General features: G+C 38.1%; 1 protein-coding gene across 1 annotated transcript; it reads right to left on the reverse strand.

Moving 5' to 3' along the window:
- Window positions 1-13,376: 13,376 nt before the first annotated feature.
- Window positions 13,377-48,559, reverse strand: DCN (decorin). Its single transcript, XM_009478810.2, has 7 exons — window positions 48,355-48,559; window positions 30,959-31,071; window positions 20,779-20,992; window positions 20,478-20,591; window positions 19,167-19,260; window positions 14,666-14,804; window positions 13,377-13,571 (listed from the first exon to the last, which is right to left on the reverse strand). Exons 1-7 carry the CDS (start codon window positions 48,557-48,559, stop codon window positions 13,377-13,379), a joined length of 1,074 nt encoding a protein of 357 aa, XP_009477085.1.
- Window positions 48,560-72,089: the final 23,530 nt, after the last annotated feature.

Raw genomic sequence — 72,089 nt, forward strand, 5'->3', positions numbered from 1 at the left:
ACCTTGGAAAAATCTACTGCTGCTACAGAAGACCCTCTTATCCACCAAGTTTACAACCTCATGAGCAAGTAAAGGCTTGCTAGATAATATCTATTATATCATCAGTTATCTATTAGTATTTATTCTGACATTAGCTGTCATTTAATTCATTACCAACTGAGTGCTGTATCAGATTTTTACATTATTTTTCCTGTGACTGATGGCAGGTTAATAGCCTTGAGGTATAGTATCTACCTATTTGGAGTCCATGAATAGTAACAATGCACTTGTGTTCTGGTATTCCCAGGCTCATGAAAATGGACTGTAAATGAACCAAAGATCTCTTACACAGCTCCCTAAGACATTTAAGTACAAATTTTTATGACAACCCAATTCAAAAATAGTTATCACTAACAAATATTATTTAGCTTTTTCCCTTTAGAAAGAACATGATAGTTCTCATATGATAAAAGTACATCAGTCTGATGAAAGGACATCAGTCTACTCCTCTCCAAATGCAGGGAAACAATGTTTACTGAGGGTATTTTTTACATATTTAATTTCTACCCATTGTTTTGTCTCTGTTTAGTTGTGGTTCTATAACATTACTAGAATTTATTTTCCTCATCATAAACTTCAGCTTCTTCCAACTATCTTCAGCCATGCTATTTGTGGATCTGTCACTGATATCTTCAGTGCAACACAGTTTTATTTTTGCCTTATTACTAATATGCACAGAGACACTATTATACATACTTTACATTTCCTCTTTCTTCATCTCATACTTTTTTTTTTCCCCTTCTAATTCTATTTAACTTTTCTACTGAAACAAGCAAGCTTATGGCTAAAATTGGCCTTTTTTGGTTGCAAAGTCAGGGGAAAAAAGGTATCTGAGGACAATCTCTTAAATTCTTTTTGAGTATAGGTATTCTTATTTTTCTTCTAATTTTTTCCTCCCAGACAAATTTGCTCATCCTTTTCCTGTTTGGGGACATTGAGCTCCTCTGAAATACTGGCTGGAAGTATGCTTTTGACCATATTAAATGGTCAGCTTTGGCAACCACCAGATTCCAATCCAGTGATTAACTTGTCTTTATTCATCATAAGGAGGTCCAGAGTGGATTTACTTCATGTTGTATGCAATACCTTTTGTGTTAGGAATTATGCGGTGTTGAGAAACTCTACTAATGCTTTATTATGGGCTGCATGGCAGTGCTAGCAACATCTCACAAAATAAAATTTCCCATTAGAACAGCTACTTATTTCATAAGTTACTCCATCTTATACCTCATTAAGATTACCTCCACTTCTCTGTGAGATGCAGACCACCTTTTTTTAAAATGATCTCAGATGCTGTATCTCACAGTTTGGTGCTGAGAGAGAGCAAACATAGATGTCTACATGTGTGCTAAAAATCCAAGCATTCCTCATGGTCAATGGGGATCTAGTAAATAGAGCTATGGAGTCTAGGGAGTGATTCAACTCTCTAACACAGAAACCATAACAGTATTCAGTTTGCTAATTGGAGGCATCTAGTATCGTTGGAGATGCTCTAAGGTATCCAGATCATCTGTATAGGTTATGAGAAAGGACTTAAAGACCTGTCCCCTTTTCAAATGGCAGCTGCTGACAAAGCACAGTACTCCACAGTGCTAATAACAAGGCATCTGCATTTAGGCAATTGCCTGTTGTCAAGGGGCTGCAGTCAGCTGGTGATGCAAAGGCATCTACTGCTGTCTGACATGCCCTGGACTGTACAGCACATCCAAGTGGGGCTGACTGCTATGACTCAGGATCTTGAGGAGACCTGTCCTGTCCTGAAGTAGTGACAGGAGGCCAGGAACATCTAAGCAATCTAAAATGACATTAGACACTTATGTTTTGGTACCTGAATTATGCCCTTAGAGCTCCAGTCCAGGAGATAGCCAGTCTCCTGAGTGAAGTAATATCCTCACTTTGTGTAAACTGTCCGAACGGTATTTTCTCCAATAATTTTCTCTGTAGACTTCTCTTAGTTGAGTATTCAGCACAATGTCTGCAAAGAAATGTCTCAGAAATAGAGCCAAGCAAAATGAGATGTACAAGCCTGGAGACAGTCATGATCTATTCCCCCACAGGTATTTTCCATTTTCTTACCACCTCTAAAAATCATAATAATAAAAAAGCCAAAATAGGGAATTTTTTGAAAGGTCAAATAAAACTTTAGAAGACAGTCCTCTGCTTCCATTAGATCATCATCTGAGTCCTCACTGAACAATTTTCTTTTGTTTTAGTCAAGCAAAACTTTTCAACAGATTTCATATATAATTGTATAAGTTATAGATATTGGAAAGGACAGAAAAAATTTAAGAGATTTTACATCACAAGCTTTCGTAAGCTTATTTTAAATTGACACAAGAGTGCTTAAGGTCTAATTTGCTCTCCATCCAGCTCAAGAACGGACAAACTCTACCAATATTTCCCTCATCCTATGTTGATTAAGGAGAATACACCACTTTCCAAGTATTCTTGTTCACCTCCCATAGATTTCAGACCTCTGTCTACTTATATCTGACTCTTTTTTCTTCATCTTTTTGTATTTTTTTTACTTCAGTAAGCACTTTGCAATTGTATTTGGATAACAATGTACCTGTACATTTATACACATGTATGTCTGTTTGCTAAATGGCAAACCAATCTGGACCAAAAACTGGAATCAACCTCTATCCCTTTAGCTTCCCTGTAGTCTTTTTCATGTTTTCTTAATATTTTAATTTCTTAAAATTTTAAAATGTTGTTTATATAGATACATTATGCTATAAAACAGAATAGCATTTTCAAAGATACTGCACCTTTTTGGAATAATGATAGAAGCTATCCTAGAGGGAATTTCTTTCCTTCTTTCTTCAAATGCTGGGTTGTAATTTCTTTTGGATTGTAAAACATTGCAATCAAATATTGTAACTCCTCCAAACTCTTAGTCAGATCAGAACTCCATATTATCAGCCATTCAAAGATATAAAAAGACAGAGATAAACTTTGCCATGAAGGGCTGAAGAAAGCATTACAACTGATTGAGAAGAAAAAACAGGAAAGCATTCAGATAGCAAGCAGGTAACAGCATTGTCAATATTTGGGTAGATCAATGCAAAATATTAATGTCACCACACTTAAAATTATTGTATATAAGCAAATGGATGACATACCTCCCCTTCAGGCTCTACCTACACTAGCAAATCACATAGTGCCCAACTGGCAAGTCATTTTTTACAGGATTAATTTATTAGAATGGGCTTTTCAATGATTCTAGCCTGAACTGAACAATTCCTAGACATGGTTTGGGACTTACCACTCTCAACAGAGTTTAAATGAAGCCACCTTGTTTTGTGGCATAAGATAGCCTTAGAGTAGAGATGGGGCTAAGTCATGCTAGTTGGTCCAGAGCTGGAAAATGGCATGATTTCACTTAATAATACAGAGTCAGCTTTAGACTCTGGAATATAACCTGGGCCATCAGTAAGAAAATAGACATTCAGGTCCTAAGGTCTCCTGATGTTAGCTGATCCACAATTTTAATTTTATAAAATTATAATTTCATTGTTTTCACAATTTTCTTAAAATTTATGTGTGTTTGCATGTGTGTGTGTGTGTGCATATGTCACCCTCACTTTACACTGAAATTTCGAAGAAGATACATGGATTATTTTTAATTTTCAAAAGAGAAACAAATATGTTCCAGAAATAAGATCTGATTCCAAGCTTGGCAGAGTAATAATTTTTAAGTGGAAAAGCTGGTTTCACATAGAACTGCTGACACAAACTTAGCTACAGCAGTACCGGTGAGCAACACTATAATTTAGGCCATGTTCCTATCCCATAGATAACTTCGATAATATGGCTAGCCAGTTGCGGTATAACAAAATCCATTGCTCCTATTCCAATCTCATGAAAGCAGAATGAGACCTTCTTGTTTCCAGAGCTAAGCATCACACATCTGTAGTAACTTTGTTTATGAACAGAAGGGTTTTACACTGTGTTTTAACATTTAAATGTTTGCATTTATTATGGAACTTTTAGCACAACGATAATTGAATAACCCTGAGAGTACCTGGTGTCAGAAAACAACATAAACAGGACAATCACATTAGAAAGACTCACACCTTCTGTAAAAGAGTTTTGGTGAAGCTTTCCATGCTTTTCTCCTATCCTACTAAGGTTTACTCTTCCCCCTTTCTGGGACTTAGTAAGAGGGTTTTTGAGGCATGCAAAGCTTGATGAATGAGCAAGGCTGGTTCTGAGCACATGTGCAAGCCTGCATCTTCAAGTCCCCTACATCCAGACCCATCAGAGATTTTTGTTGTCTCAGACTGGTGACTTTTCTAGGGAACTCACATAAGGATCATTCTTTCAAGCAAGTGGGGAATAGATGTGCAGGTGATAGCCCACGACATTTTGATTCAAAGCACAGTGAGGGGGAGAAGGTGTTTGCTTTACAAATGAGCATGTTATCCTTCTCCTGAAAGCCGCCACTAATGACTTGTCACATATTCACACACGTAAAAACATTTTCAGAAATGTGCTTTGCAAGGTCTTGGAAAACAGCATTTGGGTTCTTAATTCACTCAGGTGACGTTGAACATTTTACTCCATGCCTATGTGCCTCTCATCCTAGTAAAGATCATCTTGTCTATGTCTGAACTGCCTTCTAAGCTTGGATATGAGAGTGTCCTCAGGGAAGAACTCATTTGTTTCCTGCATTTCAGTCCTGCAAATAAGGCTGTTAGAGAGACTGGGGACTTCTGCAAGATCTATATGTGACAACACACCACATTCTGGGCCCTGAGCACACCAGCAGGCTCTGACTGCCCTGACCAGCATCATCCATGTTCTTCAGCCATACTGCCTCCACCCACTGGGCCAGCAGCTGTATTTAAGCTGGACCTCTAGCTTTAGCTGTGTTGTGGGTATGCTGTGCCTGGTTTTGTACCTGGCATTATCTTATTGACTTGATATCTGAGCTTGGCCTTGGACTTGCCACCTCAGTGGACATCTGTCACTGGAAGGTTGGTCAATCCTGGTTATAGTCACCAAACCAGCTCTGCTCTTCTGCATTAGGTGCTGTGGCACTGTGTACCATGAGATTGTTGCCCTGCCTTATGTAACCACTGGCTCCCTGCTTGCCTTCCCTTGCACAGCTTCCCTCTCTTGCTGAACAACAACAATAAGCTCAGGGAAAGGACAAGGACCTGAGCTTAAATGTAACTCCTGAGATAATGAGTGGTAGATGTCTAGGTAGGCAGAGGTTCTGGAATATTATGGTCATGGCAGCAAGAGCCGCCTGGTGTACTCAGGGTCATGGTACTGCATATGGAATCACAGAATGGGTTGGGTTGGAAGGTACCTTAAAGAGCATCTACTTCAATCCCCCTGCCATGAGCAGGGACATCTTTCACTAGATCAGGTTGCTCAAAGCCCCATCCAACCTGGTCTTGAACACTTCCAATGATGGGGCATCCACAGCTTCTCTGGGCAACCTATTCCAGTGTCTCACCGCCCTTAATGTAAAGAATGTCTTCCTTATATCCAACCTAAATCTACCCTCTTTCAGTGTAAAACTGTTGTCTTTTGTCCTGTCACTACAGGCCCTGGTAAAAAGTCTCTGTCTTTCTTATAAACCTCCTCTATATATTGAAAGTCTGCCATAAGGTGTCCCCAGAGCCTTCATTTTTCCAGGCTGAACAACCCTAATTGTCTCAGCCTTTCTTTGTAGGAGAGGGGTCCCAGCCCTCTGACCATTCTCATAGCTCTCCTCTGGATTCACTTGAACAGGTCCCTGTCTTTCTTGTGCTGGGGACCCCAGAACTGGAAGCATAACTCCAGGTGGGGGTCTCACAAGAGCTGAGTAGAGGTCCTCCTTGATCTGCTGGCCATGCTTCTTTTTATGCAGCCCAGGATATGATTGGCTTTCTGGGCTGCAAGCACACATTGCTGGCTCATATCCAATCTTTCATCCATCAGTATCCCAAAGTCCTTCTCTGCAGGGCTGATCTCAATTCATTCATCACCCAGTCTGTACCGATACTGGGATTGCCTCGACCTTCATGAGGTTCACATATGTTCATGTACTGCCACACATGCTCTTGTACCAGCCCAGAAGCTGTCCATGAGCTAGCCAAGTGGCTAGAAAGCTCTTTTATCTCCTCTCTCACTTGAACTGTGAGGGAGGGTGGAGGGGGCTGGGAAGCATCCTCAGCTTCCTCCTCTGTAGGGCAGAGCTTTGGTAAATGGGACATGTCTTCTCCAGTCCCTAATCCTACTGTCTTTTTCTTTTTCAGCTCTGCAGAATAATCTAAAGTCATTGCGCAGTTGTATTTTTCCATAGTGCGAGCACATTGCCTTTGCCTAAGAGTAGGGAACACAACAGTCCTGTGGGTCAGAGTTCTGACAAGGAAGTTCAAAGGAAATATTACCATATCACAGTAATTTAGTCCTTTGACAGCAGTAAGGAGCCTAACTACTTAATCTTTTCCATAACAATCCAATTATCTGCATCTGTTGAACAGAAATTCACACAATCTTCTCTATCTCCCTGTAACCTATACATGCAGCGGCTCCTACTATGTATCAAAAATGACTGGCATGTCTTTAAAGAACTTGGTGCTGGAAATGAGTAGTAAGGGATAGAAGAAAAAAGAAATACCCAAAAGGTTAATCTTTTTCTTTAATTTTGGTGATGGCATGATGAAATATTAAATCGCCTGAGGTTTAGAATCTCTCAATTGCTCTCCGTTAGCCAACACTTCAAAGCCAGCGAGTTGTTTCCAGACTTCATTGCAACTTATCCACTTTCTCCTTCCACATTAGAATGATGTGTATGGACAAACCTCTGAAGCATTATTCTCAGAAGTGAATAAGCCTTTTGAAACATTTCAGTTGTCTAAAGTTTCTAACATAGCCAAACAATATTTAGAATGATTCTGTCTTTCATGTCAAGATTATTTTATGCATTTTGAAATTCTTTTTTTTTTTTTTCTGCACTCTGGAATTTGGTTTATTCTTTATAATCTTTTGATTCCTGCAAAGATTCAATACCTTGAAATTAAAAGATGAAAGGATTCATCAGCAGAATGATTAGCTTAATTGGTTCTTCCTGTTGAAAGGGCTTTCTAATACGCATTTAGTAGCAGACACATGGTCCCTATTTTCCATGCCTTTATATTGGGATTTGAACACTTTCAAAAAGTTACTGTGTGGAGAAGCACTAGCCTACTAATTCATCTCAATTAAAGTCTTCATCTGGAAGCAATAAGGTAACTTGTCCAAACCTGAAGTTTGCAAAAATAATACCAAATCCTTAAGGCTTTTTCATTCAAATATAATATGTAGTTTAATATATAAGTTGAAAATGAATAAAAGGTGTAAGTATGATTTATCATAGATTATGTACTTCAATGCTGTTGAGTCAATAACATAAAGAGCTGGCAAAAAAAACCCTGGAATTTTGTTTGATTTCATGTTAAATATGAAAATATAAAGTTTTGTAAATTGTAACCATTTATATAGAATAAAGCAGTACATATTCTACTGTCCATTCTTTGTTGCTAGGAGCAACAAAAACTACAGATTAATATTTGTGCATATAAGCAAAATATCATACCATTTATCACCAGAAATCATAATTTGCAAGAATTCATCTTTCCTCCACCTGGATGCAAGCCAAAGACTGTACCTGGGACAATTGTTTGGTTGAAACTTTTCTGGATAGAAGTGGTTTAGACACGGGCTTTTTTGTTTGTTCGTTTAAAATCTGCCTTTTTTATTTAGACAGTGGATGGTATCTTTTGTTTAATTGCCCTTCAAAACTAAGTGCCCATCTGTAGCTTTCAGTTCCTCTGACTGAAAACATTGGAACTATCATGTGGGTAAATGTTTGCAGATGCAAAGTCTACAATGTTTGTTATTTTTCCAAAAACTTCTTCACTGTGTTGCTTGCTGCAGCCGTACATGTGGATTCAGAAACATGACCATCACTGCTTCTCATCACACTGCAGATTCTCGGATTTTGTTATTAGTCCCCTTCATTTCTTTTTTTTTTTTTTTTAATATGTTATAATCTAAAAAGATGTGTGCATATATGTAGATGATTAAAACAATACCATTTTTCATAGTCTTGTCCATTCTTTCTCCCACAGATTTAAGTCCCAGTTTAAGCAGGCAGTAACAGAGCATTAACATTCTTCTGGTCTGCTGACTTAAGACACCCACATAGAGGTAATCTCCAAAGCTTTCAAGTGGCGTAATGTACACACTGAGTAAGAGAACAGCCTGACAAAGCAGTCTTGAAGAAACCACATCTTTGTATCTCAGAAAGGAAAGTGTGGAGTTTAACAGGCAGGGTAAGCAGCCCTGTGTAGTGCCTGAGTGCCTGCACCCAGACTGATCCTCAGGCACTCATGGTACACTAACAGCCCTGAACTTCCAGAGCAGGAAGTAGGGCAGGAGACCAAAGGCTGTTTATGTCACTTTAAATGTATGCATTGATGAGTCTAGCTGTTTGAGTGTTTGTGTTGATTTTAATTCAAACACTAAAACAGTTTTTGTGCCTTTTCAGGACATGCACAGATTTGTTCTATTGCAGCTGGAGCTCCTGGAGCACTGTTAGGGTAATGTTTTATACTAAAATTTATCAACTCTTTTTAGTTCCACTATTTCAGTTGGAAGATGATGCCCTTAGTATTGAACATCTCACAGCCCATATTTCCCCTTCAGTGCTGTGCAATCTTGTCACTAACAAGGTCCTTAATTTATTTTTCTTTTTATTGAATAAACTCCCTCCAAGTAAATTAGCACCAACTAAACCCCTTTGGTGCTTTAAAATTTGGAATGGAAAAAACCCAACCACCTAGCAATAGCTTGGAAAAGAACACGGAAAATAAGGCCACCTCTTCTGAAAAAAAAAAAAAATTGCAGAGATGTAAGCCAGTCCTGGAGCAAAACTGACTTCAGAGCAATGTGTACATTCAGAGAGGATAAGCAAAAACACATCCATGTGCAAAGCAAGAATATTTGACTGTAGACATACAAAAGGGCTATTGATTTCACAGCTATGCACTCTGACTTAAAAAAAAAAAAAAAAAAAAAAGAGAGAAAAGTGTAACAGCAGAGTAAGTATGTGAATTTGTGTAGCCTCTTTTCATAAAGCCTCATGAACATTTTTCCTCCTGGTTTTCACAGTGAACAGTAACTTTGTTCCCGTCCCTCAGTGACACTAGATGGCACTTCAGAGTAGCGGTGGGATCAGAAAGTCTTTCGTAATCTTTTCTAGTTATTTTGCATATGATATCATAGATGCATGAAATTAATGCTTGCATCAAACAAAAGCAATTTCTCAGCTGTCTGCTAATTTGTATGCATGACTGTGAGATAGATAATACTATCTGTTTAAAAGAAGTAACAAACATAAGCAGAAAGAGATTATAGGAGTGGTTCACTAGTAGGTCAAAAAACCAGGCTATGGGCCAAAGAGCTGTTGCCAGACATTGTCTTTAGAGGATTTGAGAAGCAGTTTGTGGAAGGAACTGAAAAAAATCTATAGGCCTGGAAATCAGAGCAACACGTTGATGCCAGGGATTTAAGAGCTGATCCTTTCCTGGAAATGAAATTAGATTTGATGTCATTTATGTATCAGCAATCAAGTATATGATGACTGTCCATAACCTTCTGCACTTTAGGAGAAACCAGCCAGCTCCCTTCTGGCCTTAAAAGACAAGCATATATGAAGGGAATAATTGATTTGTAGTCAAGTTTTGAAAAATAACATTCTTTAGCAATATATGGATTTGTTAGCAAAAAGTGTGTATGTACTTTTGGAAAGCCTAAACCTGAGGGATATTGTTAATTAAAAAAAAAAAAGGAAAAAAAAAAGTGGGAAGGATACTACAAAAGCAAAATAATAAGTTTACAGTATTGCAAACAAACTGCAATAAAAACTTAAAGAAGCATCACTTCTTCAAGATATCATTTTCATTTCCCTCTTATTTAGTCAATTCAGTAGAAAACAGAAGGGACTGTTTTCTGTAGTTAAAAACCTTCTATAGAGATTTTAATTAACACTTTAATAAGATTCATGGCTAGGGGAAAATTGATGTATTGAGAGATCAAAAAGTGGGAGAAAATATTGGCCATAATTCTGAAAAGCTCTTTAAATAAGAAAAAGGGAAGTCCAGACATTTACTCAGGCATGTTTCTGAGTAGTGTGATGAATCATAGGAATTATTAATTTAAGATGACAGAAAACACCTTGTTGTCTCTAATTTTATTATTCTATCTTCTTTATCATAAAAAGATGGAATTTATAAAATATTATTAGAAAATTGGTTTTAAAAGCAAAGGCAAGCAAGTGCTATTATTTTAGTTTTGATTTTTTATAACTTTATATTCGCTGGAAGAAATAAGAAGCCTCTGTATGTGGCCAAATTCTTCCATCATTCTTCCAGCTGAGGATCTGCCTCTATACCTTTTTATTCTCATATCTCTTGTTTCCAGCAGCTTGGATTTTCCAATTATTAGGATATGTTTTGCTTCAGGCTCCCCAGGAGGGTCTCTTCTCACACCTGAGAGATGGACACACCCTTGCCTGCAGTGACCCCCCTGTGGCCCAGGGATGCAGGATGGGTAAGATACCTTAGGTTTCACGAGGAAACAAGGGGTTTATTCCCTTATGTGTCTGAGTCCTACAGTTCTGACTGTTTACCATCTTCATACGGAGGGATCGGAGATGCACTGTTGGGCCTAAAGGCTTTCTGCTTTAGCTCTCTCATTTCTTTCCGCCCAACGGTTTATAGTTTGTTTGGGTTTGTTCTTTTTTTCTTTCTGTCTTTCCTTTCTGGTTTTTTGTTTTGTTTTGTTTTGAAGTGGAAGAGCCATCTGCTTTGTATTTATATGAAAAGCAGTTTTAAAAGTATTGGGCTTCCTGCTGCTTTGAAGTCTTTGCAGATGCTGTGTATGGACAGGGTCCTGTCAGGCAGACGTTGTAAGTATGGCTGCACAGTTTATGGAAAACCAACAGTGTGTTTACCTTTTGAATTCGTCATGATCTTGCTGAGGTCTCATGTTATAGGATTTGCTTATTCTGTTTTATTGCACAGGACTGGGAATCAGGAAAACCATGTTATCTTTGCAGCCCTTGGTTGCTAGTGGGGAATGTATGTTATGAGGAATAGCTTGTGCACAGAGGGCAGCAAGCTTGGTATGGGACACACCATGGGAAGCATGTCCATACCAGAGGAGGTCCAGGCTCCGATATTTTCTTCTGGACTTAAAGGTGCTTCTGGTTTGAAAGAAAAGCCTTAGTGTGGAGAGATCTTAAAGCCACAGAGGGAAAAGTGGGAAGTTTGTGTATATGTCTATACAAAGCTTTATGTAATAAGTAATTGTTTTTATTTATTGCATAAATCTCTTCCTGTAAGTTGTATCTATATCTGCTAATTTGAACTGTGTACATACAAACCCCGTGGAGTTGTTGAAGCTAAGACAATGCCTTTGTTCTCAATTGAAATGCCAGTCCTTAGGTTTCTGCATGAAGTCTCTCTCTGAATAATAGCAGATATCCAGTCAAGAACCAAAAGGAAAAAAATCTAATTGCTGGTTTTCTGGAGGGTTTTCCCTCCAGTGACAGAAGGATATCATGTACTGTTAGTTTTATTTAAAAACAACTATCAGAAAATATGAAACCCGGAAGAAAAAACAGATGCAAATGGGGGAAATCATTGGCTACCATATGAAGAAGATAGCTAATGAGCACAAACATGCTTTTTCTGTGTAATGGCTTTAGTGATTCATAATAATTTCCAATTATTTACTACCTGAATAAATGACAGCTATAAAGAGAATACATTCATTTTCTAGAAAAAATACCTATGAGTCTTAGGCATAAAAAAGTTTCTTGAGGCAAGAGAATTTCACACAACTTGCTCTTACTTTAGCTATCACCATGCCAAAGATGTTAAATTTCCAAGACTTAATCATAATTAAAGTTCTGACACACTGTGTTATGCTTTCTAAACAGAAAATAAAGACAAACACTTTGGAGTTTGCCTGTATTACATTATTCTTTAATATAAATGACATATAAGTTTTACAAATTAGAGAGATTGACCTTGGAGTATTAAGAGGCTGCAGAAGATTCTTTCAAGGTGACATTTTTATTGAGTATATGTTTAGCTTTGTAGATTGACAGCAGAAATGTGCAGCCTACCTTTGATGTGCTTGCTACCCACTGGTATAGGTTGAAGAATCCCAATTTGCAGAGGGCTTCAAATCACTCTAAGAAGATACTTCTACAAATGACATCCCAGCAATGTCCAGCTAGGCCTTGCAGTTATTTCACTTCAAATTTTGCTATACTTATAATTTTTCTTAAAATCGAAATTTCACAAATTCATCGGATGGGGAGCCTGCATATCTCTACTTGACAATTAAAAACATTGTTTAAAAACCAAAACCAGTTAAGGATGCTGACAAACGTACAATGCAGAACAAGTGAACAGTGAACTGCTATTATTTTTGGTTCAGATATATACATGGATTGATACCAATGACTAAACCCTAATACCATACTCTGCAAGGCAGTCTCACTGAAGTCATTAAAACTGCTCTTGTGACTCAGGTGAGAGGGATTTGCCCTAGTCAAATTTAGTCATTGAGCTCCAGCCATAGGTTACAGGTTTTGTACTGCAGACTACTCATTATTTGTTCAATAGGATTATGTTAGGCTAATCCTGAATAGCATTGCTCTAGAAGAATGGCAAACTTTAAAGAACTATGTGTACCATGTGAATTGACTTTATTTTTCCAAAATAACGACATTAGCAACAACTTTATTTGCCTCTGCTAAATAGATACATTCAGAATTAGCTTAGTGTTATAGTGGATATTTTTAAACCTCCAGGGCTTGAAATAAATTTAAAGGAGGTAAACTCTCACCTTCTCAAGTCTCAAGATGATTTGAGAGTCATTTTTGCCTCTACTATGTTTTTTTGTGTGTGGCTATAAAAATACCCTCAATCACTATCTTTTTTTTTTTTTTTATATCATAGCTTGACAAATATTTACTCCGAATCTCATATACAGTGGAATCTGAAAACCTGTAGCATTCAGCAAACTGAAAAATACCACAGAAAGCATGCTGGAAAAGAAGGCTGAAATAAGTCAGTTTAAAGCACAGATGGCAATTCTTTTTGATGGTATACTTGACCTTGTACATCTGTAATGATTCATTTATTTTACATCAATGGATCAGCTCCATTTTAAAGTGAAGTTTCTGGTATTTGGCATTAATTGTTAGCAACAATTTTTTGAACAGGCCTATTACAACAAGTACTTTAGCTGAAACACAACCGAACCCCATCTTTAGACATCTATTTGTAATTTCCAATCTGTACTGCAGAACGTTCATGGATACATCGGAAAGCAGAGGGCTGGATTTCCCAGTACTGCACAGGGTTGCTGAAGAGACTCACACCAGAATAGCTAGCCTTTTTGGTGTTGTAGCCAAGAGGGCAAAAATCGTTGATACCAATTGAAGCAATTTTGTTGTTATGAAGGTAGACCACCTGAAAAGCATAGAAGTACAGAATTGAGACATAGAGCTACCATGGCAAATAAGATAAATGATTTGATGTCAAATACTTGGTATGTATTGTGCAATGTTATACAGAGTTAACAATATATCCTTTTTTTCCAAACAAATGCTTGATTCTGTTTTCCTTTTAAATACCTAAAGTATACCCAATTAGAAATAATTGCTAAAGAAAAAGCAGTAACTGTGCAAGGCAACCTAATAACATTACTATCATTTGATCATACTGTAACCAAAACAGGAGTCAAAGATGTGGAATTATTAATACAGTGTTATGGTTCAGAAGCATGTGCTGTATATAAAGAATGTATTTGGTGCTAATTGGTTTCTCTCCAGCTCTAATGCTCTCACTCTCATGAGTGCAACTGTACAGGACTCAGAGACAAAGTAATCACTAATGATGATTTAAAATATCTGATGGATATTACTTTGCTCCAGAGTCCCCATTTCTGATGAACTTTCCCAAGCTACATGCAAGTAGTGATTTACATTTGGGAGTCTTCATTCTTTAGGAGCTTTCTTTCCTGTAGAATCTTAGTCCAAGTGAGGACAAATTTTAATTGGTTCCAAGAGGCTGTATTTCTAACTATCCAGCCACACAGACCTCAAAAATACTGCTGATGTGAAATGCATATTGCGTCTCTATCCTCCTGAAGGCACAGCTCTGTGAGATACCAAAGGGTAGGTTCTTGGGAAAGGCTGCAAAACGTCACTGAACAGAATTGAAAAAAATCCAACAGAAGAAATGTTCTTTGAAAGCATTTTTTGAGTAAAGAGGAAGTCAAAGTAGAAAAATAATCCCCTATTGCATCCTCTCAGACACACAGAGATAACGAATGCACACATCCAGGTCTACACACCTCCATAGCCATACCCACGCAAAAATCAGAGTAAGAGTCTTCCTCTTGTATGCAACATTTCCATGCCTATTCAACAGTTTATGAAACTTGCACCAAGTTACCTTTTGCACAAATACTGTATATGTTTCTGTTCAAGAGTGAATAACCACACAAATACTATTTGGAATCTTTCAACTATTGCTCTCTGAGACAGTACGATAAACTTTACCTGGATATATTTGTGTTCACCCAGCCCACTAGGTACTCTGACAAGTTCGTTGTTGTTCAAATGGAGCTCTCTCAGATGAGGTACATTGTTAAGAGAGCCGTTTTCAACTGAAGAAATACTGTTGAAGCTGAGACCCAATCTGAAACAAACAACCAAACAAATGTGTTAAACTTGCCCACATAACCATCTTTCTTGGGTTGATTACTTCTCTACACTACTGTTGTAGATCAGACCAGGCTAATTTTCAGAATTACATGTGAGGTACGATCTCCACGGAGAACTAGTTTAGTTATACATATTTAAATAAGTTTGACATCTGATGTGAACTATCATAATTATCATGATATCACTTAACTTGTGCCCATAGTACTGCATACTTTCATGAGCTATATGACTAATCCTACTGTAAATACATACTGTGCACCTCCATAGGCATCAGTCTTTCTTCAAAAGCTGAGTAAGAGTTTCTTGCATGACTTCAGGAGCACTGGCTGTAACTTTCTTTGTCAAACTGCATAACCCAGGGTGGCCAGAACTGTTAAGTTTAAATCTTCACCACATCCTTCTAAGATACTTATGTAGTAAGAGCCATGTTACAGACTGGAAACAGGACCTGAGTCATACATAATGATCTGTTCAGCAGGACACAGAAGTGGGACATACACATTTCTCCTAAGTTCCAGTCCAGAGCTTTCATCACAAAATCATCCTTCCTGCTTTATACATCCACATTCTGGGTTTACTAGCACAATTTATGTCCAATTTGGAAAATCTGGTCCTATCTGTGTGTTTCTGTGTTAGTACTATTTTGATTTGCAATTACCAAACTACAGAATTTTTTCAAGAGACTCTCCTAAGTTACAATGCTCTGTGTTACAGTAAGGAATTCAGTGGTAACTCTGCAGGAGTTGTCATCATCAGGAGTGTTGTGCTTTGAGAAAAATATTTCTATAAAGGCTAAACCTATTTCATCTAGTTTGCTTTATCTTTTTTCTTTAAGCTTTTTTTTTAATTTTGTGGGAAAAATGCTCTGAGATTTATTAATAATTGAATCAATTAAAGAATTTAGTATAGGTAATCAGAATCCTTGTGATAAAATGATTTGCTATGGATGAGTACTTTTAAAGAAAGTCTTATCTACAGTAATCTATTCCCTGTAATTCTTTGTGGCTTGCACCAGCTTCAAAAGTCAGAATCTGGACCTAGTATAAAAATTACAGAACTAAAGATTCTTGTTTGATCTTTATAGCAGAGATATTTCCAGAAATAATGCTGTCAAGAAATGGAAGCACATTTTATATTTTTCCTTTTAAAAATAAACAGTCAAAGAAAGACCTTGTTAACTAGTAAAATATATATTACAAATAGTCACATCATACTCATTTAAACATTGCAATGTTGTCAAACTATTAAATGACAAAGGAGAGCTTAATGAGATCTCCCACTGACATCAACAGGGATTTATTTCACTCAGAAATCAGTTCACAGTATCCCATATTTTTGCTCAATTTGGTCAGGAACAATTTTCATTTAAAAGTTATTAGAACAAAATTACTTTTGAGTAGAGTACACCAAGATTTAGAAAAGCTTGGGGGATTTGATCCTACAGAGAAATTTGGTCTGAAGATGTACAGAATGTCTACAAAGGACTTCAGTGATGGGTGCTCACAGTGAAGGTCTTTAAAAGGATTGGGAATAAAACCATTTTGGCAGACGGCTATAAACTCTTGGTTGACACATATCTAATTAAATGCTCACTACATATGCAGGTCTACAAGCAGATGTGTCACACCTAGGGAGACCAGCATGAAAAAAAAGCAGGTCTGACTTTCATATGGGTCTGTTGAAGCACAAGTAACCCCTTTACACACCGTAGGGATGGACAAGATCCAACTCTGCATTAGCTCATGCAGGGAAAGTCTTTTAGGGAAAGAGTAAAATTAGAGGAGTCTGTAGAAAAGTGGTTCTAACTCCCCCAAGCAGTGAAACTGTATGTAATTGCATCTCATCTAAATGTGTTACAAACAAACTCTTGGTCACTCAGGGCTATGTTTATAAATGAAATAAGTCAATATTAGTGTGTAAAATACAGGGTGAGTAAGAGTGTTAGGAAAGAATATGGTCTTCATCCCTCTTCTTTTTTCCATGGGGAAAAAAAGGGAATAATTTGAAAAATCACTCTTGCTTAATATATTGACATATTACTTCCTTTTATATTAGTGAATAGATAACATTTTTCCAGTGTTTTAGCTGATCTAGTCACAGCATTCTAAATCACTGAAGAGCATCATCTAAGTTCTATCTAAAAATTAAAGAAATTCTTAAATATTGTTTCACCTTCTTTTGTCTCCAACATCCCTGCTGGTTCATTTCCACTTTTTTTTAACAAATTTCATACTGCTCAACTTCATTGTTATTCTGGGTTTGATACAACTTTCACTGGATGGAGCTAGATCTTTTCAGTAAACTTTAATAGAATATAGACACTCGTAACATCAGCTGTGTATGTGTATATCCACCTGTGGAGCTCATTCTTGCATGTAACCAGCAAAGTGTTTGCTTGGTTTGCATTCATGAGATTATTTCTTTTCCACTGCAGCACTATATGAAGACTTTTGAAAGACTTAAGAGTAATTTTACAAGGAAAATAAACAAGGAAAAAGGACAAATATTGGTGGTCTGCTGGAACTCAAGAATTCAAAAGAGAATGAGAAGTAGATCTACACCAAGCTCTTGCATGGAACATTTTACAGTTTGAAACACTTTAACACAGTCAGAAAAATGACCTGTTTCTCAAAGTCTAACTGTGCTTTAGGGCAGCTATTAGACTGTTGAGCATGAATTGACATGATCCAGGAGGAGAATGGTCTGACCCCGTAGTGATGTTCCTGAAGACTTAGATCTGTAAATAAAAGCTGTTTTTCAGCATCTTGTTTCTGTGGCATAAGGGGCATGCTGCCCCTTAGATTTATTCCATATGCTGTCCTGGAGCTCTTCCATAGCTCCCTCCTTTCTTCATCTGTCTGCTCTGTTATGTCTAATGCACTCCTTTTTTGCCAAACTGTATTCTGCCTTACTTTTCAACTTTGCGAAAGAAGATTTCTGACTATGCTTAGGTTGCCTGCTTAAGCACAGGCCAGAGAGCCATTTAAAATGTGGTGCCTGCTCTGAGCAGCTCCGCATTTCCACACCATGATCAACAGAGTATCTTGTTTCTCCGTACAGTACAGCCACAACAGAAGCAGTCCAAGGTTAGATATTTTTAGTCGTCCATCAGCACTTGCTGCAAAAAACTTTATGTCTTAAGAAGTACTTCCAACAATATTGTCCATGTGATGTTGCCTGTAGTGTTTTCCAAGCATGAATGTGAAAAAGCAGAAAAAACGTCATCTGCAGGACAGTTGACACACCCCACACCTCCCTCCTCCAATAAAGTAAATTACTCTCTACCTGGCTAGTTATGATTTAGTTTTGGTTCTGAAGGTTTTCTTTATCATTTCTCTGGAGGATGTTACATTTTATACTAAGCCTCTATTATAAACTATAACTGCTTCGTAGTCCCCTAACCCATAATTATGGTATTTTTATTTTTTCATTAAAACCCAGGAGCAGACTTTTTTTGAGCAGGGATGAATCTGTGATCAAATATGAACATTAAACAGGAGTTGAAATGTCTTACTTTACAAGCTCTAGAAAGCTGTTCTAAGTTTTATCACTTGGAATTGCCAGATTCAAAATATGTGTTAAGTTACTATATACTTCATTGCACTAAATTGCTGTCCAAGCTACTATAAACAGTAGTAAACTTAACTCCTGTTGCTCAGTAATCTTTCTTTGATTTCCGTTTTCTGCCTTCATTATGACAAGTACAATTATTAAGATGAAGATCCAGGAATTAGATCCAGTAATCTGATTAACAGTCTTTTAGAGGAATTACACTTTTATTTTCATACAAAAGTTTTAAAGTATCATAGTACTAAAATATCTTGTAGTAAAGGCCCACTTTACTATTTTAGCATGCTATCTAATGTGAACTAATTCACAAATAATTCTGTATGTCTATAACTGCTCTTTGGGAATTCTCCTTGCATTTTCCTACAGTTAGAGAAAGTCATTCAACAACATATTCACAGATTAGCAAGGTACAATCACTCTGAAAAAACAACACTTTTTCATTTATATTGTATGATCATTTCCTGGACTCATTGCAGGCTTGCCTCTCTTGAGAAACAAAGGAAACATCAAGAAAAATCAAAGAAACTGTTGTCCTGGGCATACATCACTCATAATTGAAAACAGCTGGAAAGTGTTGTTAGAAAAAAAAGAAGTGTTTTGTTCTCTTAAGTCAGTACACAATTCATTAGAAGCTTTTCCTGCTAAGTTACGTACTGCTTCGATGATGATAACACTCATGAAGCCCAGAATGATGTTCTCTAATTGTGCATGTGGTGGTTACAATTTCAAGTAATATTTTATGTGAAAAGAAGAAATTAATTCTTACTTTGCCAAGTTGATGAGTCCAGACAGACCGTCAGCATCAATTTTGCTGATTTTATTGCCATCAAGGTGAAGTTCAGTAAGGGATTGGGGAAGGCCTGAAAGAGAGAACACCATCAAATTACTATTGCTAAAACTGGACTACTATCTTTTTTTAAAGTACTTGTGTTATACTGAGGCTCTTTTACAGTAACAAAAAGATTTTTACTAGACATGGCCAAGAACAATTCACTGAATGAACCAAGGAACTTTCACAGTCAGGGAAACTGAAAACAGCTAGTAAAAATTTATTTGGCATGAAATAAGACCAAGCTTCTAAGGTCATCACAGAGCAGTTAATTCTTAAAAAAAAAAGCTAAATTAAATTCTTCTCAGATATGAATTCTAGCCTTCATGATTATGTAAATGGGATATACATAATAGTGTGAGAGAAAGAGCTTTCATTTTAGCCAGGGTATCCACATACATAAATCTACAAACATTTGGCACCTAGATGTTTAACAAGTAACAGCAGCAGAAAATGAGATTATAAAGATGAGGTAAAATAATTTTAATGTTATTTTAGGTACGGCACATACTAGTTTGCAAATTCTGTTTATCAGGAAAAAAAATTGGAACGAAATATTTTAACTATCTGAGGTCCCTCAAAGGAACATCCAAAACAGGAAATGTGGGAAGAAAGAAATAGCAACTAGTATTAACTTTCAAAAAGTTTTCAGCTATTTCAAAACAATCTGCTGGCTGAAGTATGAATAAATTTAATATAATTTCCTCTGGATTGGAACCATTCTGGTTTGGTTTGGTTTGTTTTTCTTTAATAGGTTATGTTGAAGTTATTCTTATTTTGTAGCAAATTTGCAATGAAGTTCTTTTAAAAACAGCAAATGTTTCTGTTTTGTATAGGAATAGTATTTTTGGCTTCAAACCCACAGACTTGTGGAGGGCTGATTTTATGCTTGTAGAACTTCAGTTAATTCTACATGAGTTTACGTCTGTGTAGTCTTGATCAGGCTCACCAACCAGGGTTTGGAGGGTGAAAATGTTCTTCCACTTTATATTTCAGCCATGAGACAAGAAGAGCGAAATAACATAAAATGGCTTACTTTTGACAGTGCATTTCTTGTAGTGCTTCTCATAATAGAAAAACCAAATATTCCAAAACAATAAAAATCAACTGACCAAAAAATGAAGGAGTCAAGTAATGGATACTCTAAGGACTGACTCAAAAGGCCTCCATAATATTTTTTTTCCAGCTGACTAGAAGTCACTATATCATACCTGTGCAAATCTCTGAAATATTAACTGAATTTCTTACCTTTTGGGATGCTAGTAATGTTGGTGTCTGCGATACGGATGTAGGAGAGCCTCTTCATCCCCTGAAAAGCTCCATTTTCAATGCCTGAACTCTTGATTGGATTGGTGCCTAGTTCTGCCAACAAAACATGGTTGTGAGCTGTGCTGCAGTGTAGGTACCTATATCCTTCAGGTCAAAGCTAATTTGGAGGTACAATTTATTGGAGCATTTCTTGGCTTTCTACATAAAATCACTGATTGAACTAAAAACTACATCTGAAAAAACATTGAGTTGATTTTATTATAATTTCCCATGCTCGTACCTAAGACAATCACTTGATTCAGTCCATTAAAGACAGCTTTCCTCAACTTGGAGATCTCATTCTCATGAGCCCGTATCTCCTGAAGAGACTTCGGCATGTTTTCTGGGAGTTCCTTCAGGTTGTTCTTGGACAGGTAAAGTCTTTCCAGCTTCTTCAGAGGAGCAAAAGCTAACGGGCTTATTTTGCTGATTTTGTTGTTAACAAGGATCAATGCCTGTGGAGTAATAATGAAGGAGATCTCAGATGATCACTAGGGAAATTATTTTAGGAATAAACATTTAAAAATTATTACTCTTTTCTAGTGTCTTGTGATGTCTTTTGATGACCAGTCTAGTGAGCTGAAGAAAATGCAGTGCAGTACTATAACAAATAGATTAAGGACTTCTGAAACAGTGAAAGATAAACAAGGCCTACATAAAAAATACAAGTGTTATTTCATTGTTGAGGTATATGGAGCTTCTGACAACATCCCTGATTTATACCCAAGAATAAGTACAACCGTCGCATTTGAAAGCTGTGAAGGACAAGGCATTCACATAAAACTAACATTATCAGTTTTATTTGCTTGGTTTTTTTTTTATTTTGTTTATTCTGAGGATACACTTATACCTTACCTATCATCACACACCATGCAGTTTTTCCTGAACAGAAAATTCTATGACTCAATACAGTGAAGTTGCAGCCCAACTTAATAAAAATACGCACATCATCACCTCTTTCCTCTTAGTCTTATAGACTGGACCTACTAGATTTGTCTCTGATAATAACCTCATTTTTGCAGACATATAAGCTATTTTTTTGGTAAGAGTAACTTGGTATGGAAGGGGAGCAATTTCAAGCGTCATACTCGTAAGTCCTGCAGTTAGGGATCGCGGACCATATTCATTCTGCCTACTATGTGGGTGCCTAATCTAGTTCTCACAACAGCTGTGATATCTAGACTCAGCGTAACTCTAAGCAAATTAGCTCTCTATACAGTCGGGGAGAAAGGCCCCCATGAAAGCTCTGTTACCTGTAATAGGTAGTCTCTGTATGCATCTGAAATTTTACATTACTACTAACTCTTATTGATTAACCAACCATGACATAAAAAGGGAGAAGAATGTCCCATTACTGTCAGAACAGTAATGCAGCTAATGGAAAGGATTTCTGATGTGATACATATCAGAATGAATCTTAACATTCCATGTTTGCTATCTACTTATCAGACTTAGTTTTGTATATTTGTACAGTGAATTAGGTAGAATGGGCTGTATAAATATAGATATAATATCTACTTATATTTGTTACTAGACAATAGCTATAGAGCATCTTTGTTGATTAACTACATTATGCTATTTTCAGAAACAAAAGACAACCATTGAGGTTAAACCACAAATTTTTCAATTGCATATACATAGTCAGCATTCAGTGCATTTTAATACACTTTTAATATTTTCAGAATTACATGTTAATCTGTTTCTTGGAGGAAAATTGAGCATTCAACTCTTTTGACAATCAGTTAAGTATTAAAACAGTGCCAAGAAGTGTATCGGCATCTGTGACAGCACCTCTCCACCATGAAAACTGAAAGAGAGGTGAGAGGGTAGTTTAAAATGGTATTTGATGTGTGTTTTTTCCCTAATGGACTCCTCTTTCAGATCATCCTAAGCAAAGCAAGCAGTGTGTTCTGTACATGGTTTCACTGAGTACACGTAAAGCCGAGCATATCTGTTTTTAATTTTGTATGCTAGCTAGCAATAACACATTTGCAAGAGGAGGTAGAAAAGGTCACTCACAGTTCAGCAGAGTATTTCCCTAACAATAAGCCTCTCCCAGAGTAAATATATTGGTCAGTGAGAGGCATGGCCCCAACTCTCTTTTATTTGAGCCTGAGCTATAAGAACTGCCATGAGAACACATGGGGTACACACGGTGTGTGGTTTCCTGAGTCATCATTGCCAGACTTGTGGTACAGATGTAGATTCTGCCTGTAGTGTAATACAGCTACCTGCATAATATTAGGACATGGGAAACAATCCAGTTATTATGAGGGGTACAGCTTGAATTATGCAGATGAGTCTCTCTCATTGTTTTTATCATAATAACTGAATAACTGAATGTGCTACTGCTAATTACGTTTCTTTTCCACAGATCTCCAAGTCAACATTCAATGAATTTGGACTCATCAGCATTTGAAATTTTTTATCCTGTATCCTGCTTTGTACTGCTTGGTCATTTATTTCAGCTAAAAGTCTGCCTTATCTTTTTCTCATTTTGTTTGATTTATTTTAACTTTATTGCTATTTAAAAATGTTTGGTCTATGATTATCACAGCTGATGATCTGATGTGAAATATTTCTTGCTGGAAATAGGTAGATATACATTCAGCTAGTCACTGCAATGTAAATATTCTCTGAGTAGTTAATGTTAAGAGGATTGTTACAGCTCTTCAGAGCAGACCTGATAGTCCTGACCTAAACCAGAAATTATCTCGGTATACAGGATTAATCTGCTCTGCTTTGCCAATGCTTTCTCCTGAATATGTTCATGTTATCTTGGGGAAACACACAGAACTGTTGAATTATTCAAACATTCAGAAAGTATCTCACTTAGAAGTGACGGTATCTATCAAAGGTAGGTTTAAAAATACTGATTTCACAGTGGGAACCTATGTGTGGTGGTATGAGGTGGGAAGGTATCACAAGCCTGTAGTTTTCAACTAGTTTGTACCAGAATATTGTTTCCCACTTACACCCCATTCTGCAAGTCCCTGCTCCCAGTATCTTAAACCTGCATGATTTTTCCACACTGTTGTGCAGCTGAAAAGAAGAAAAAATAAATCCACACATCAGAATTTGCAAGAGACCTTTTACTGTCTCCCAGAGCAACAGCAAATGATGAGGATAACACACCAGCATAGCACCTGGCAAGCCATACCCCTGGGTTCCTTTCCCACTTCACAATAACTCTATTATATTCAAGACTTAAAGAACTAAGTTATTAGGCCTGGAGCAATGCTGTTTACTTTCCTCAGAATGTGCCCCGTATGGTTTGCATGTAACAAAAGTTAAAACAAAACAAAATAAAATAAAATGAAAAGCTCAGGGGAATTTAGAGGTCAGTGAAAACAGGAACTAGGGAAGAAAAACCTAGGGAAAACATCTGCAGGCAGTGCTATTGAGGAAGGGATGTTAGGTAAAAACATGCCACATGGACTAGCTATCCTGAATAAAGCCCAGATGGCATGATGGACCATTATATTCATCTTGTTAAAGGACATATAAAAATGTTGTACAGGGCAAGAAGTACTCAGAGAGAAAAATAAGGGTCAACCTGAAAGTGCTGAAAGTGCTGGAGCCCTTGGCCACAGATAGCATTTGCGATGCTGAGAGTATGAAACAATTTGGCAGAAATCTGACAGCTTAGAACAGAGAGCCACAGGAATTGATACTTTTATTCAAAAACCTATCTTCTTCCATGCTTCCAGTTTTAGTGGAGGGAAAAAGATATTTCTTTTAAAATAAATGTACTCCCCCTCCCAAAAAAAAAAAAAAAAAAAAAAAAGCATTGAAGCGTATCACCAATGCACAATACAAAAGGCTGAGCACACAAATGTATAGCTTTGAGCATGACCTGGTATGGGTGCAAAGATATTTAGCCATAGGTAAGCAAAGAGGCAAGAAAGAAAGAGAAAATAGAGAGGCACAAATACATCAAGTATTAAAGATATCACTTAGTCAGGCTTAAAGGATTCATAACAATTTCCTATGGACAAAAGAAAAATTAGTTTCCGTCCTCATTTTCCTAAGATAAAGCCTTTTTCCCTTGTCATATATAGCATGTAAATATTGCACAGTAAACATTGACTCTTTTATAATATTGCACTGTGGTAATACCTACGGGCCACCTTATCATGACCAGCAGTTTAAGCGGTGCTCAGAGAGGAAAAAAAAATCCAAGCTTTGCTCCAAAGATGGCTTACTTTTTACTGAAACAACTCTGGTATTAGTGTAGTCAGGAAAACAAAACAAAAAAGAAAATCACTGTATGACAGGAATAGGTGCTGGCTCCGTTGAAGTCAGTGGGAGTCTGGCCATTTAGCTCCCTCTGGCCTAGTTTCTACCTCAAATATTTATTCCCAAAACAAAAAGGAGGATTCACAATTCAGGAAAATTTTGGAACACTTGTTGGCAGACTTTTGTCAAAATACATCCTGACAAACTGCAGAGGGAGCATGTGGCAATCATGTAGGAACTAGCATAGGGTTGTTGTTCTTGGGGTTACCAAAACTTCCAATTTTTGCCCTGTCCGGGGGTGGGGAGCAGGGGATTGTATTTTTTGGTGCAATTTCATTATGTGAGAATCTCAAGGGATTGCTCTGAGGCGGTTTTCATCCTTACTTCTGTTCTTCTTTAGTTTGGAATAGTTTGAAGTGAGAGCCTTGGCAGAACCAGAAGTGGACTGTAAAATGATCAGCAAATTGTTATCAGCCATAATACATGGTGATACATCTGTTTTGCCAGCTGGGCATGGTACTGTTACCTAACATCATATCTTTAATGATGCATGCGTCCTTCAGGGTTTAAACTGAAAAGTCAATCCACTGACCTGATGGAATTTCTTTAATTTCCTGGGTTATGTATTACGTTATTACCTCGTTTTTATTACGGTTCTGCTAGGAATAGTAATGCCTTAAAAATTGTAAGCTCAGGAGTCAGGCATCCGCATAAAAATAATAATAAATTTCATCCTTTTTGTTTGCCTTATGTTTTTACTTGTTAAGTCATACTCATAACGTGGACATATAGTCAATTTTTATGCCAAATTATTAGGAGTGGATATACACTTAGGAAAAAAAAAAAAAAAACAACAAAGATGACAAAAAATATAAAACAGAACCTGACCTTCTTCTCTAATTGTGTTATACCAGGAGACAGAATTCTACAAAATAAGTATTCCTTTTAAAATTAATTTCAAAAATCATAAACATTGGTAAACTTGAAGGAAACAAGAGCCCCCGAATCCAAGGAGGTCTCTGAACAGTATTCCAGATGTTATGTCTCCTGAAGGGCCTATGATCTACAGTTAAGGCAGGAAAAGGACAAAGGTATAAAAACCCCATGATGTTGCAGTTATTCTTTATTTGTTGTTGCTTAAATTCTTTGGTAGAGTTTGGCAGTAACCCCACCAAACCTAGGATCAAGGATATAGCTAAGAAAGGCAAGGAGCAAGGGATGACAGAAAAACAATAGGGAAGAGATGAATGAAGTGTGAGGGAAGGAGATGGCAAGGCTTTGAAACAACAGCCTGTCAGAATAAACAAAAGACGACTGTGGAAAGCAGTTTGATCACATCCACAGTATCGTGTTGAATAATCTCACGAAGCCAAGGAGCCTGCTGCAGATCTAGTTTGCATGGTGTTTGAGCTCTCACCGATGAGTCTTGTGTAACATGACTTGCACAGATGAGCAGGGAGCAGCTGGCTCTACATTTTCCTGCTCCGATAAAAAAATAATCCTAACGCTCTGGAGTTCTAGAGAATCTTTCAACTCTGTCCTTGTCTACTGGGGCAAGCATTTTGGTCATTCATTTTACCACAGTTTCCTTGTTTATTTTATTGTTGTGTTCTATAAAATTTCCTTTCTTCATTAGCTTACTATGCTGACTGTCTCCAGAATTTTAAGAACCTCAAAGTATTTTCTTCTGTTGTTTTCCTCCCATGAAAAGATCTTTATCCTCTGCACCTTAAAAATGTTTTGCATGCATGTGGTGTGTTGCACGCTTGTTTCAGTGGAAAATCTCATTGTGTGCTAATGCATTGTGTGTTTGCATAATGCAAAGGAGAGTCTGAGGAAATGACGACTCTCCAAGGGAGTGCTGCGTTTCAGAAAGATTAGCTTTATTTTCCTCAGCATATTTGTTAGAAACCTACAGCTGCACCAAGTGGAAAAAAAGAATTAAAAAGGTATCTCTCAGTCCTGTTACAAATATCTGTTACTGATGATAGTGGAAATTGAGTTCGGAGGTAGAAATTGGACAGATATATCTGTCTCTGTTTTTTTACAATATGCCAGTGTTTACTGATTCTTCATTCTGTGATTTGCAGAGCATTATGTTTACTTAACTTCTCTTTTAATTATGCCGGGGAAAAGGGAACTGAAGCTGTAATGAGTCATCAGAATATTGTGTTCTTTCATTAATATTTTTTGATCTGTTAGGAGCTTTTCTGTATCCCTGGAAGATATTCTTAGACTTTTCTTCAGTTAATCTGGGCTCTTGTCCTTCCATAGGGAGCCTTCTTTTGACAAAAAAAAAAAAAGGAATGCATGAAACTTTTCTAATGCAATACATTATTTTTACACTTGCTATTACTATGAAGAGTGTTGCAGTTTAGTTGCCCATGCATTTAGTGTTGATAATCCCTTAGCGTGGATACGGTCATAACCTTAAGTCCCAAGTTTAAATCTTTTATCTCTTTCATGCAGGTCTTTCATTTCAGTATAAATACAACTGGTTTTAGCACTGTTGTATGCACAACCATGGTTTTGCATAGTTCTGCCAGCTTAAATTAAGCAATGTTCCATTTGATTTCAGGCCAATAGCGCATTCATCTTCTTTTGCTGTACTAACATTGTGCCATTGAAAAATTCCTGTTGGAAAAGCATGCAGTCACTATTCTGTTGTTTGTGCTGTTCTTATAGTGATCTAATACACAGTAGTTTCTTTTACCTCTTTTTCCAAGTGCCAGGTGTTATGCTGGTTTGCTTTGGTTTTGCCACACAGCACGCAACTCCATGTGCTGTTTTTGTAGACTCCTCCTTCACTCTGCATGAGGGCTTACTCATGTAGTATTTTGGATTCTTTATTGTATCCATGGGGTCAAAGTACTGTACTCTATCCAGAAATGTCAGTCTGCCTGGAAAATTCTGATAGCTTCATAGAAGATTTTTTTCCTGGCTTTTCCAATAGTGCCACTCTGATTTTTTGCCACAGGTCTAAATCATCAGCAAGGTTTTTACATAATATCAGACAGTTTTCTGACACCACAAAACTCAGTCCTCAGCCTTAAAAAAAGACTGTCTTCAATTTTTTCCCTATTCTCCCAAGTCCCTGATAAAAATATATCTTGTCTTTCATTTTTAAGTAGTATGAAGTCTTACTTAGTTTTTGTGGTACAACATTAGCAGTTTACTCACTTTTTCCTGGATAAATTTAAAACTACAAAAAATATCAAGTGCACCAAACCTGCTGACTCTGGTGTTTTCTGGCAGGCATCAATTATTTGCAGATAAACATTCCCTTAGTTGCATCCTTTTCTAATTGCTTGCCATATTTTCTCAGCTGCAAATTTTAACTTCTCTTTTACTCAGGAAAATTTTCTGATACAAAGAATAGTTTTGTAAGTACTAATTTCTCTTTTATTTCTATTTCCGTATATTGTTCTCTCAGAGCATAAGCAGTTACATTCATGCTGAAGGAGAAGCCACAGGCAAGTTATAGGTAGATCCTTTCTTTTCTCCTTACGTCATCCGGTTTTTAGTACAAGTTGAACTTTAGGTTCAACTCAACTTGTTCATGAAAATCTCTTCTAAAATTATTACACCTATGGTTGGTGATGTCTATAGGAATTAGGAAGGATTTTAAAAGGACTATTCAAAAGGAGTAAACTGAATATACTGTTTATTTTTTTCAAGAGCTATGAAAATTGTGATTTAAGGACTTGTTTCCTTAAATGATCACTTCATGCAAGAGGTTAACTGCAGTTGCTGATAATTTTAGATTTTGTAACAATAATACTTGATAATTCATGTAAATCTTCCTGGTTTAGTAGAGTATAAGGTTTAGTAAAGTCTAAGAAGTCTAGAAACTTTTGAACATCACACTGTCAAGTGTTGCACTAACATAAGCCATGTTTAGCAGGGAATATGATTAGAAAGCCTATACATGAGAGAGAGATATATAGATCTCTCACACACACATATATCTCCTTAAAACAAAAGTGACAATGGAGCTCTGTCAACAACAAAGTTTTTGAGTTATATTTATCTAAAAACAGTATTCCCCTTTCACTATGACTCTGTAGAATATTTAATTGCAAGGTGGGGAACGGGAATCATTCCCGATATTACACAAGAGGAAGAATGAAGCCTGCTGAGAGTAAAGATGGTGCCTGATTACATAAATGTACTGCATAACTAAAATATTATTTTGGGGAGGAGATAAGAGGACTGTTTTTTGTTCTTGAGTAAATCCAGGAAAACTGCATTGTTTTGAAGGTTATTTGTTAAAACTTACATTACTGTTGTCACTCTTCTGTATGATCTCCACTGGTCCCTAAGCATGTACTAGGTACTTCTGGGAGTAAGACAAACAAATTGTCACTTCCCTGAAGAGTTACCTATTTAATTCACTATTAAATTATATCTGCTGTAATAAAAGAAAGAAAATAAATCCACAGAGTTAACCTCAATGAGATGACGTAGTTCACAACAGTTTAACTCAGAGCGGGATGTATAACAGACGTGAGCTGAGTGCCAGGTAGGCAGAAGTCACTAGGGGCAGTGCTTTTCATCTGTAGTACCATGCTCTGACACATTTAATGCAGTGTCATGAAGAAGGATTGTGAAAAGATTAATTTCACTGACAAGACTTCTCTTTTTTAGCACCTTGCAGATGATCTTCACTGAAAACACAGGACTCCTCTCCAAGGTGGAAGAAAACAAAAAGAAGTGGGCAGGAATTAGGGTGTCTAATCCGTTCAGCAGCCAAGCAGAGGAATTGAAAAAAAGTTCTGGGGCACAAGTCATCTCATTCTAAAACTAAGGCAGACGAAATGTAATGTAGAAGTGCCTACTTCTCTTTGTTGGCTGTAGAGGTTGTCTATGTAACTAGCTCAAGTATAGACACCTATGCTAAAATTAGATGACATGAACTCATCATGATTTACTCATGCAGCTCCCTTCGCTATGGACAGATTGGCATTGTGCCTATTCCTAGAAATTTTTTAAAACTTTTCTTCCTGATGTTGCATCCATTAAAACAAACATTTAAGAGGGAATTTGGAAGTAATTAAGGAGATAAATGTTTATAGGATTTTTTTTCCAAGTATGAGTGGGTGAATGCAGATTCTTGTTCGAAACAGTGCTTGTTTGGGTGATGGCATTGGCATCATGAACGGATAAAAAGTGGGAGTTGGCTTCTTGGTTGTGAATGAAAACAATAGAATAGAAAGAGGCTGTGAAGAGCCAGGAAAGCAAAGCCAAGTAGTTTATATTGGTTATAATCAAAAAGGATCAAATGGAACAATACACAGAACAAATTGAGTTGGTGAAAGGCTAGAAAAATAATATTTTCAGAAATATGCCTGAGTTGGGGTATTACTTTCAAAGGCAGAGAAGTAATATCCTTTTTCTGATCTGGAAAGAAAGAGATATTTCAACGAAATTGAGGCAAGACTATGAGGTATGAATTTTAAGATGTTGATAAAAAGTACAGAAATAAGGGAGGAGGACCTCAGACAGAGAAAGAAAAATTTAGAAACAGAGGAAGGTAGTTGTCTGATGGAAACTTGGAAAAGAAGAGGTGAATCAGAAAAAAGGCCAGTCACAGAAACCAGGGAAGGAAAATATTTCAGCAAAGAGGAAAACAGACAGCAGTGCTGGAAGAGACTGGCAGGTAAAGGAGGATGAGGATGGAGTTTTGCTAGGAGAAGGTTATTGCAAAAACACAATTTCATTGTAGTGCAGGGGGAAGAAGATTGATTTGAAAAGATTCTTGAACTAAAATTAGTACAGAAAAAATTGCTGGCAAACATGTGAGCTCAGAGGTGGGAGGGGAAGGAATACAGTAATAAGTGAGTGAGGTGGCAGGGTTGAGATGGATCTGCTTTTTAAATAGAACTAACCAAGTCACTGTGCCAAAGGGACTGAAAACATAAATAGGTGAGAGAAGTTATGATGGAGATCAGGGGACTGAATGGATAGGAGACAGGTATGAAGAGCTGAAAAGAGATGAGAAACTTGTGTGGTATAAGAAGAGAGTTTACAGGAGAGGAATGGGAAAGGAAATAAATAGGCTGGGCTGGTGGAGAAAGATCACAGGGTATTTCATCAGTTTTCCTTAAAAACCCATGTACTAGGCCAAAACCACATTTTCTCCCCATTTTTTTTGGCAAATGTTAGTTCATTTATACACTTACATGAAGATTCTTCAAGTTCTTGAAATCTCCTTCTTTAATTTCAGTGATTTTGTTGTTTTGTAAGTCCAGCAGAGTTGTGTCGGGAGGAAGGTCTTTTGGCACTTTTTCCAGACCTAGGGACAGTGAAAAGAATAAACAATTGACTTTGAAAGAAACTTTAAATAGGGGTCAGTACTTTTCTTAGCAGCACTTACCTTTCAGTAAACACCATTTCTAGAACTCATTTCCTGAAGAAGTTTATGAAGACTTATCTGAAAATATTTCTGTCTCCAGCCAGTCAAAGGGAGTTTTATTTTGCTATGTCAAATCAAAATTTATTTATTCACATTTCCACTATGCCCTTTTCTGAGCATATATCTGAGTTTTAGCTTGATGCAAAGGATTGAGTTTGGGAAAATTATTTCTAACACGTTTAATTCCACTGAATTGTGTGAATAAAAATTGCTTTCAGAAAGAGGTATGGTATTTATTAATTTCACTGTGTGTTAGCTTTTGTGGACAGAGAACATTTCCTGCTATTTAAAAGGTAGTAGGCTTTTTTGAAAGTACGATAGTTAATTATAATCATTTCCAGAAAAAATACTGTTTGTTTGACAGTAACTGAATAACTTGCAGTAAAGTCCACCTTAAAAAAAACCCCAATCCACCTCCCCCCTTTTCTTTCATGTGAAACTATGTCCAAGTTTTCTGGAGAACAAATCTCTCGGTTTCACTACAACTGCCAAAAGAACATCAGACAGTTTAAATTAAAGACTCTCTTTGGGACTATTTTCTGAATAGCTGATATGTAAGTCCGATGAAGTCATGGAAATGAAATTATTTAGTGTTAAATAACACTTGCTTTACCCAGCTTTCCTTTCATACTGTGACTTGGAATAGAGAAAATCTTTTATAGTCATTCTGATTTACCACAAAATTAAAATGTTCTTTCCTAACTAGTCTTTTTTTTTTTTTTTTTTTTTTAACAGAATGTGAAATGCTAAATGAATGGTTGGTAGGAAAAATTTATAGACACTAATAAAGTCTCTATATGGGCATCTAACAGAAGTGGACTTCTCTGGATAGAACAGTCTTTTTACCAGTAAAGTTTTTAACAAATATTTATGAAGCTATATTTGAACTCTCCTGGGAAAGATCTCTGCAACTATGGAAAGTGTCTCCCTAGTATGATGGCGGACTTCATGATCTTGTTCTCAGATGAAAGAAATATACCTAAATATATTATCTTTTTAAACCCATATATTTTAATCTCAAGCATGGCATTGCAAACACAGTGAGATATGCTTGCCCAGAGATAAGATATGCTTTGCCCACAAAGGTTGTGGAGTCTCCATCTTTGGAGATATTCAGAAGTTGACAGGAGACAGCCTTAAGCAACCTGATCTAGCTGACCTTGCTTTAGCAGGGGAGTGGACTAGACAATCTCAAGAGGTGACCGCCAAACTCAGCAATTCTGTGATTCTGTGATGTTTAATGTTCATCACAAATTTAAGTGTTTTCACACCTGGTATACAGGTTTCTTTGTCAAAATCCAATGTTAAGCAAAATCCCTTCTCTTTCCATCCTTTTTAGAAGATATATATATGTATGTAGAGTAAAAAAATGGTTGGCTCTTATTTGGAAAGATTACGGCAAACCATGAAAAGAAGTATATGTTTGGTAAATGTTCTATAGTTACTACTATAAAACTTCACCATAAACTCTAGAGAGGCCACAGTGATGTCTACTGGAGCTTTTTATTACAATTAGTGGTGCACTAAGAATTCATTATAGATTTGGCCATATTCTTAAAAATATCTGCATGCAGGTGACGCCTCCAATTCATCTTTAGGTGCCTAGTCTGAATCTTCCAAAATGTCGAGCATCTCACAGATCCCACTGGTGTCTGCCCACTGGTGTCTGTTACTGCTGTTCAGTGCTTAGCAAATTCTGGAAACAAGATTGCTTTTTTAGTTATCTATTTATGGGTGCAAGAGACCTAAACTTTTAAGAAGTGTTTGCTTCTTTTAATCTTACTTTTGAAGTGAAAATAGTAGTCTGTATAGAACATATTTGTCGTCCTACCATTACAAAAGTCTGGTTTTTGAATTTAAAAAACATCCTAGACACTCTTTCAAATTTATTTTCCCACCCATAAGTTCTCTAACATTAGCTAAAAAAATATTATAATATTTGCATCTGATATTTATTAAAACTGAGTACCATATAGATTAACCTGGCTGAGTTTTAATCACACCAGCATCCAAATTTTTTAAAAAGTACAATCACCCAGCCTGGGATGAATTAGTAAAAGCTTCTACCGTACATAAAGTGACAAGAGCTCACATCTCATCCTGCTTACCTTACTGATATTCAGTGCATGAATATATGATACAGATTAAGATTCTCCATATTACTAAAATAACTTTTTTTCATTCAGTTGTGGACTTCATTTTTACTAAAGGCAGTTGCAAAACCCTCATTACTTTCAGAAGTGTAGGACTAGAGTTCCAAATATATAAAAATGTGATACCGTATAATTTGTATGTTGGTTGCCTTTGGACAGTTTCTGTCCTCAGTGGACAGGAATGATGTCAGCAACTAAAAATTCTTTCCCAAAAAGCTCTACTTTTTCAAGATCATAATTTTGTTACAAGAAGTTCTTACAGTCTAGGAACTTTTATACCATTTTTCACATATAAATAAAAAAAAAAGTTTAATTATTTGTATTCAAAGTAATATTACTATGTTCTGGTTGTCAGTACATTTATATTAGTAGACTGGTAATTGTAAATAAGTGCTTATGGCAGAAACTAGGGCACATGAGAGCTACACAGCTGTCCTTTATGTGATGCTCCTGGAACATACTTTGTAAGAACACTTGGATTGCCACTGAAAGGGTAATTTGCCAGAGACTAAACTTCTAATTAAATTTCCAACTGTATACTTCAAGCTTCACATGTCAGCCTCTAAAAGCTCAAGTGTTATCCCTGAATAAGGTAGAACTGAAAATTTCTCAGAACAATGAAGTTAAACTTTTAGTGTTTCATATTATAACGATAAGACAAATTTAACAATCAGATATCCATTTGTGAGAAGTGATTTATAAAAGCTTCCTATCTTGTACTAGAAACTAGAAGGACGTACAATACAATAATTAGTTTTGCATGCAAAGAATATAATTGCCATCCCTTAAAGTGTTAAACTTGTTCTGTTACCTCTCATGTATATTCTGTTATGCATTTCCTGAAGCTGCTTTTAAAAATGTTTCAGAAAACAGCTGTAGAAATTATATTTTATTTTTTCCTTGACTTGTCTGAGTTTTGAAGAGCAAAGCATAGAGGAGTACAGGATGCACCGCCAGTGCTGGAGAGACATTGCATTATCGTTAAGCAGTTTAGTATATCCTCCATCTGAAAGCTACATCAACTGGAGCTCTCCAGTGGAGGAAGGGTTTATAAATGGCTGGATCTGGACACTGCCTTGTAAAATCAGCAGCTAAATAATTCAGTACTAAACTGTGTTTTAGGTGTGGCCTGAATCCAAGTGTTTCACCACTTGTCTCATCTACGTTGGCTTCAAGAGCTGTGGTTCAGCTTGCAGGTCCAGGTCTCTATATGGATAGATGTGTCTCCAGATAGATACATGTAGGAGTAGCATTGGTGTTGTGCAAACTAGTCCCTGTGCTGGAGATTCCCTGCCTGGAGGGCAAACCTTCAAAACTTTCTGGTCAGGACAGGTCAATAGACAGCCAGTTCAGATGAATGGGAGAGCCTGAACTAACATGGCAGAATGACAGAATTTGAACTGAATAGAGACAATTGTAATCCCACTAGAAGCTGAAATGGCTCTTGGCTCCTGGGAAAGAATTACTATTTCCCAGGAGGATTTTTTGATCCCTCTGTCTGGGAGACAGAGAAGTTTATAGGGAAACTGTGGGCTGTCCTTACTACTCATTTCTGCATAACTCAAGTGATGCCCATATACTTCTGAAGCCATGTTGTACAGTATGAGTGCATGTCCAGCTATAAATGCCTTCTAGTGAAATTTATCTAATACCAACTGAAAAGGGAACTGGTGCTGGAAAATGTTAATTGAGTCACCTCTCAACCATTTTAAGAACAGTTTACACAATTATTCCAGCTCTTGGCTGTGATTTTTTTATACATTAAAGCTTGCTTCTTAAAAAGTCATATGAAAATCTCTCATAGCAGTCTGACTTTTTATGTGAATAATCAGTGCTACACAGTTTGGTATTCACTTCCCTGAAATATTTCAGCCCTCTAGTTCCTAAGATTAACTTATAACTGATTAAAGATTTAGATTCTTCTGCCTTTCCCACTTAATGTTAAATTGAAAATGCATATGTCTTTATTTATTTTGGTTGAATAAAACTAAGTCAGTTATTATTTATGTTGGTAAATATATTTTAAAGAATTCTACTTATTCACAAATAAGTAGAAATGGTAAAACTCCACCCTTCCAAACACCTTGTTTACACTGAAATTAAAAGCCTAAAGATTCTGGAAATATAAGGGATTTAATAAACCAGTTCATGTATCCTTAGTCATAAAGACCATTTCGACTGGCACTAAAATATTTCTTTGGGAGAAATCATGACTTCCTTATAGAAGCTTAACAGCCATCAGTTCCTGCAGCACAGGTCAGATCTGTATTATTATCTGCAGATTTCTCTAAGTAGAAATTTTCTTCTGTTCTACATTATCAACCTGTAGCACTCAACTACTCCCACCAGTGTACCTGTATGTGTGTAAAAAAATGCATGCATATGAAAACATATAAAGAACAGAATATGCCATAGAACTACAAAATGGAAAAAAAAAAAGTGTGTAAGTAAGCTTGAAATATTTCCTTTTGTTAGTCAGGATTAGCTGAACTCTTATTATCCCTGGCAGAAATTTTCCTAACTTTTTCTTACACTAGTCGCTACACCACAGATTTTTGGAAGAACAAACACAATCAAAGTGTATTCATCAAAATCCAGCAGAGCTGGATCATCAACAGATTTCTTTCATGCAGACAACAAGGTCCCATGCTCACTTTTGGAAGCACTGAAAGGCTCATCTACAGTCACCTAGAAGATGTTTGGTGGGGAGAGGTTAACAGGGTCAGGAATCCCTCCTTAGTGGGAGGACGGGGAAAAGGTAACTTTGCAGAAATCCAGTTTGTCTCTGTAGGATCCTATCCATGTGGGGTATAGTTTTTTTCTCATTATTTCTTAAGGAAATTACAGTGTCTGGCTGTTGAGCTGTGATTGCCTCACCTCCTGAAGAGGATAGAAATCTGATGGGTCTGGGGATTTTACGAGACCAGAAATTAGGCAGAGAAAAACCAAGTCTGGTATAATTTAGCTCTTATCCGGCCCCTGTGAGAGCAGCAATCTGTGACTAGCCATCTCCTGTGTAGCACTGCACCAGCCCAACTAGCATATGCTGCCATTTAGCCAGCCAAACAGGTGTAGGAGATGCAGCAAGGATTTGGGAATAGTGGCAGGACTAAGGGAATTTAGGGGTTTTGGTATACAAGACAGGCTTTATTACTTTTGCAGTTGAGGGAATAACCTGCTCAGCTACAGGAGCTGTGATAAAGTGGCCATGGAATTGTTTAAGCCTCAAAAGGAGAAGGGTGGCTTTTGAACCCTCCTCGGTATGAAGGGGTTTCAGTCCACTGCTCCAGTTTCTCAGAAGTGAGAGCCACAAGCTAGTCTGCAACTTGGCATGGAGCCACGCTTCTGCTGAAGCCATACGACTATGCAGAAAAGGAATGCAAGATTTATGGGGCCAGCAAGGGAGACTAAACAAATGGGAGTCTGAGTCTGTAGCCCAGAGATGAGGACACTTCCCTGAGAATTGCGTCCTTGCAACGCTGGGACCACATAGTTAAAATAACAAGTATGTGAACAGTACCAATCATAAACAACTTTAGCAGCGCAACAGAGCTTGTGGTTTGATTTTTTTTGTTTGTTTGTTTGGGGTATTTTCATTTTATTTTTCCTCCACCTACCCATTTTACAACAACCAGGGATGGGGCTTATTCCTCTGGCTAAATCGTCCCTTCCCCAGCTGGAGAGAAGAGGCCAAAAGGCAGGGAGACATCTGAACGCTGTAGCTCAGATACATGTGTTATTACATTGCAACACTCACGATTATTATCGCAGGGGCCATAAAATGGGGCTCTTTTCAAGACTCCTCACAAACAGCTGCTGCCAGCTGAGGAATTTGGGCTGAGCTACGTGTAATTCCCAACCGTGATCATCGGTGGCTGCTCTCCCGGCGGAGGCAGCCTCTCCAGCAGCTGCCTGCGCTGCCTGTGCACGCTGCTGTGTGCTCTCCTGTGCTTCAAGCCCAGCTCTGCCACTTCCCACTGACAGGCAGCACCCCTCCCAGGGGTGAATGCCCTGAGTGGACTCGGGGGTGAATGAGGCGAACAGCAAGCTTACGGGGTCAAGATACTTAGTCACAGAAAATAACAGGACTCAAGGACTGCTTTCTGGAAGGATGGCAAGGAGCTTAACGCAGCTCTGAATGCTTTGACTTAGAAAAGTTCACTGACATTTTCCCAGACTATGTGCTTCAGTATTTACTGGGAATTTATTCTCTATTGTATGGGATTTGCAAATAGGAGGAATTTAATTATTTGCATCCTGCCATACATAAAATAAGAAACAATTGTCTTTCTCTACAGAGAAGTATCCGCAGCCTCCTTCTCTCTCCCATTTGTTTGTTCTCCACCTTCCCTTTGCTTGCTATGAAATCAGCAGTAATAATTTCTTTCTAAGAGATATAAAAAAGCAGTGTCCTTTGGAATGCATGAGACACTTAAAATACATCTTCTTAAAAGTGATTCACAACCATTTTTCAGACTTTTTTTCTGCTCTTCAGTCTATAAGACTCATCTTCCATTAGGATTGATTTTGGACTTATTTTTATCACATTATTATTTTTGTATACCTCTGGCCCTTCCCATAGGAAAGAACAAGAAAACAAACTCCATCCCTCGCTGAGGTGGCTTCTCACAAAGGTAGACCTACTGGTATGTTACTAGCCTGGGTTTTTTTTCAAACATTTACACCATTACTTCCCAGAACAGAGTGAGGAACACAGAAAAACAGAAACAAATGTACACATCATGATCAAATGCATACTTCTCCATTATGACAGTACTAATAATTATAAAGGTCCTAGCAAAGGTTTAAAAATGAATGCATTGCTTTAACTGCTCTTTTCCATATCCACCCACTCTGTGTAGTGAACACATATTTCAAAGTATAACGGATATTGCAAGCTACAGATGTTATGAATTATTCTTCAGTGCTAGTCACATTTTTGGTACAGATAGATTCAGCCTCCTGGCTCCAAAAGCTAATACCTAAGAGTAATGGTATATTCTTGAAACTAACAATCAAGCAACTTCTATTTCTGTGTTCTTTCTAACTGACTTTTAATTTCAAAGGTCTGGAAGGTATATGCCTTCTCAAGAAGCACTGAGGTATTTTAGAAAGGCAGAAAAATATTCTGAAATAATCATGAGACTTCAGGAATTAAGACTTTGAATAAAAAAAAAATAATCAAATACTATGAGTTTTCTCAACTCCTAGAATAGCCAGCTTCACATTTCCCACTGTCATGGTTACAGACATAAAACATCCCATCAGAGAACAGCAACTGTCCTATGTGATTCGTGCAATCTGCCAGCACCATGTGCACAATGGCTTTAGTCAAAGTGGATGCAACACAGATGTACTATCTACGAGTACTCATGAATTAAGGTGAAATATTTATTTCTTATGAGTATTTTACAGTGGTCAGAAGAGAGCATTTCAGTGACTCAGAAAAGTGAGCATTATCTAACAAATTACATTTTGAATGATCTTTTGGAGCAAAATAATTTGATGTTTGCCTGGTTCGCAGTTTAAGCAGCAGGCAACAGATGACAATTTAAAGATAGCTCCCTCAGTCTTTACTTTGGGATTTACCAGAATTAGCACTAACATAATGTAGTAGCCATAAAGAGTCATTTGGGGGTATCTTCTCTGGTTTCAAGTAAACTTACCCCTTCCTGTTCTGACCACATAGTCATTGCACAGCCCTAGTTTTATTACGACCTGAGGGCAGAGATATGTTCCTGGTTATTCTGGGTACTTCTAAACATAACATGGCCACTTTTCATAAATGTTGTAGGATTGTTTTCAACCTACTTCCATGCAAGCAAACAATGGAAGGAGCTGCTGTGCCTGTGTCTGGACATAGTGAATAACATTTAAATAAATGTTGGGAGAGAATTTCTTGACTGAATCTGGGAGTCTGCAGACCTGCTAGTTCCCTCTTTCTACTAGATGATGTTGTATATATACTTGTAACTCTTACCTATTTTTGCTTTGTTGCTTATTTATTTTGTTAGTCATCGAGTGAAAGAATAAAGAGAAAAATTATTTTGCCACCTAACCCTGAAAACAGTAAGATTTTCATTCAATTCTTAAGTTCCTTCTTCCTTTTTCCTTTCCTGAATCTGAAACTTTCTATGCATCTCCTTTTTTAACCACTTCTGTTATAGCTTCCCTTGAAAAAGCAAGATTTTCCCTTTCATGTTCATAATATCCCTTCTTTTCTTTTTTTTTTCTTTTTCCTGGGCTGCTGCTACTACGCGAACTTTATCAGCACTGTTCACCATTCCTTTCCCATTCTTACTTCCCAGAGGTAAAGGGTCAGTACAATCTTCCTAATTTGAAGGTGTGGAAATCAGAGCTGAAGTCCTAATTGAACTTACAGAAAGAAAGAGCTCTACAAGGGGATCTGGACAGGCTGGATCGATGGGCTGAGGTCAGCTGTATGAGATTCAACAAGGCCAAGTGCCAGGTCCTGCACTTGGGTCACAACAACCCCATGCAATGCTACAGGCTTGGGGAAGAGTAGCTGGAAAGCTGCCTGGCCAAAAAGGGGTGTTGGTCGACAGCCGGCTGAACATGAGCCAGCAGTGTGCCCAGGTGGCCAAGAAGGCCAACAGCATCCTGGCCTGTATCAGGAATAGTGTGGCCACCAGGAGCAGGGAGGTGATTGTGCCCCTGTACTTGGCACTAGTGAGGCCACATCTTGAATACTGTGCCCAGTTTTGGGCCCCTCAGTACAAGAAGGACATTGAGGTGCTGGAGCGTGTCCAGAGAAGGGCAACGAAGCTGGTGAAGGGTCTGGAGAACAAGTCTTATGAGGAGTGGCTGAGGGAACTGGGATTGTTTAGTCTGGAGAAGAGGAGGCTGAGGGGAGACCCTTGTCGCTCTCTACAACTACCTGAGAGGAGGTTGTAGTGAGGTGGGTGTTGGTCTCTTCTCCCTTGTAGTTAGTGATAGGACAAGAGGAAATTGCCTCAGGCCGCGCCAGGGGAGGTTTAGATTGAATATTAGGAAAAATTTCTTTATCGTCAAGCATTGGAACCAGCTGCCCAGAGAGGTGGTGGAGTCCCCATCCCTGGAGGTGTTCAAAAAACGGGTAGACATGGCACTTTGCGACATGGTTTAGTAGGCATGATGGTGTTGTGTTGACGGTTGGACTAGATGATCTTAGAGGTCTTTTACAACCTTAATGACTCTTCTAATTTTACTTTCATTAAAAAATAATCCAGCCACTAAGCCAGGAAACATGACATTATTTATTACTCTACCCTTAATGGGTTTAGTCGTGGACTTGGTAGTGTTAGGCTAATGGTTGGACTTGATGATCTTAAAGGTCTTTTCCAAACTAAATGATTCTATGATTCTATAAATGGCATCAGAGCTGAATCATAGCTTTTTAGTCCCGTTTGGCTAACTCACTTATGCCATTGCTTCTACACCTTTTAGGTAGAGATGTTCAGCAAAGAGCTTTATTATTGCACCACTACAAAAACTCTTCTTCCATGCTACCCTAAAATATGAATTGATTGAGAGCCTGTTTATTTTCTGAGGCCCACACTGGAGCGTAGAAGGGAAAGCATGCACTCCAACATAGAAACTGAGGTCGTCCTAGGCTTTCACATTTTAGGTGGTGCAGAAGGTGCAGACATGAACTGGTTCTGTGATGACCTATTGCACATTTCTATTTTGCTAATGATGTATTATAGAACCAGACTGTAGCCCCATTTACACTTGCAGATGTTTTAAATGCTGTAGCATTTCTATAAGTAATCTGTTGATTTGTTGTTTTGCCATTAAATCCCTAAGGTTGCCATGAAATAAGGTGGGCAGAAAAGGTTTCTTGTTTTCACCGCTTTTTTAAATATGAGTATTTATTACATTCCTTTTCTTATTGAAATTAAAGCTGCAAGCATCCTCTCCTTAACAGATTTTTGTAGCGACTCAAAGCACTGCAAATAGATCCCAGGAAACAAAAACAAAGCTCGTATGGGATGCTCTCCTGGGTGCCCTCTCACTTAAGAGCATGCATGCAGAGAGCACACAAATTCGTTAAATACTGCTTTTCGCCTTTTTCATTCCCTATTGACTGCCTAAGAAGTTTGCAGTAGAGTTGCCTATATAGCAAATGTAACCCTGCTAACAGCAGGATCATTTGTACAGAGCTGTTCAAGTCCCCTAATTGGTCCCATAAGTTGAAAAATACAACTCAACCCCCCCACCCCTCCAAAAAAACTCCATGCAGGCATGGCCCTTGGTCTTAAGGTCCCTTTGTACCTGTGTTCATTGTTTCCATCTCTTTCCTTGCAGCAAAACTAATAAGCAAGTTCTACTCCATCTATCTATTTTGCTTTCAGAGTGTAAAGGACAATAATGCTCTGGGTCAATGAGCCCTTAAATATAATACAACCGAAGAGACCTAGAATTCCAGCGTTTGTCAATATTGTTTGTCAGGACAGGTATGTAAATCAGGGGAAACAAGTTTTTAAAAAATTGCAATGTATTCTGAAGGATATAGTCTTAGATTTGAACTTTAGGAAAAGATAAAAGTATATTCAGAAAAATACTCTTTTTTTCTGTAACTGGATTATCTTGTTTTGGCCCACTTCCTTTTAATCACATGACAGATCCAGGACAGGGGTAAACCAAATACAGACCAGTGAGTCCAAAGTTGATAAGGAGGAGACACTCTCAAATCCAGGTTAGAGAGAGGTGTTTTGAAAATCTGTTTAAAACTAGAATCTTTTCTAAATACCATGGTAACTGGACTCTGCGAGCAGAGTTTTCCTGAGTAGCTGGAGGCTGGTATTGGCAGTTCCTTGCTGTTATCATTGGTGGCTTCACATGGGACCCAAATTCCTAGGTCTCCTCCCTGTTGGCAGTGGGTTCTCTGTAAACATTGGGAAGGAGCCTTTGGACTATTTAGCTCTTCCTAACACTTGGCTGGGAACCTTTCACAGTTGAATAGCACAGGCTTTATGTTGTGAAAACACGGGTAGCTTTTAAATAATTACATGTCTTACCAACTAATACATCTTATAAAGGTGTTAACAACATGATACACATACTATAGATGTCCATAACACTAATAGGTGTCAGCAGTGATTATTTAGTATGTTTTAAGCACTGTAATCACCTGCTAAGGTTTATAATAATTGACCCACATTTTACTAGCTATCTATTAGCTATTATTTGTGCATTGGGACATTTTAGAAATGAACCCTTGTCAGAGTGCAAACCAGAAAACAGTCCTTTCTTGTATCACTTGGACTTGGCAGTCAGGATTTCCACTCCTGCCACTAGGTTTTCTTAAATGGCATTTCCTAGTCTGAAGCAAGCAAGCAAATTAAAAAAAAAAAAAAAAAAAGAAAACACACAGAGTTGGTAACTGTTACCTTGGAGTAAGCAGCTAATAAAGAAGGGATGTATTTAGAGTGGATTAATTTTCACCTAGAATCATATTTATCAACTGGAACTGGAACATCAGCAATATAGGTTGTGACGCAACAAGGCCTGTCTTTGACTGTTACACTGGCAAACCTAATGACTTCTTGTTAATATACAGCAGTCTACATGCAGGCCAATGTATTTTTTCTTGACGCTCTTTTCAAGAGTGTTTTCTAATTATTGGTTTCTTGACTTAATAATTTTTCAGGATGTACTGAGTACAGGGCTTTAATTCATGCTTTCTTTAACTTCCAAGGCATCGCAAAAAATTTTATCTAAGCAGAATATATACAAAAATTTTAATAATCCACGGAAAATTTATTACAGAATAATGCTGGTAACCCAAGCTTATTTTTTCCATGCTTTAATTTTATCACACATAACTTCATTAATCTGAAAGTAAGTTGTATAGCCTCGAGTGGTCACTGAGGCCCTGTGTTGGCAGTTTAATTCTCCAAGAGTGGTGTATCCTTTCTGTCACTGACATCCACCTTAGACAGGATGAACCGCCCCATGGGCAGCTGCCTAACTCTCCCCATGACTGTGAAAGAAGCCCAGATGACTCTTAGATACCTAATATCTCCTGAGATCACTCCTATATTACAGGTAATACCTGTAATACTTCATATAGATCCTCCAGTCTGATCTCCAACATGTTAGAGTATTACAAATCACCCAGTTAGCACATGGAAAGCCCAATGACTTGTGTTTGATGACAGCGTAAGTTATGTTTGACTAAAGAATGTTGTCCAAAAAGACATATTGTCTTCAGTTTTAAGGCCACGGTATTGTGATGCAGAGGCTACTCTCAGTATAAATGACAATATACTTTCCCAGATTTCATGGTTCTATTTTTATTGATAATATTTTTGTTAAATGATCCAGTTCCATGAAGTCAGGGGATTTCATGACAGTGTCAGCTTCTATTAAACATAAAAGGAATAAGTCTCCAGTCCTTATTGTTAGAAGGAAAAATGCATAAAACATGCAATAACTTGTCCTAAAGGTTCAGCAATTACAATATAAATTAACAAAAACTTTTTGATTTATTCATTTATTTTTTATTTATTATATTTGTTAATGTCTGGCCACTTAAGGATCCATGCTTTTTCTTATTATGTCTTTAGAAACCTGTAAGATTTTGAGCTAAACATTTAGCTTGGAAAATGATGTTTTGAAAGGTTGGTAAAAATTCAAATAATGGCATGGATTCTAAAGATAACTACACAATAGTGAGTAATCCAATCTGTTTTCCTGACTCATAAAATGACTGAGACTGATCACTAATGAGGTATATATTATTTTTCTTTAAAAAGATTTTATGTTGACAAGAGAAGCTCAAATCAAGGTATATCCCAAAGGAGGTAATTTCCTTTATAATGAGAGACGAGGTTCCCAAATGGAGCCATGATCGGAAAATAGGTGTTCAGATGTTCCTGGAAGATTTTATACAATGAGATAAATCATCTTTTGTCAATAAATAAATTAGCTGTTGCCACTTTGCCATGGTTCAGGTGTTGAAGAGCCATCAGTCAATACAGTTTAGACACTGTATGTGTTCAGATAAACTGCCTCATGTTACCAGATCCCTGGAACAATGCTTTACATATCTGTGAGCTTTTCACCCACTGATCTCAAAGTGCTTTTCAAACACACACTGCAACACCCATGCTGAGCTTTAATATACCCTTCTTTACTTTACAGCTGGAGAAACCCTGCATTTCTAGGCTGTGAGTAAAATTGCAATTTAAGCTGTAACACTGCTTGAACTTTGATTACTGACATCCATCTCTCACACACCTTTTGGAGACCACAAAACCTCCATGGATGATCATAGCAAGAGGGCTGGAGGGACTCCCCTACATCCTGTGAAGTCTCCAAGGAAGGCGATCTCATTGCAACCTGCAGAACACGGACACTGCTCACTTCATAAGGGGCTGCCAAACTTATCTAAAGGTGAAATAAAGCTCTGACCACCACCTCTGAACACACTTACGGCGCATTCTGCATCCACTGCAGGGCTGAGTAATCACACATGCATCCTCCTACCTACCAAGGCACTCTGGGAGGAACCTTTTCTTGAGACTCTCTTTGGGAGGATGACACTTTAAATGGAACACTTAATCCTAGGGCTTTTACAAGGCATATTTGCCTGGCCAACTGACCACACATCTTCCATGTATTTATTATTTTAATACATGAAGAGCTGCCTCTGACCAGCTATATCAGCTACTCCCCACCTGTAGTGTGTGCTAATAAGGAAGATGTTTGTGATTTCTATGGGAAGTCTGGCTATAGCATACTAATGCCTTATACTGAGACATGATTAAAAAGTGAACCTGTGGCTCCCTTTTAGCAACCGGAAGCAGATTCAGAAAAGGCAGCACTTTTATGAAGATAGCACAGTGGCCTTCCTTGATGAGATCCTTGAACCTGTTGCACAAAGGTAATACATCTCATATAAGGTAGGCACATGGGGGTCTGCTCTTGATCTGTCAGTAACCGCAGCTCAGAGAGAATTCTTCTTTGGGGTGTGAGAAAACGGCAGTCTCCTTCCTGCTAACTCAGCTCTTGGCTCGGAGGCAAAATAAATTAATTCAGAGGTATGTGCTTAGGAAGATGTGACTGAAGCTTAAAAGTACAGGAATGCAAAAATTCAGCTGACAAGAGTGTAATTGGACCACTGGGCATTTTTTCCCACTGTTTTTATTGAATTTGGTATTATTGTTGTTGTTGTTATTATTATTAGTATTATTATTATTATTATTCCCATCCACTGCTCATGAGACAAGGGGCAAACCTGATCTCTGGACCCTGGATGTGATAGTTCTCCTGTGGTTTATTCACATAACTCTGTGTCAGATAGTTGGCTTTTTCCTGATGAAGCAAGAGTTTACAAATGGCGAATGCCCCTTTGGGCACAGAAAGAAGCATGCTGAGGGAGAGGAGGCCTCTCCATAAGTAGCCCATGTTAGGGTCCTCCAGCTGCCTTGCTCTGACATGCTTTCTGCACCCAGTGGCTTGTGGCTGCAAAGAGCCCTCCTTCCATGCCAGAGAGAGAGTGGAAGAAAGGATCCTGATCCAGATTTCAAGTTTCCTTTGTGGGACTTAATTTAGTAAGCTCTTAATATATCTCTGGGAGGAGTCTTGTTATTGCCTGCAGTTTTTCTTCAATTAGTGCCCATGGGACTAGATGACTAAATTTGATAATTTTGGGGGAGGGAGGTAGCTAATTTGGTTGGGTTGGAAACACCCAGAGCTGAAGGGAGGGGCGGGCCAGGAGCGGTGGTTAGCAGGGAGGTAGAACTGTCATTGCTGGTTTCATGGCTCCCGTGTGCACATTGCCTTCCTGATCGCTGCACCCCAAGCAGCCTTCATCCCACAGACCAGGAGCATGCTAGGTCATCCTGGCAGGACATCCACACTTTGCCACAAAATTCTGAGCTCTTGGGGCCAGCTCCTGGCTTTCCTCAAGTCAGTAGGTAAATCTGACCTTGCATGAGTCTGAGTCACACAGAAACAGATTCAAGGCCGGAAGAGAGGAGAGCAGAGGGCAGATTTGCCTGCAAGCAGGCAGCACACAGCTGTCCTGTCCCTACTCGCAGGGGCAGCCATCAGATCAGCACCCTGGTGACCCTCCCACTTGGGCCACAACCCATCAGGGGCTGTTGTAGCCACGTGTGACAAGGATGGATGAAACTTAATGCCAAGGCTGAGGAGCTCTGAATGATTATTACTTCCTTGAGCTCTGCCAGGGAAACATTTATTTTTCAGAGCTGCATATTTTAAGCCCAGGGAGATCTCTCTCTCTTCTTCCTTCATGCCCAGAGGCTGGATGTTATCAGCCAAGCTGCTTCAAAAGCACAATCTTTTCATTGCAGTATCTGCAGCATGTGGGTCAAAATATATCTCTTTCTTATCACCTCTCTCAAAATTATCTGGGAAACACGGACCTGGGGCCTTACTTGCTGTATTTCTGAGTCTCCTTGTCAATATGGGACTCTATTAACCCAGAAGCATCTGTAGGCAGTGGACTGTAGTGCAACCCTTCGGAAGCCATGTGTGTGTGAAGGAGAACATGGGAGCAAGTACAGCAACAAAGGGTTCCTGTGTGAATATCTCTACTTTTTTACCAAGTGAAAGCTCCTTACATTTTGCAGAATTGAAGCAGACTGCGGACAAGTTCCCAAAATAACTTAAATTCCATCAGCATGAACCAGTGTAACAATAAAACCTAAGACCTTCATGGCATGTGGGGCAACCTCCTCCCCACTCCCCATCCTATGTTTGCTACTATCTGGCACCTAAATGGTAAAAAAAGAATATCTTTCAACAGGGACAGTACTGTGAATGCTTTATGAATGCATGGCTAGGTTTATCCATGCTCATTTGTGCAACTTAGCTTGCATTGTTCACTGGGTCTTTGCCAGACATATCTGTTGTGTAATTATGTGGCTTGCTTTAATAAATTCACAGAAGTTTCTAGGGATGTAATTAGTGTTTCCCCCTCCTTTCTGTAATTCTATGACACCCACCACAATGAGACCCAGGTCCTAATTGGTAGATTTGTGCCATGATTTACAGTAATTATTAAAGCCAATGCTATAACATAGGAAAATAGAAACACCCAGCTATACATTTAAACAGCTGAGAGAAAACTTAAAAAAAACCCCAAACCTCTATAAAATCATAAGAGAAGTTATTTTTCCACTGAATAAATTGCCTAATTTCCTTGTGAGCAAAACCAACTTTAATTGATTTTCTGTATTGCACACTGGCTTAGACTGAATAATACTGGCTTAAACCAAGAGCAGTCTCACTGAAGTCAACTTCATTACTTGAGATTTCTGCATGGGAAAGTCAAATACAGTGATGGCAGGCATGGCTTCACATCCTGCCAGTCTGACTGTGCAGACAAGCCCTCGTATGTGAGGGAGTAAGGGGAGTTTGTGAGAAAGGTTCTCATGGTTTCAGCTTGAACAGTGTCTAAGAAAGATATTTAATAAGGAACTCCAAAATGTGTTCATTGTTTTGGAGTGTTTCCAAGCTCTTTCCTCCAAAGACCTGGTTCCAGCATATATGATTCAGGGTTGGTTATTCCATGCTCATGTATTCCAATGGAAATGAGATGATTTCTATGTTGAGGTACTACATGGTATGATTAAGGGTGTTGGAGTTTGGACTGCGCAATTTAGAACCTTCTAAAATGTTTCCATCCCCACATCTGACCTCACTGAATTTATTTAATATCCATTTGAAGGAATAGCCTTGAAAAGTTATTTTCTCTGCAACAGAAATCTGTGGTCTTTCAAAGAACAAATGAAATGTACATACACAAAATATACATTAAAAAATCAAACATTCTTCTTGGTCATAACAAACGCCCATCTTGTCAGGGCTTTATGGCCTACTTCATATAGTACATTCTAGTTAACAGTAGCTGTAGCATATTTCTTTGACAAAAACCCAGTTACGGAGTGGCAGTGCATAGCAGCCTCACCAACTTAGCTGCAAACCTGTGGCTAGAATGCAAGTATGTACCCTATGGAAATACTTTTGGGCTTACCTAGGTCAGAGCACTGCACCACGCGAAGATGGCACTGGCAGCGGAAGGGGCACACTGGTCCAAATCCAGATATGACGGGATCATCCGTTGGAGGCATATCGGCTGACCCTTCATCCTCCAGCATAAAGTCAAAGAGGCCCTGCTGGTGGAATGGCTTGGCCAAGCATGCTGGCAGCAGTAGGACGAAGAGAAGAGCCAGCCTCATGGCTTAGTTCATCGACTCCGGGCAGAACCTAGGGATGAAAGCAGGAGACTTACAACAAAAGTAGCAGTTTCCCATAGCTGCACAGTTCCTGCTGAAGGAGGTCCAGCATCTCCACCAATTGCATAACTGTTCCTTTCAATAAATGAAAACTGAATTGTGAAAATAGGACAGTTATGTGATAGGAGTCTGGTAACTGCTTGTCAATAGGCTTTTTTTTTAACTGAGCAGTTTAAAGGCAACTGTAAACACATCTGTTTGCATATTTAGAGTAATATTTATTAGGAACAGGCAGTGCTGTCAACTTTGTTATGCAAAACAGTCAAAACAATAAGCTACATTTTCCATGTGCCTGTTTTCTGCCAACGTAACAGTCTATTTGATTTCATTAGCATTTGTTTCATAGCAATGAGTTTGTCCCCTGGGGACGAACCTGAGGTTCCCAAACTCACTCTAATGCAGTATTTCATGTCTTGAGAAATAATTTTTTAAAGTGCCAACTTGCTGTGTGTTTTAAATTATAGCCTAGTAAAACTGACTGAGAAAGAGTAGGATTCTGTGATGGGGAGGAGAGAGAGGGAAAGATCTTTAGTTGTTTAAATGAGCTATACTTCTTTCCCAGTTTAAACAACACAATAAAATGGAATACAATGTTGTGTTATATTGGATATTCTTGGCTTTCTTTCCAAATTTTTGGCTAGGGGATTTTATGATATAAGCAATGTACCCTCAAAATCCTCTGCTTTGCACTGCATAAGCATTTGAATTGATGATGTAGTACTGTCAGCACACTTTCTAATGAGACTTCAGGGCCTCATTCTGCAGACTTTCATGCTCAGGAGCAACTTTACACAAGTATGTATTGCCATAGATACTAACAACGAAAACTGCTTAAATATGTGTTCTCAGGGCCTAGGCCTAAATGCATCTCAACATACTGTACATTGTGCTAACTGTGTTGTTGTGAGCTAAGGAGAAATTACAAAACAGCTGCTTGCAGGTTTTGCATCCAGGCTGTATAGATCAGCTAATTTTCTGAAAATTATTTTCTTTTACTATTTATTTTATATAAGGAAGCTTATTGTTCATAAATCTTCATGGGTCCAAAAACAACACACAAAAAATATGAAGAAACCTGCATAGTTGCCAAGTGACAGAAAAGCAAACTTGTCACTTATTTAGGAACCTTTTCTTAAAATGGGTGGCACAGTCCTGAATACAGATGTTGCTCTTTGTAATGAAAGCAAAAATGTCCACTTGCTTCTTCAGGTCAATAACTTCTGAAATGCCTTGTCTGGGCACTAGCTGGGATTAACTTTTATCTAGCAGAAGTTATCTAACAGTTAGGGGCGTGGTATAGCATTTCTCAGCTCCAAATTGACTAATGGAAAGATAAAAAAACTGGGGGAGAGGTAGAGAAGGAGGACTGTCTCCCTCTTTACATTGACATATGGAACCTACCAGGTAGATGACTAACATGGGCAGCTGATGTTAGGTGAGAGTGGTACACTGAGGCCTCTCTTTCTAGAATACCACATCCAGGTACTCTAACAGGAGTGGTTAGTATAAAAAAAGCTAAATAAATAAAACCCACAGGACTGGAATTAGATACCATCTGTATTGTGCCTGGGTTCAATTTCCTTTATGAATTTCTACCTACAGATGCCAATAATGCAATCCTGCAGAAACCTTTAGGGCTTAGTCTTGAGAAGATGATAAGGTTACCTTATAAAATATGTTAGTGTTTTAAAATCATAGCTTACATTTGTGTCATCTACCTAATGGGAAGATGGGTATCTAACATCTTCCCAAAGATGCCCCAGATTTCAAAGTGACTTCACATGGAGTAAAACACCATTTCTGTTGCCTCTTTAAGAGACATAGCTGGTTTCTTAGTTGGACCTGAAAGCATTTTCTGTCCCTGGAGAAGACATATTGCCTACTGCATGCACTGAGAGGTTTCACAGATCCCAATGTCAACTGGAGGGTCAGAGCATTTCAGCATGTCCTGTTAGCCCAACTCAGTGCTGTGCAAACTCGTGCCATGTAGCAGGGGCCGGCTGTGTCCCTGTGTGGGCCATCCTCCTGCACTCCCTCCTGCACTGGCCCCCCACCAACACTGGGGCTGTGTCCCTTCCCCAGCAACACCCCCATGATGCACGCAGAGTACACACGGACAAGTAAGGATGTCACAGCAAGGTGGTGTTAATATGTGGTGGTGAGTTCTTACCATGGTTTAATCTAAAACAAGATTTTTGAAATAATCATTATTATGTACAAATTACTGTCAAATAACAATGCAATTTATTAATAGTCTGAAACAGGAAGGCAAACTTGCTAAATCATCACCATTCATCGTAATAAGCTACCTGGTGAAAATGATCAATAAAACATTACCCCAGTATAAATTACTTTTCAGAATGTATATTAACATCAATAAACACTGGGAATGCTGCACACCAACCCTGGCATGGCACTGGCAGTCAGTACTTTTTAAAGAGCTTCCCCAGCTCCTTTTTATGTATATGTGTATTTTTTAAATATTTTGAAATATTTAAAACTGCTTGTATTCCCCCCCAGGGTCACTGCTGAAGCACAATCTGTTCCAAGAATGCACAATCAGGGTCTTATCCTGGGGTTAAATTACTACCCCTCAAAGAAACCCCAAAACAATGCAAAGGCACTTTGGAAATGTCTTTACACTTTACTTCTTGTTCACATTAATACTGATGACTTCAATTATCTCAGTTAAACCTTGCAGTAGGCCTTTTCCCTCGGTCCCTGTCTTGTCAAAACTATAATAAAATCAGTAAGAGCTGTGTATAAAGGAAAACTGTAGGACAACAAAGGATATCAAGGGTCTAATCTGAGAACACAGCAGAGAAAATAGCAGACACAAGCTACATATTAATCAGTAAATAGCAATAAACATGTGTCTACATATCTTTATTCGTATACGTATTCGTACTGCAGGCACATGTATCTGTTCCTATTGTTTGCATGTGTAAATGAACATAAACGTTTAGAGAAAAAATATACAAAACTGTACTAGTAAGAAATGTTTATATTTCACTTAAAAAAAAAAGGGGGAAAAAAATCTGCATTCTTAAAGGTCTGTGACACAATATTTATGTCTGCAGGACATAACTGTTTAAATTTGCTTTAATTATGTGTTTACAATGAGGAAGACTTTTCCACAAACAGAGGAAACTATACCATAGACTTGGCCACATTTCAGTTTAAAATACCACTGGAAATATGCTTCATCAGTTCACGTCACCACTGTATTGGTGGTCTTCTTGTCAGTTTACCTTAATATTAAGTTTTAAATATTAGTTTCCCTACTGTTAGAAATCTCTCAAAATGCCACAAAATTCAAGTTAAGCAAATGTGCAGTTTTCAAAAAAATCCACTACGTTATATGTTTTACCCATTTTGTGTAATAAAGTCTAGATGTGCAAACACAGGAGTTGGAAGTTTTAAAGAGATTAAAACACTGTTAACAGGAGTTTCAACTCCAGGAATTTTCTTTTCTACTATTTCATTCATAGGAACCTTCTTTAAATGTGAGTCCGTTGTTTGTACACTGTAACATAGCACTTTCTAACATTACAAAGGCATACAGTGAGCCCGGTTAACTACTACTCATTTTTTTTCTCTGAAATTGAAATTAGATTCATTAAGGTTTGGAATATATATGAAGAAATCCGAATGAAAAAGAAATCACAGCGTGCAGTTTAGAACAGAAATGTAAGAACTCAGGTAGTTTTTACACTCACTATATCACCGATTCTAAACACTGGATTGCAAACAGAGAATATACTGCTGCAAAAGTTTACAGTAAGGAAAAAGAAAGGACTATAGCAGTGCTTATACAAATCAAAACAAGAGACAGAACAGTCAAATAAACAGTAGGAAATCTGCACAGTCCTTGAGAATGCATTCTCATGTTCCCAAGAAACAAAAGTGCTGGATACAAAACTTAACATTGCTAAACATTTCTTAGGATTTTTTCCTCGCTTCTTTTAAAATTCAGCTAGTTCTTGCTGTAGACTTGCCTGAAGTTTTATTAGTGCAGCATAGTTCAGGAGAATTACTGAAAACCGTACCTTTTAATCCAGGGATTTGCAACAGGAGCTCTCAAAGCTGAGATGTAATTAAACTAAATATTCAACCCAGGCAAAAGGCTTTGCAGGTGTGGAAAGGAGGAGGGGGTAAGTTCAGCTCAGTGACTGTCACTTGGTGGAAAACCCTCCTGCTTCTATTCCATAGCACAGTTAAAAAATAAGGTTTCTCTCAATGAACACAATCCAGGCTGACACCCACATTAGATCATATGGTAATGATATGTCTTCTGTATTGTAGCCAGAAACTTTATCAGCTCTTTTGCTTTCTTTTCCTCCTTTTTCTTTTTCATTTGCTTTATTTCTTTTTCATCTGTTTAGAATCCCAAACTACTTGTAGACTATAAAACAGATGCTTAGCTGTAATTCATCTTATTTTATTTATGTCCCTACAACATATATTTAGGAAAGTTTTCTTGGTTTTAACTATGGGCTTTTTTCTGACTCATTACTGAGAAAAATGTTTGGCTGTTCCTCTTGTTTATAGAATTTGTAATTCAAGGAAATGATATAAAATTAATCTTGGAGTTAGTCAAAATGGAGATTAATATCAGAAAAAAAGGGGTAGCTTTAGGTGAAACTATTTAAACAGATATCAACCTGCCTTTGCTTATGCTATAATCATTGTCAAACCAAGTAGTATATAGCGTAATATACTATTATCCTGTCTAATAATAGAGTTTTTATGTATTTTTTCAAACTACAGCATGTTTTTGATATATATGAAAATCATGTTTTCATTAGTAGAACGATTCTAACATTTGTGGTTAGAACTGCTTTATATAAACTTTTCTTTTTTTACTGCTTTCTCACCAGGACAGCAAAGCAGAGGGGAAATTAGCTTTAACTGGGTTTTGGGGGAGGGTTTTTTGGGTTTTTTTGGTTTTTTTAAGAGACAGTGGAGATTTGTTAAAGCATGAAAGGAAAAATGTATCTGACTCATTGTTCAGATTTATATTTTAGTAATTTCTGTTTTGATGCAAATGTCAGTGGAAGCCAAAATGCAGTTTCTCTACTCCTGCACAATTTTATAAGTCTAGCAAACTGAAAGGAGAGCAAATACAATAATTATTATTTATTTAGTAATCCAAACACATTGTGAACATGTGTAGCTTCCCTGTGCTGTTAGCTGTCCTATCTAAATACTGGAGGCTTGTGTCTCTGTGTTTTGACTTGTATCCTTTTATTTCTGCCCCTAGGCTAAGACCAGGTGCAAATCTGAAATTAAGGCCCGTAAAATGTGAAATGATGTTTAAAAGAAGTCTGAATTTTTAGAAACACAATAAACTCTTGAAATTTTAGCTGTTCTCTTCATTTAATTTCAAGAAAAGCCATTAAAGCAGCTCTTATAGTTGTTCTCCTTTGGTGAAAGAAAACATGGTAGAATAATTGATTCATACTTTTGGTCAGTGTAGCACAAAGGTGTAATCAGAAATCTTACATTACAGCTTCTATAAATAGTTCACTCTAAAATTTAAGGATTGTTTATTCACCCCTAGTCCTTGAGTTAACTTCTTTCCCCTGCCTCTCCACTGGATTCAAGACTGCTAATGATTTTTGTTGTGATATTTTTCTACATATGATTAGTGGTGTTCCAAGCTTTCATGCTTACAACAAAGCCTTATCTTTGTCCAGAAGTGTCGCCATGAGGCTTGCTGAAATCTTGGCTGCATCTTAGTAATGTCAGTTATTTGAACCTTGGTCACCAGCTGCATCTGGTGTTAAAAACATTTCAAAGCATGATTTTGATGAGGAACAGGTCAGGGTAAACTTGTTGTCAGTTTGCTTCACAAAACCCATTCATATCCTTTCCCAGTAAAAGCATAATATGTTTGTTCTGATATCTGTTATGGGATTGAAAGGTGTTATAATTTAATATCCTAGTCATCTCTTTGGAGGCACAGGAGGGGATGCACAGCCACCTGTCCTTCTTTTTTGTCTTAGGCATTAAGGAGAGTCAAACAAAAACATGAAGATCGAGGTGGGAATGGGTGGAGCACAGGGTGCCTGCCAGGTAGACTGGGGGTTCACAGTCTGCCTGCAGAGGAACTGCTGCCCACAGAGGGGGAATTTTCCTATTTTTTCTGTAATAAAGTCCATGCCAAGAAGCTCAGAAGGGAAAAGATGTTACCACCTTTAGGAATTATGAAAACACTTATGCTGCCTGTCGATACCCAGAGGTAGAAGGAGTATATGTTAGGCATCCAAGCCCTCCTGCAATGTAAGGTGGAGTATGTGGAGGACTGAGCAACGGAATGGGAGAGGACTTACGACATTGAATATTGGTGCAGGACCCTATTAATTGGTTTGAGTCATTTGTGTGCTTTTATGAGAATGCTGGATCCTTTCTGATACAAGTATTCCACTCTGCCCCCTGCTATGTCGCTCAGAAGATACACAATTTTTTTTAAAAAAACAACCCAACAACAATATTAAGTCATTATGTGATTTTAAGGTCCATGACCATACACAGGGCCTAGCATCGATAAGCTCTCTCCTTCCCAGTCTGACCTGCCTTGACTACAGCTTAGTCAATATAAAAAAATCATGATTAGAACAGTCTTGGTTTCTATATGATTTTATTACTCCAATTTAACAACTTATAGGGCTACATGCCGCTCCAAATACTGATTCCCAGAAAGTTACAGGCAACTGCATGTTAATGTTATTTATATAACAGTCTTTTTATTAAATTTTGATGGATAGCATCTGCTTCATTTGCTCACAGCTTATTTTGTGGACCTTTCAAAGGGCAGTGGTGGGAGAGAAGACAGGAAGCCTGCCTGCCTTCTGTTGACTGCTCTGCCTATGTCCAGTGGAAGTTTCTGCAGGAAGGAGGTGAGCATTTGTCCTGTAAGGAGCAAACATACCCTGAGGGAAGAGCTCCTGGAGCGTGGGGCTGGGCTGGGAGAGAGGCACATCCAGCAGACGCCCAGCACTGCCAGCACAGGTTGTAGGCTCCTCAGAAGAACAGGGAGCTGACATAATCTGCCCCTGGAGGTGGAAAGAAATGCTTTTTTATAGGAAGCCTGGGCAAAAAAGGGTAGCATTTATTGCAATCCAGAATGTTACTGGAATAAAACCAAAGCAGGAGAACGTGATCTGCCCTGCAGGAATATGGTGGCCCAGAGATTCAGGTTCTTCCTCATTCTAAGTTTCCCTTACAGAAAAAGGCACTTTCTTGGGCTGCCTTCTAAAAGATCCCAGCTTTGATGATCAAAGACTGGTTAGTGTTGTTGTGGTTGTTGTGGTAAGGAAGAGGGGCAGGCAAAGCTGCCTCAAAGACCTCATGAACCAGCTACCTAAGTGCCAATCCCCATCAGGAAGGGATGAAACCAGATCCCCTGTTTGGCTGCCTCTCGGAGGCCCTCTCCACCTCCTCTATCTTTACATCGCATGCCTGGGCTTTACTAGGTCCCTAGCATGGCATCCTCTACGTTCTCTACTATACTATTGCCTGTCTCCCCTCTCCTTTCTACACTATGCATAATTTCTTCCAACCACCTGTAGTAAACTGTTCCTTACCATAGCAATGGAGTTCCTCTACTAAAAATGCAAGTAAATATTGACCCAAGCTTAGTAAACATTGATCCAGGTAAATATTGACGCAGGCACAGCCTGACAAAGTAGCTAAAGAGACAGAAATGTAATTTCTGGATATTCTGAGTATCAGTTTCCTTCAGTGCTCTGTGACCTCAGAAATGATAGTCCTGAACTTCTTGACATTTCTACAGATCAAAAGGACCAGTGTATCAGATTTTGTATGTGTGCTACCAGTAGCATTATTTTTCTGTGGCTGTGAAAACACTTCTTGTATAACTGCTTGAACAAAATGCAACCAAACTTCAAAAGAGAGAGCCCTCTCTTTGAATAGTCTCTTCTGTCACTGTCTGTCTTCCCTTCTCTCCTTTTCCCACTCTGCGAGAGCATGTACTGTGTACCCTTCATGGTCATCTCCCTGCTCTCTTCTGAAGGGAGTCTGTGGGATCTACAGGTCACTCTAGGAAACAAATTCAAATTGCCCTCAGCTGAAGTATCCAATGCGTGATCATGTCCTTTACTTTGGTCTCTTTTCCTTGGAAAGGCCAATCTGTTCCTGTACTTGACACTGACTTTCCTTTCCTCTGGCATTTGTATTCTCTCCTGAATTAAATTTTTTCCAGGTGTATTCAGCAGCTGCAGGAGCTAACCACATATCAGTGTAGCCTTACTACTCACTATGATTTCAAATGCTCTGAACTTAACTTCCACCCTTGATGAGGAAACCTGTCCTACCTATTCCTCACACTGTTGTTGTGTAGACATACATTTGGAGATCAGTTACCTCTCTCCTGCAAAAATCCAGCAAATAGGTAAAACTAGACTTTGTATGAGTCCTCCCAGCTCCTAGCCATCCTACACACAGAGTGAGAGAAAAGTAAAAGTGATCGTGGAGCAAAGACCCCAGAAGCTCACTTTCATTTTACCTCTTCACCTTTAATTAATGGTGAAGAAAACATATGCAAAAACATTTGCTATCATACACGCTGATATACCTCTGTATTAGTACTCAGGAGCTCCATTTGTTCTGTTTCCAAGATAGACAGCATTACATTTTGTTCCTGCCTGGCTTCTGTGTGAGTGTCAGCAGTCTCCTGCCCTCCAGAAAATCTCTTACATGAAGGAAAGAGTGCGCTGGCAGATGCCCCTTACCAACAGTACCAGGAGGCTACAACTCCCTATGGAATACAGTTTCCCAGGAAAGAGTGTCACTCTGGGAGTGTGGGCCACGAAAGAGAGAGTGAAGACTGGAGAGGAATGAAGATTAGTTTAGGTAAAAGGAGAAGAAATTTCAAGTGAGCAGCTGTTTCATCAGATTTTGGCCTTTCTTTATATTTTGCAGTATCTTGAGTTGTAGTCCAACCATTTTCATGGTTCAGATGAAAAATCCAAACCTTAATTGTCATTTTGATGGCCCTTAGATCATGCTCTGGACAAGCCCCATCATCCCAGCTGGATTACACAATGCCCTAGAAAAGGATGACAGTAATTCATGTAAATGTTGGAACTACACTCCTTGCATGTCCTCTGTTAGTCAGGGGTTATGAACCAGCATTCAAAATGAGACACATCCTGTACAGCTCTGAACAGCCTATTCCCAGATTATGAAAAACATGTGAATAGCCAGGTCATCCTTGACTTCCAATTTAGTCATCACAGAGAGTAAACTTTTTCAGGGGGAGCTAGTAACTGTATTAATGAGGAAAGTTCTGAAAAAAGGACTGGAATAGAAAAAAAGGACCTTTACTGTAGGGTTTGTGTCTGTGCCTCTGTATTAAAATGCTCATTTTTGCATGTTGGCAATCTGCTGAGGAAATAAATAATTTCTAACTTCAGCTAAACATACGAAATGGTGACTTTGAAGATATAAGCAATAACATCACAAAACTTACCAGTTTTGTTTGGATTGTGTGACCTCACTATAGAGAGCAACTGTCGAGAATCTTAAGGTGGATGGTGATGAGTTACATGAGAAGCAACCATGCCTAAACAGCATGTGCCCTGTGGGGTTCAAATGAAAAGGATGTGCTTTTCATAGCTCTTGAACTTTTGAGGTAACTCACTGTATCTTTGTATGTAATAGATGAATTTATGAGCATGCTGGGACACACCCCCAGGAGGCATAAATCATACCATCTTATTGAAATTGCAGTATCCTGTGATTTATGCCATTTCAAAATTTAGCCACTGAATTTCTTGACTCATCTTCATCTATCATAACATACCAGGAACCCAAACCCTTAGAGATCTAAGTCAAGATTTGGAAAAGTGACTAACAGTTTTCCAAAATATCTCTAATAGATATGATTTTCAAAGAGACTTTCAAAGATACTTTCAAAGAGCAGTTTTTGAAAATCAGGTATTGAATAACACACTGGAGGATGGACACAGAAAACAGCCAGGCACCCACACCAACTAATCACTTTTGAAAATCTCAGTATATTGAACTAGTTTGAATCTACCAACTAAGTTTAAGGATGGAGTTATTTTGCCTTACAAGTAAAAAATAAATAGGAATTTTCAAAATGAATGTATCAGCTTTTTATAACAAGATGGAAAACTTGCCTTTGAAGAAGCCACATATATGCTTGCAAGTAAAAATCTATTCAGAGACTGTTCTTCATTTATAAAACCAAAACCACTGCAAATTGGATCTTGAGACTTGGACAGGTTGGAACAGCCATTTATTACGTTGTTAAAGGTCTTTCACTGTGTTCCTGCACCCTGTGTCTCCTCCAAATTTTTTGAATCAGCTCCACAAGAGGAATTACATATCTTTCAGTCACAATTAGAAAATTCAGCTCTCTGAGGTGGAGTTCACACTGTATGTAACCCATTCACACCCTGCAATGCCATTTTTGTGTCAATTTAAAATGAGAAAAATTTGGCAAAAGAAGCAATGGAATTAAGTCACAAAAATTAAAAAAAAAATTCAAATTATAGGATAGAAGAGAGAAGAACAGGTTTTAAAAATGCATCATAAAATTCTACTGATTTAGAGGACTTTGTAGAATCTTTCAGGCCTCACAAAAGCCTTACTTTTATGGCTTTATTGTTTTTTTTTTTTCACTGATCTAACTACAGCTATAATTTAGGCTATAATTTAGCCTAAAGGACACCTGATATTTAGTCTGAAGTGCCTAATAATCATAATCTATTTGTCAAGTGCACATCCAGGACAGAAACCTATATGGTTTACAAAGAGTCCACTCCGCGACCTCACTTCTCCTTCCGGGTCCCAAAGACGTTGCACTCCCCCAGCTCCAACAGAATAAACCTCTGGATTATGGATTATAGCAGACTTGCAGGGGCAAATTAGGGTTATTTACAGTTAAGATTACTTTAACAGATTTTTATTTTGATCCGTTGCCTTGAAGCGCTAAACTTGAAGTCATCTGAGGTCACTGGGATCTCTTATACCCTTCGTTACAAGCATTACCAGGACATGCAAGAGATGGCATTGCTGGGCTGAGAGGCTCAATGGCCCGACCAGTCTAATGAGCTCAATATTCAACTACAATGACAACAAAACACGCTGCTCTGGGGGTAGATCTCTGTTTCATCCTTTGCCACCAATTCACATAGCCCCGTTTCCCAGTATGTTCTGACTCCTCTGCACAAACGTTACTGTCTAGCCATTTTATATGAATTTAGTACAGAGTTATGGATCTCCCACCATCTACTGAAATTCCTCCTTCTTTCCTGCAAGTCTCCCCACAACCTCTCAGATTTTGTGTTCATTGAGGCAGTTTGGTGCTATTCTCCAAAGCAAGCAGCTTCTTCATATAGTTTCTTTTTCAAATAGTGAATTGATAATTTATTATGGTATGTTTCAGATTAAAGGAGAACAAAATTGGTGGCACTAAAAAAGTACAAAATGTATTAAATGTAACTGCCAAATATGCTGGAGACAGCAAAATGGTTTTTGTAGTTTTTAAAAGTATTCTTTGAACCTTGAAAGAAGGTTCAGCCTGTCTGAGAGTATTATTTTTTTAAGGCTTCTCTTATAAGATTATACCTCAGGATATTTTATTTTTTAAAAAATGAAACCATAATATGACCTTCTGTTTATAATAAAAGATTGGTGGCTGTAGAAGATGAAAATTCACATTCTTGTATTTCAGGTCTGAAGCTTTTAAAAATAATGGCAGATATCTTTCATCAAGGAAAAACAGAGTCAAATTACTGCTTTATAATGAAAGTTTGTACAATATTTATTGTAACTTGAATAAGTTTCCTTACCAGTCTGAGAATTGCTTGGCCTGTTCTGAAAAATATTTGAATTTTGCCTTTTACATATTCCCATTTTTCACCAAAACAGCTGTTTAAGTGTGTATTTTCATCTTGTCCAGTTAAAAAGTGATGCACACTTAGGGATTTGCCATTTTGTGCTCTAAAGGAGACAGAATTGCCATTTGATACTAAGGAGAGATAAGCCTTGTGCTGGATGCTAAGTGGGACTTTAAAAAATATTGTGATGACCCTATGATTCCTATGACTAAACTCTTGAGTCAGGGCACCTGGCAATTATACAGCAAATTAGTACAAAATGTGATTTACTTAAATACATCATTTCTAGACATCCAGAGTACTTTACCCACTTTTTTTCCTAGTTTCATTTTGTTTGTATAAAGCTGGTGAACAGAAGTGACTGATGCAACAGCTTTACTAATCTCTGACCTACAGTGTGCCCTTTGCCCAGACTCCCCAGGCTTATCTTAAGCGTAAAAGCTTGATTTTGGATTAGATCTACTTCTTACTGAATTTGGGATTTCTGTGTTAGCTTTTCTGAAGTCCAAGAGGTAGTCCAAGACCCATCAACTCATGATTACATAAGGTACAGAAAATTCTGCATCAGTTTCTTAATTCTTCCAGTCTCTTTGCTTTCGGAGAACAGTGTACTCAACATAGGCCGTAACTGGACACAAGGATATTCTCTGTCACCATGAGCAATGGCTTTATATCCACAAGCATTTTTATTTAGAAGCTTAAGAATTAAATTATTTTATCAGAATATCCTTTTGCTTGTCTTTATAACTGTCTAGCTCTTTGAAGAGAAAAAGACCCAAAATCATCAGATGGGAAATCTGATTGAATTGTGTGTGTATGAAAAAGTCCAAAAGTATTTAAGAGGAAACAAAATTGGTTTTGTATAGTATTTTTAAAGCAGCCAACATAATCAAAAGGAAAATTAACGGAAAATTATATTCTTACTATAGAGATCTGTTCTACATCCTTTTCCATGTAAAAATTCTGTTGAAAGAATCTCATTCATTATTTGATTCTCTTGGGTTTTGAGTCATTTCTATAAAAGCATATTTCTTTTATTCCTATTTAACTCAATAAGATTTTTCAGTAAGAGTGACTGTAAGCTGGAGTCCCACATCTCTTTTATTTAAATGTACATTAGTCATTAACCAGCTATATATTACATAGTAAATATGACATAGTGTTTACAGGGTTGCCAAGCATAATGGAGTTGTTTCCTTCAGTGTTCATTAATTTACAGGGAACAAGTATGCTCTATCTAAGGTAAGCTAACACAATTAATCCGACACAAGTGTCATGGGTTGCGGATCTATAAAAACTGTAGACACAAGCGTGAGAAACACTTTTTTGACGCTGATATGCTTTTGAGCTGATAACCCAGCAGCTCTCTATAGTATATAAACTGCATGCTATGTCTGTGAAGCAGAATTACAGAATCGCAGAATCGCAGAATCACAGAATCACAGAATCACAGAATGGTTGGGGTTGGAAGGGACCTCTGGAGATCACCTAGTCCAACCCCCCTGGTAAAGTAAGTTCACCTTGCACAGGATCACATCCAGGAGGGTTTTTAATCTCTCCAGGGAAGGAGACTCTGCAACCTCTCTGGGCAGCCTGTTCCTGTGCTCTGTCACCCTCAAAATAAAGATTTTTTTCCTCGTATTCAGATGGAACTTCCTGTGTTTCAGTTTGTGCCGGTTGCCCCATATCCTGTCGCTGGGCACCACTGAAAAGAGTCTGGCCCCACCCTCCACCCGCCCTTAAGATACTTGTAAGCATTGATAAGATCCCCCCTGAGCCTTCTCTTCTCCAGGCTAAACAGACCCAGCTCTCTCAGCCTTTCCTCATGAGAGATGCTCCAGTCCCCTAATCACCTTCATAGCCCTCTGCTGCATTCTCTCCAGTAGTTCCTTGTCTTTCTTGAACTGGGGAGCCCAGAACCGGACACAGTACTCCAGATGTGACCTCACCAGGGCAGAGTAGAGGGGGAGGATAACCTCCCTCAACCTGCTGGCCACACTCTTCCTAATGCACCCCAGGATACCCCCGGATACCCACAAGGGCACATTGCTGCCTCATGGTTAACTTGGTGTCCACCAGGACTCCCAGGCCCTTCTCCACAGAGCTGCTTTCCAGCAGGTCAACCCCTAACCTGCACTGTGGTGCATGGGGTTATTCCTACCTAGGTGCAGGACCCTACGCTTGCCCTTGTTGAACTTCATTAGGTTTCTCTCCACCCAGCTCTCTAGCCCGTCCAGGTCTCGCTGAATGGCAGCACAACCTTCTGGTGCATCAGCCACTCTTCCCAGTTTTGTATCATCAGAAACCTTGCTGAGGATACACTGTCCCTTCATCCAGGCCATTGATGAATAAGTTGAGCGAGACTGGACCTAGTACTGACCCCTGGGGAAGAGATCTATGAAAAAATATATGAAAAAGAGCAAACCTCCACCTTCATGTCCAATACAAAGGCACCATACCACCTACCACATGAAACTTACAAATTATCTCAGATTATTTTATCACATCTTGTTGCTTGGTTTCCCCTTTTGTTGAAGAATGGTGACGCTGACTTTCTGTGAAAACTATTCTTGAGCTTGCCAAGGATTTCTATGTGTTGGTGGCATTATAATGACATTTTAAACAATTGTGAGGTGAATTATTTGAATGCCTGGCCTTCCCTCACAATCTTTAACTACCTGACTTACAGTAATGAAACAAGATCTACATCCAGTGGATAATTCTCCTACTTCAGAATCCAACAAAATAGTTCACAAATCAAAATGAACGGCTTTTCTAAAAACAAAGGTGACTACATATTCTGAAATGAGAAGGAAGGGTTGACACATCATCTTCTGGTTAAAACAGTGCAAAAAGTGAGCGTCTTGAATCCCTGGCTTTTCTGTAGACTTCAGGATTGGCTGAATCAGCAAAGATGAGTTCAACTGTTGAAAGGCTAATGCCTAAACACCCTCTTCAGGGTTGACAGTGAATATCAGTGCCAAAGCTCTGAAAGCTGTCCTAAGACTAGGGGTAGTAACATTTTATTTCAGTTGCTTTTGTCTGTTTTTGTGTACTGATTGTGTGGGCACATTAATCAACGCAAGCAGAACCAAGCAAAAGCAGCTCTGATCAGATTGAAGCCAAACTCCATTGGGTCTTGGAGGCAGAGTAAGAAATCAGCAACAAGTATATAAGTGTAATCTGGATGTTATTTCTGAATGCTGTTCTGCATTTAACAGAGAATGAATGAAACTGGACATCTACTTCAAATGCCTGGAGTAGCAGATTTTTCTGAGACTGTGCAAAAAAATGTCATGCACAAAAATTAGTTTTCCTTGACAGATTGCAGACTTGGATTTCTTCAGTTTGTCTGGTGTAAATACTGCAGATTAAAATTTAATATAAAACTAAGTTCAACCTACTATAACCAGGTTTACAGCAGTCATTTAAATTGGACTGATTTAATTCTTGTTACTCTTGCAGAGATCATTTGTAAATATTTCATGGGAAGTACATATTATTTCAGAGAAATCTTGCAGTTTGTTTAATTTGGTCCAAAAAAAAAGATTCCTATCTTTTCATATGTGTCTGAAGAAATTATGGAGTACATCTGGAATGCCATTGAACCTGGGCTTTCCTCTTCACTGGTACAAGAAAAATGTGGATGCAAATTTTATAGCAACCCATTTCACATGAACCAGTTACTGAGGGAACATATTAACACTGGGGCACACAATGATGTGATTTGTAGACATGAAAGAATAGCCAGGCAACTTTAAAATTGCAGTTCCACAGGACTGTAGAGTCATATAGAGACAGCAGAGTTTTTTCTGGCACTGAAGAGACTGTTTGCAATCCAGATATTTTCTTGTGAAAGCCATTCTTGGAAGGTGGATGTGGAAAAGGCAAAGTAGTTATATTCACTATATTTTGCCTTAACTGCCACTAAATGTAAGACATTCCAGTATGCAAAAATGTGTATCCCTTGAATATCTGAAAAGTTTATGCACTAGCACATAGTGCTATAAATAATGAGTGGTATCTGGGAATGAGAATTTCTTGTGAAAAAAATATATCACTAGAATAAGATTGAATGTGTATAAATAAAAGTATTAAATAAATTAAAGGGGAAAATCAAAAACATAAGACAGAAAAAGGGGGAAGGAGAGTGCTAGATGGAGAAAGATTAAAATTCAAGCTACGCCTATTGCTCGCCAGACTGAATCACTTAAAGTTTTCCTCCCCTAGCACATATATTTTTCTGACATCTTTTCCCATTATTCACCAACGAGACTTAAGAAATATGTATGCTTGAACACTCCCACAGGGTTATACTTCTTTCTACTTTCTCTCACACTGAGAAGTTTCTTCAGTTGCTTGTAGAAAAAGGCAAATTCTATGTTCAAAGTTTCTTAATTTACAAAGTGGGCTTTGTAAACATTTCTAAATTACAGGTAGAGTGGATTGAACTCTGAAGTAATATCATTAAGCACGAGACTCCTTTCAAGCTTGTATGTCACACAGAGGCCACTGAAAGCAATCTGGCTGCTCACTGACTGCTGCCAGACAGGGACTTAGCTGAAAATTTTAGCTGGGCTGCCCTGGTGTAGTTCCAGGGTTACACAGAGTATGATAAGAGCAGAAGAGTAAAGGCTGTCGCAGGCATGTAGGAAAGCTTGTCTAGCTTATCTAGGATGGGCCCAGAGGGAAACACAAGGCTCACGGGCCTTCATAAATTAGCAGGCAAATCTGTTTACTAGATATGCACTGCATGTCTTCTTTCATAAGGTTTGTAACTCAAATATTTCTTTCCTTTATTTAACAAATTTTTATTTGCTTTATTTAACAAATAATGCTGCTCTTTTGGAAAGTTATTCAGTAAGTGAGTTTTTTCCCTCCAAATCCATTCAGCTTTGCACCTAATTTAAAAGAAAACTTCTTTTTTTACAAGAAGCAGGAAGTTCTAAAGGCTTGTTTAAAAGAGGGCAATGAACGCTTCCCAGTATGATATAAAAGTAAAATAAATACTATTCTCAGTCACATATTGTTCAGACAGACATGGTATAAATAGATTATATGAGAGGCCGTGAGAAAACTGCCTGCCTTAATAGGCTGAGATATGAAAACAGTTTAAATAGTATTATTATAGTACATTTACTCAAGGGTATTTTCATTATTCTCCATACACCTCTTTTGTGTTATGAACATGAACATGAAAAATAAGAATTTTTTTTCTACCAAATAGTTTGGAAGCAAAATGCTGTGTGATATTCTGAATAAGAGATAATGTAATACATATTTTTTTTTTGCCACTGTCCTATATCAACAACCATTATGGTAGAAAAGACTTAGAAACATATTTTCCAAAATAAGTGTCAATGATCAGAAATAAACATTTTCCTCCAAAACGAAACTTTTTTACCAAATCTTTTTTTTTGCATTTTAAAGATCCTTTTGACACACTTGTTTGAGTGGGTGCCTGAAGTTAAAGGACTTGGCAAACTCCTTCACCTTACTGCACACAAGGGAATTCTTTTTTCCTTAATTTCAGTCAGTGTTGGATATGACCATAAATAAATAGGTCAATTTTGTGCATCAACTCAGTTGTGTTTGCTCAGTGGGAGATGTGGGAATTCAGCACTTCTAAAATGAGACCACATATCTGGATACAAGTACGTATTTCGGGAATTGTGTTAGAAAATATAAGCTACTGTGAAATCATGTATGAATAAAACATTACGGGAAAAGTAACCAGATATTTCACATACTGAAAAAGAAAAGTGTTGGCTCACATACACTTTAATAAAGATTTGTATTTTACTTCTGCAGAACACATTTAGAAGGACCACTAATTTCACTAATATGGACCTTGTCCAGACTTCATTTTTCTCCACTAATAGTAATAAACCATTTAGCATTTCCCAGCTCCAGTATCTAATACTTTATCTTTCCTTGGCATGGGATTGGTCTGACATTCTTCACATAGGGAATATTTGGGAAATAGCATGTAATGTACTGGTGTGCATTATTTGCTGCTGAGTTTTATTTTATTACCATACATGCAGAGTATCAGAGTAGGCAGAGTACCAGGCACTACTAGTGTATTAGCCAGACAGAATGCACAGGCTTCTTGGCAGCATTCCTCTTTGCTAATAATATCACTTACAGCTTTTTTATGTACGAGGAGTACTTCTAAATATCAAGTGGAATAGGTTTATATGCCAGAAAACATATTTCTGCCATCTGAAAAGTAGAAACAATAGAAAGTTTGAGGTTGTAAAGCTTTTGATTCTTTGACTAGAAGTGTTTCTTTTCAGGTATTTATCTAGTAACAAGAAAACAAGGCTCATCTGTCATTTCAGGTCTCTAGGAGCTATGGTATAAATCTTAATATTAAAATGATAAGTATTTAAGTGACATTTGAAACACTATTTTTATGTTCCATCCATGCGATCTTTTTGAAATATGCTATTAGTTTGCACTTAGCAGCGCTCATGGAAATACAGGGATGTTGATGAAAGCAGCAACTAGAAAACAACAAAAATCACTGAACTCGAGTAACATTCTTGGCAAATAACTTGCCTTTTAAAAATGGATCATTTCTGCCTTTGAATTGTTCACTGTCAGTGATTTTAAAATATATTGACATTTGTTGTAATTTCTGCTGAGCAAAGGGCTGAGAAATTATTGGAGGTACCATTCAGATATTCATTCGAATCAGCTTCCACAAATGCATAAGTTCAGTCAAAACAAATACAGAAACCAAAAGAAAAATAATTTACAACTTGTTTGAATACTCAAAAATATTTTGCCCTCATACACATGCAAATGTAATGATAACTCATAACTCAATCCAGTTTAAATAATTTTTACTTAAAAAAGGTATGTGAAATTTCCAACTCACGTTTTCATAGAGATTTCTATAGACAGGTGCTGACTCTTTTCTTAGGAACAATTTTACATTTTCTAAATATGCTTACAGCTGTTTGAGATTTTGGGTATGATTCATGGAGACAAGCAATCTCTAGGATGCTACAGATAAATCATTTCTTGCATCATTCTGGGTTAAAATTATACCTTATAAGATGGTCATAAATATTAGTCAACCCACTGACTGTAAATATTAGGTAACATACTGGTCTTGACATACACATTTGTATTTCTTGATACACCTTGTAGATACCTTCAAGAAGTGTAGATGTAATATGGAACTGAAATTGTTAGCAGGGAATAATTTTCTTCTCCAATAAAAGACATTGCTAAAACATAAACCACCTATTATTAGATATATTGTCTGAATTCTTAACTCAGTACTGTTTTGCTCATTACTAAACAAACCTGCTGGACCAAACTCTTGAAGTCTGCTTCTTGAGCACAGTAGCCAACAGTAAATAATGAGAAGGGGCCAAGAAGTTACAGGGCCTGTAACAACCTCATAAAACCTTTCTGTTCCAGGCATCGAAACATACCGCAGAACTCCCAGTTATGAAAAAAATAGGAAAATCTTCTTTATACTTGACTCTCTGATATTATTTCCTAAACAAGCAAGCATCATAATTTACTAATGATCCATGACTTTTGTGCAATGATTCCTGGCTTATGGGTAAGAATTGCAGTTTCTTCTTTTATGAAGAAACCTGCAGCTGGGAGGGATGCAAAGACCTGTTCCCACTTGGAGCTGGAGGACAGGGTGAGCTGTAGCTACGTCCTACCCAAGATGCCCTCACCCAGCCCTGGGCACTCAGTGACAGAGGTCCTACAGCTCTCCAGGCATCTGCCTCCAGCAGCAGTGAGGTGACCCTTCCTGGCAGTTGGAAAGGATTTTTTCCCACAGTCTACCCCAAAGCTTTCTTGCTGCAGCAAAGCCCATCACTTCCTCTTCTACCACCAATGAAAAGGAGATGAGATAGTCCATGTGGTGATGTCGGTAGTTTGTAGGCCTTTATCTGTGCAGCTCTTTCTTTTCTAGTCCCCAGTTCTGTCAGTGTTTCCCCACAGACCATGGTTTCCTGTCCTCTGATCTTTCTCAGCATCGTCTTCTGGATTTTTCCATGGGTCCATATCTTTACTAAAATGCAGCACCCAGACTCTTTTTTCTTTTTTTTTTTTTTCTACCTTTTCTCCTATAGCATGACATAGCTGTCTCATGCCAAGATTATTTTCTGCACGAGTAGTACCAAGCCATTTGCCCTCTATCCTTTGTTTGTGCTTTTGTTAGTCCTGTGTAAGTCTGGACTATTTCACACAATGGAAACCTGTTTGAATCTGATAATTTGGGCATTTTCCTGATGATTTCCTAACAGCTGAGTAGTTTCTCTTTATTTTACCTAAGAGCTAGTAAATTGCTCTTCAGACTGCTGTGGGCACATGACTGTTGGTTTAAAAAAGGTGTTCTGAGTAAAGAATTGAATTTACATCCAAGTCTTTAACATATAAATATTCCAGCTGTTTACTGCTGGTACAGATATGTACCGTCAATCATAGAATCATAGAATCATTTGGGTTGGAAAAGACCTTTAAGATCATCCAGTCCAACCATTAACCTACACTACCAAGTCCACACTAAACCAATCAAGGGTAGACTAGACTAAACCATGTCCCAGAGTGCCACGTCTACCCGTTTTTTGAACGCTTCCACGGATGGTGACTCCACCATCTGGGCAGCCTGTTCCAATGCTTGACTATCCCTTCCATGAAGAAATTTTTCCTAATATCCAACCTAACCTCCCCTGGTGCAGCTTGAGCCCATTTCCTCTCGTCCTATCGCTAACTACTTGGGAGAAGAGACCAACACCCACCTCACTACAACCTCCTTTCAGGTAGTTGTAAAGAGCGATAAGGTCTCCCCTCAGCCTCCTCTTCTCTAAGCTAAACAGTCCCAGTTCCCTCAGCTGCTCCCCATAAGGCCTGTGCTCCAGACCCTTCACCAGCCTTGTTGCCCTTCTCTGAACATGCTCCAGCACCTCAATGTCCTTCTTGTATTGAGGGTCCCAAAACTGAACACAGCATTCCAGGTGTGGCCTCACCAGCGCCAAATACAGGGGAACAATCACCTCCCTGCTCCTGCTGGCCACACTATTCCTGATACAAGCCAGGATGCTGTTGGCCTTCTTGGCCACCTGGGCACAATGCTGGCTCAAGGTATATCTTACTCCTAGAGGTGTTTTATTTTTGACAAAATTTGGCCAATCACAATTTTTTTCCCCAGTTTCTTTCAAAGTCTTGGTAAAATGATGAAAGTTGAAAAGGTAAGAGCCAGGATCTCCCAAAAAAATGGATGTGCAAAGACTGAACGAAGAAATCTGGTCTGAGGCTCAGCTGCGGGCTGCTCCTGGGAGCTGTGCTGATGCCCTGTGCCGGGGCACCCCCTCAGCAGCACATGCAGGGGATGCATTCACCTGCAGGGTGAGCAAGGCAAGCTGCCTGGGGTTGCCTGAACCAAGGTTGCATCTGCAGAAGGTGGATGAAGTCAAGCTGCTGCACCCACAGCTGTAATGGTGGGCAGCCGTCTGCGGCACAAGGCACAGCCAGGCGTCTGAGCCACCATCCCGCACTCTCTGGGGTCCCTTCATATGTGCAGTAAAGTGCAAGCTAAGTACCCAAAGGATTAAAGCCTAATTCACACTTTCTGGGCAATTAAGAACAGGCAATTTGGAAGGTTTTACCTTCATTTTTATTAGGTGCCAACTGCTTTTTTACAGGTATTTAGGAATGATAGCCTACTTCCATAGGCCATCCAAAAATTAAAATCTGAAGAATGTGAAAGACAGATGGAAGGCTGCAAACCATTCACAATTTAATGAAATATATTATATGCCTAAATAAATTCTGCTGATAAGACAATAAGATGCCTGGGTTAACACCTTTTGCACTGCAAATATTTGTCACTATAAACTTCATTTGGAAATGTTTTGCTGCTAATCCTGCTGAACCTGCACGAACATCATTTGTAAATAGACACAGAAGGAAAGTGTTTGAGTTTACTAAATGGTGTTTGGGTTTACTAAAAATATATTAGCATTCTGTATGGTTCCCTAAACCTAAGTAGAGAACAGACAGCTGACAAGCTAAAAGTAAAGCTAAAAAATTGGGAACTATTAACACAAGGCAAATGAAAGGCAGTTTTCCTCCTCTCTACTGTTGAGAGTCACAAAACTAGTACTATGACAGTTGCTTAAATATTTAGCAGAATAATGCAATTTATGCATGAGAAATTATAAATATAAATATAACTGCAGTCAGGAAATCGTGCAACAAGAAAAAAACTGAATTTAAATTGAAGCCAGAAGTATGGAGATGTTCCATTGTCCTCTTTTCCAGTGGGGGGTTGTTTTGCATATGTGGATATCAGCAGGGTACCTTGGCCTCTCCATGGGTGTAGGGGTCTGCCCCATTTTGTCATTTTTAGGCCTGGTGCCATAGGAAGTGAGCTATTTCATCATTAATGCCAAACACTTTTGATACTGATTAAGGATTCAGAGTTCTCTGTCACTAAATGTAAAATTTTATCATTTCACCTTTTCTAATGTATACACAGACAGCTTTCCATTGTTTTGTGTTGCTATGGGAAATGGGATAATTTCATTTTTCAACTATAGGAGAAGAGAAACAAGAAAATAAAAATTGCAAAACTATCAAAAATGGAAGGGGACTGAAACTGACTTCTTGAAGCTGAGTAAACCTCAGATGAATATTGCCTCTTTAAAGCCAACATTTTTTTCTTATTTCAGGTAAAGAGGAGCATTAATAGTAGTTAATGTAGGGAAACAGTTCTTGGTTTTGTGCTATGTTACAAGTGAGTATGATATTCAGAGGTTCGATTTTTTCCTTACCAGGAAAGTAGTCAAGATAATAGCACTACTGCCCAAACCTGAGATACTGAGTTTGAGGCTCAAAAGGAGACTGAAGTCTCATTCCTGTGACAAACAAAAAAGTTATTAAAAAAATCTTTGTCACAGCAAAAGTGCTTCCTTCAGAGTAAGGCCAAGAGCATTTTAGAGTCTGCAGGAGGAGGGGAATGCCAGCAGCAGTGACAACCACTGTATAAACCCCCTAACCTGCTGTTCCAGAAGAATCAACCTCGGTTTCCTTTGCAGCTATCTCAGGCTTCATATCTAGTTGCACAACCTTTTCTTCTTCTTTTTGTTTTCAGAAAAACAACATAGTATTTTGTTTAAAAAACATGTGAACTGAGGACAAATTGGCAGCCTTAATTACAAATGTTCTGCCTGTCTGTTTATTGGTTTAAAATATTTCCTGATGAAGTATAAAGACATTTTGTGCCTCAATAGCATGAGTACAATATTCATTGTTTTGAATGACTTAGATGTCAGAGGATTGTCTGAGCAGCTGTAATTTGAAGAGCATATGAGAAAACACTCTCTAAGGAGTAACATGATATCTTTGCACAAAAAAGATGTTTCAAATGAAACTTTCAGCTGATTCCTGCATATTAGCAGTCAGATATCAAGCCAGTCTGTAGACATGAAGGCAGAAAGTCCAGCAAAGACAGCAGCATAGGCACAAGTTCTTTGGAAACCCGGTATTATCTAAAGCCAAAGGAAAAATGTACCGTTCTCACTACTTATACAGCATTT

The sequence above is a fragment of the Pelecanus crispus genome, chromosome 1, assembly GCF_030463565.1.
Source record: "Pelecanus crispus isolate bPelCri1 chromosome 1, bPelCri1.pri, whole genome shotgun sequence".
Taxonomy (NCBI): Eukaryota; Metazoa; Chordata; class Aves; order Pelecaniformes; family Pelecanidae; genus Pelecanus; species Pelecanus crispus.

Bases quoted from the DNA above. Each gene is read 5' to 3' on its own strand.
- DCN (XM_009478810.2), bottom strand. From the start codon at position 48,559: ATGAGGCTGGCTCTTCTCTTCGTCCTACTGCTGCCAGCATGCTTGGCC. The intron at 31,072-48,354 runs GTAAGCCCAAAA...CACTGTCCCTAG, and splicing joins GGTGCAGTGCTCTGACCTAG to GTCTGGAAAAAGTGCCAAAA. The intron at 19,261-20,477 runs GTAAGAAATTCA...TCTCTCTTTCAG, and splicing joins CATTACTAGCATCCCAAAAG to GCCTTCCCCAATCCCTTACT.